General features: G+C 44.2%; 2 protein-coding genes across 2 annotated transcripts in view; both read right to left on the minus strand.

Moving 5' to 3' along the window:
- Positions 1-11,029: 11,029 nt before the first annotated feature.
- Positions 11,030-46,066, minus strand: GABRR1 (gamma-aminobutyric acid type A receptor subunit rho1). The gene is given in 12 exon segments (XM_081829362.1): positions 11,030-11,323; positions 12,238-12,434; positions 14,376-14,528; positions 16,648-16,788; positions 19,138-19,220; positions 23,882-24,105; positions 25,120-25,187; positions 26,618-26,724; positions 29,396-29,441; positions 38,447-38,451; positions 41,258-41,444; positions 46,000-46,066. Coding segments are annotated over 12 exon segments (1,572 nt in total).
- An 18,634-nt stretch (positions 46,067-64,700) lies between these two features.
- Positions 64,701-72,089, minus strand: part of GABRR2 (gamma-aminobutyric acid type A receptor subunit rho2) — a 47,329-nt gene continuing 39,940 nt past the window's right edge. The window contains exon 9 of the mRNA XM_006733701.3: positions 64,701-69,698. Coding sequence (XP_006733764.1) covers positions 69,387-69,698 — 312 coding nt within the window. The 3' untranslated portion in view covers positions 64,701-69,386. The remainder of the gene's footprint in view (positions 69,699-72,089) is intronic.

Consider the following 72,089-nt stretch of genomic DNA (forward strand, 5'->3'; position numbering starts at 1 on the left):
CCTGGCGGGCTCAGTCAGTAGAGCATGTGACTCTCAATCTTAGGGTTGTGAGTTCAAGCCCCACATGTGGCGTGGAGTTTACTTAAAATAAAAAACTAAAGAAGAAAATAAATGTCATATTACTCATATAATGGAGAATTTTTAAAATTGTGTTGTTTAAAAAATGAATGTTTTACTAGTCTCAGAAGCTGAAAAATGCCAGTGTAAACTGTACATGGTAAGAGAATACATAATTATGGTATTGAATTTTCTCTAAAAAGAATTTTCAACTTTAATACAAAATAATTCCACATAGTAACTAAAATGCAATAGAATAGGTCTTTAGATTCTTATGGCTGAAGAATAAGTGTCTCATATGAAAAAAATTACAAGTGTCTTCATATGAGAAAAAATTAGAATGGCTTTCAAAATAGAGTCCAATCCTTCTTTCCAGGGATGGAAATGTAAGATTAGTTTTTGTTAGTTCAGTGGATCAAAGTATCCAATCACCTTAAAAAATAAACCTCAGGAATATAAAATAGAAATATAAGGTCAGGGTCTTAGATAAGAACCTTGTTTAGGCCAAAGACTAAGTTAGACCTTACCCCACTGAGTGAACAATAAATTACATCCGAGTTTGAACTTCTATCAATTTGTTGTGTCACCATCTGATGCAGTATTTTGTTTAGCTCAGGAGAATGGAAAGCAGTTCAGAAACTTCATGTTTTCCCATTTGAGCTTAATTTACTCAAGGAATACCAAACCTAAATCCAAGCATTGTTAACTGCCTGTAAATGATACGGATTCAGGATTAATGATCAATCACCTCATGCGTGCCTTGTCATCTGACCCGACCATTCCTTACAGGAAGATCATGTGTTGTGGTAGGGGAACCATTCATCCCAAGTCACAAAACCCACTTAGGTGGGTGTTCTTTAAGAGAAGGTCCCATGTACAAATATATATATATAAGAAGAGCTTGTGATAGAAAATTCCAGGCAGAAAGAGATTGCAACCATGGTTCTCTTGGGTTTTTATCTCTAGGCATCTCCAATCAGATTTTAGCCCCTGTTCCATCCTCTGCTGTTGCCACGACCCCTTTGTCGTGATGCACGCTATGAAGGCGCACACATGAATTGTGTCTTTCCACAGTGTCAGCTTTATCTAATCATGAGGCAAAGTTAATCATAATTTAAAAGCAGGTTCAGGATTCCAAACTCAATGACATTTCACCATGTGATTAACTTGACTTCTTACCCAGCCCACAGAGCAGAACGTAAGACAAGCCACACAATGTAACAAGATAACAGAAGGGTGTAGGAAATAGAAGTCAATCTGTGGGTGTGGTTGAGGTTGAAATAAGACCTAGGTCGGGTCAGCTCGACATATGCTGCTTATTATGCTCCCGCAGTAAAGGATCTCAGTTCTTTTCAGAGATCATTCTGGCAGCTGCCTTTCTTAAGTGGTCAGACATAGAGGGGTCATGTCTGAAGAGTGACAGTTTGCTGCAAAAATCCTCTCCATTTCAAAGGGATTTTAATTGGTCTTGGGCCCCTGCTTCTGCTTGTGGTTGTTACCAGTTCTGAGGTGTCACATGATGCTGATCCCAGCGATATCTTGTGGCTGCAGTACCCCCCTTTTTTTTCTAAGTAGGCTGCACACCTCGTGTGGAGCCCAACATGGAGCTTGAGCTCAGGACCCTGAGATCAAGGCCTGAGCTGAGATCAAGAGCCAGACAGTTAATCTGCTGAGCCACCCAGGTGCCCCTCTGCAGTACCCTTAACTCTACATCATTGCTTAACACAGGTCCCTATTTGAAACAGGCTCTTGCTTGACCTGAGTGACTCCATCTTGCTCTCTACACCCTTCCATCCTCTGCCACTTACTAAGTTCTCCTGGCCTAAATATGATTTCTTTTCTCCGTGGATCTAAGATTGGACAAAAATGAATTTAGGAAATCAAAGAGAAAAAAAAATAAAAAAGCTCAGAAATGAATTCACAAAGCACAAATTTCTTATTTTTTTTTAAGATTTTCTTTATTTATTCATGAGAGACAGAGAGAAAAGGGAGAGGCAGAGGTAGAGGGAAAAGAGGCTCCCCGTGGAGCCTCTTGATCCCAGGGCCCTGAGATCATGACCTGAGCAGAAGGCAGATGCTTAACTGACTGAGCCACCCACGTGCCCACAAATTTCTTATTCTAAGATGACAAGAACATAATTTCACTAACAAGATTTGTTTTCTGTCCTCACCATGATTTGTCACAGCCATATTTATTATCTTTTAATATATGGCCTTAGATACGTGCATTCCCACTGCCAGGGAAATCAACTTTCTGCATACTCAAAAGCATGTCCTACATGTTGAACCAGTTGCTGAAACTTTTGTTTTTGTATTTATTTGTTTTGTTTTGTTTCTTGTTTTTAATAGTCTGAAGAATCCCTCTCGTTTTGGCTCATTTGCCGACAACCATCACTGAGCTCAGGGTAGGCAGAGGAGGAAAAAGTCTTAATCTGATTCTGGTTGCTAATTCCTTTCCTGTCTCTTGAAGAGCTAGTTTACCCTCTTTCAGCTCTCTAGAAGACCTATACACACTGACCTGGAATTCTGATATGGATGGGGAGGCACTCGAATTAGCTCTCCTGGGGTGGGGGTGTCATTTAGATGACGATGAGCCCTAGAAGATTAAAGACAAATCTGGAACTGAATGTCATGTATGTGCAGAGGACAAGCTTAGTAGCCAATACAGCAATCACCCAGAAATGTAAGAAAGGTGCTATACTGCCTAAAAAAGAAAGCTGTCTGAAATCTTTGCAGTGTTCATCAGGCCCAGCTGGACTTCTATTTACTTTATTTAAAGGTGAGATTCCCCTGTATTCTATTTCTTTCTTTTTTTTTTTTTTTTTGAAGATTTTATTTATTTATTAGAGAGAGACAAAGATAGTGACAGAGATAGCAAGAGAGCATGAGCAGGGAGGAGAGGGAGAAGCAGACTCCCCACTGAGCAGGGAGCCCTGACTTGGGGCTCGATCCCAGGACCCCGGGATCATGACCTGAGCTGAAGGCACTTTTTTTTTTTTTTAAGATTTTATTTATTTGACAGAGACACAGCAAGAGAGGGAACACACGCAGGGGGAGTAGAAGAGGGAGAAGCAGGCTTCCCGCAGAGCAGGGAGCCCGATGCGGGGCTCAGTCCCAGGACCATCATGACCTGAGCCGAAGGCAGACGCTTAACGACTGAGCCGCTGAGGTGCCCCCTTCTATTTCTTTCTTAAGCTAGTATGAGTGGGTTGCTGTTCCATATTGTCAGATACTACTAAGGTATGGTTTAATCCCATTTGTGATTTTTAAAGTCCTAGAAAACTAGAAACCTAGAATCACACTACTATAACATAATAAAGAATATTGATCTCAAATGAACATCCATTCCAGACATCCATTGTCAGTGTAAGGAAACAGAGTCTGACAAGAATATATATCTAAGAGTATTCATCACAGTATTATTTTTTGTCCAATATTAAGGGGAAGATTGCCTTGTATGTTTAAAATATGGAATGATTTTAATGGCTGCAGAATATAAGGAGCTCTTAGTAGGAAAATGGTCATGCTATGTTACAGAAAAGAACCAAAATCAATTTGTATATAAGATATGATGGCAACTATATAAAAATGTACAGAAAAAAAAGCAGTACTAGTTGCCTCTGCTTAATAGGATTATGAGTTTTTTCTGCTTTTTATAAATTTACTTCCCAAAGCTGCACTTAGATTTGGTAACTAAGGTAACTGAGGTAGTTAGTTACTAAGGTAACTAAGATTCATACGCCCTTAGAATTAAAAAAAAAAAAAAATTTAACTCAGTTGAGCTTTGTGGTGGAGAAATATTTTTGAAGTTTCCAGGACAAACATTTCTTCCTATTTTGTAGAGGCATTTGTGTTTTTTAAGCTGCGTTTGATGCTTGAGGGCTGTATACTTAATGGACGGGTGGGTGGGGGGTGGAGGAGCAATGTTCCTGACCAACTTGTTTGAGATCAACGGATCAGCTTTGGCTCTTAACACAGTGCTTAGCACATATAGTAAGCCCTCAATATTGAGTTGTTGAATGTATAAATGTAGCTCTTATATCACTTGCGAATGATACTCGAAGATGTATGGTTATGTGAGCCTAGTCCAGAGCTTTGGCTAATTTGAATGTACGGATGAATTGCGGAGGCTGCTTTAGGCAACACTTGAGCAATGGAATCCTGAGCAAGGCAAAAGGACCCACAGCGACCACTGAGCTGGATACAAAGAGGCTCTTTAAGTGACCCACCTCGAAATAGGCATAGGCCCTAACTGCCCAATGGGCTACTCACAACCAGCGCAATTCCTAAGATTACCAAAAAAGGTTTAGAAAATTCCATATATCCCCATAGTCCCTTTTGCCGCCCTATAACTGTGGCCTCTCCCCACTACCTCCTTGCAGTCCCTCCTTTACTGTCTTGCCCACTGCTGTCCTGCAGTGTGATCAATAAACTTCTCTTTTGTTCTGCCTTGGGTGCATCCTCTCACTGCCTAGGCTGAGTGGCAGCCCCAAATGAATCACCTACGGGATCTTGTTAAAATACGGGTTGTAATTGAGAAGGTGGAAGGCGGGTACTGAGATTCTGCTTTCTTAACACATTACTAGATAATGCCAACCCTGCTCTGGGGATATCTGAGTTGCAAGAATCAAATTGTATTTTTATCCCAATTAAAAATAGATGCAGCAAATACCCCAATATGGAAATCCAACTTGAAGAATGCCATGATAATTGTGTTACGGAACAGTATTACAAAATGGGAAAATAGTTGTGAAGCTGAACCTTAAATCTTTAGTTTTTAGGGAAATCCACCAGACATATGTGAGTACAGTTACGCCGTATTTCATAGCTAAAGACAATTTTGCGAAGATTGTTAACTAGTTGAAATGGCAAAGCCTGTAGTACTGTGTAGCCAGGTTCATATTAAGTTGTAGTCATGGTATTTTGGGGAGAAGCCAGAACATTAAAATTGATTTTCATATAAGGATAGTTGTGTGCAGATGTACCACATGAGAAAATGGTGCCAATTTTCGGTGAATATTGAGAAATTTGCAGAGATCATTTTTTCTTTTCTCATCATGCTGGAATGATTTTTCTAGGCATATCATTAAATTGGGCAATACTAAAGTTGATTGCTTTCCAATAGAAGATGTAAGAGGAAGAAACCTACTGGAAAGTTACAAGTGGAATCCTGTTAAAACGTGCCTGAATGAGATTTAAAACTTGGCCTTTGCATACAAGAAATCTTGCTATTGTGACCAGGAAAATTTCCTAAAGCAACTTCCGTGCCTCTTTATTTAATCCTCATCAAATAATTCCATTGACCTCTCAGCCTACAAGAATTTTCATTTCCTTGGAATCCGTCATTTTTAGGGATGTTTTAGAATTACATTCGTCTAGATTCTATGTTGCAAGCCCCAAAAATTAAGATTATATTTAATATTTGTTGCCAGAACGTTTTTTCTTGCTCCAGTTTTCCCCAGTGTTAATACTACTCTTAGAAATGTCAATTAAGGGACACCTGGGTGGCTCAGTCGGTTAAGCGTTTGCCTTCAGCTCAGGTCACGATCCCAGGGTCCTGGGCTCGAGTCCTGCATCGGGCTCCTTGCTCAGCAGGGAACCTGCTTCTCCCTCTCCCTCTCTCTGCTGCTCCCCCTGCTTGTGCTCTCTCTCTCTGGCAAATAAATGAATAAAATCTTAAAAAAAAAAAAAGTCAATTAAATTTTTAAACCAAGGAAATGGTGGGGATTTGGGGAGTATTTACTTTTTGCATTTCTTTATACATTGTGTTTCCCTGTCTTATTTTCAGTTTTTAGAATAAATGAGAGCTATAAAAAGTTGAAAGGGCTTTTATATATTGGAGAATCAGATACGTATAGGGGGGTTCAAGCTACAAAATGCCAAAGGTGTTGTCACATTCATCAGACAAATCAAACTGTCGAATGCTGTATAGACCGAAAAGAGTTTGAATTTTATCTTGCAGTCATTAGCGTTGTGTTCAACTCTCACTTGGCCTGAAAATGGAAGTGTTGTTTGTTTTTTTCCCTGCTAATTAGATACTAAATTTTCATCAAGAGTTCATCTTATTCTTTTCTTTCACCGACTTTTTTTTTTTTAAAGATTTTATTTATTTATATGAGAGAGAGAAAGAGAGCAAGCACAAGCCGGGAGAGGGGCATAGGGAGAGGGAGAAGCAGGCTCCCTGCTGAGCAGGGAGCCCAATGTGGGGCTCTATCCCAGGATAGAAGATCATGACCTGAGCCAAAGGCAGATGCTTAACCAGCTGAGCCACCCAGGCGCCCCCCTTCACTGACTTCTTAGTCTATGTCTCTTCGTATGAGTTCTTTAGTGAGTTACCACAAAATGAAAGGTTTTTGTACTTGAAACTTAGGAATCTTTAATACAAATACACTAACTGAAAGTGATGTGGAGAACAAAGGTGAAAGAAATGCAGAAAAAAATTAAACTTCCTTACAACTTCCAGCCCATTGACAAGTACTTGGGACAGGCAGAGTGACCGTCCTTCCTCAAAGAGCTCAACTGCTTCAGTATTAGTACTCTGCTAGAGGCCAAAAGCACAACTTCAGCTTGACATTAGCCCTACCTCCAGGATCCTGTAAGTCTTCTTTAACATACGAAAATCCCTTTGGAAACTTCCTTTATCTCTACCTCTCCAAGATATGTCAGCAACCATCCAAACAGATGGCCCACTGATACACATTTGAAGGGTCTCCTGACTAAGGGTTTACTAGACAGAAGTAAATGACCTTATCCGAACAACAGCTAGCCCCCAAGGTCCTGGAAACCTTGCTTCCAAATTCCTTAGAGACTTATACTATCCCTAACCTCCTCCCAACTTGAAAGTATGTAATCAGTCACTCCTCACAAGCCCAGTGCAGCTTTCTGCCCACGGGGTCCTGTCCATTTAATAAAACCACCTTTTTTGGCACTCTTAAAACACACACACACACACACACACACACTTTTTGCACCAAAGACATCTCAAAAATTCCTTCTTGACCATTTGCTCCCAGACCCCAAAGTGCCACATCAAAAGTACTTGTTTGTGGGGCGCCTGGGTGGCTCAGAAGGTTAAGCGTCTGCCTTCGGCTCAGGTCATGATCCCAGGGTCCTGGGATCGAGTCCTGCATCGGGCTCCCTGCTCGGCGGGAAGCCTGCTTCTCCCTCTGCCTGCTGCTCCCCCTGCTTGTGCGCTTTCGCTCTCTCCCTCTCTGTCTCTGACAAATAAATAAATAAAATCTTTAAAAAAAAAAAAAGTACTTGTTTCTGGGGCACCTGGGTGGCTCAGTAGGTTAAGCATCCAACTCTTGATTTCACCTCAAGTCTTGATCTCAGGATTGTGAGTTCAAGCCCTGCACTGGGCTCCACCCTACTTAAAAAAAAAAAAAAGTACTTGTTTATAACTGGGTTTTACAAATGTGAGGTTTCATTGTTACTAACAAGCCATTTTTTATTCTTCCTTAAATCTAGCATCACCACTCTTCTCTAAAATATGAATTATGAGCCTGGGTGGCTCAGTCGTTAAGCGTCTGCCTTCAGCTCGGGTTATGATCTCAGGGTCCTGGGATCGAGCCCCGCGTCGGGCTCCCTGCTCAGTGGGGAGTGTGCTTCTCCCTCTCCCTCTGCCACTCCCCCTGCTTGTGCTCTCTCTCTTGCTGTCAAATCAATAAAATCTTTAAAAAAAAAAGCTGATCATTTAAAAAAATATGAATTATGAAAAAACTAATGACTATTGGTTAGGGATATATGCCACAGAAAGAGAATATTGCCATTAAGTAAAAGCTGGTCTGACTAACCCCAGTTCCTTCCTGGCTAACACTCTGCACATCTTTATGATGTCCACATTATAGCACAACAATGATGATAAACCCTCAAAATCCTGAACTACCCTCTGAACTACCAGAGAATAAATTATGTTTGATACAGTTCAAATCAACTGTATTTTACAGTATTTTGACTTTTTTTTTTTAAAGATTTATTTATTTATTTGAGACAGAGAGAATGAGAGAGAGAGAGCACATGAGAGGGGGGAGGGTCAGAGGGAGAAGCAGGCTCCCTGCTGAGCAGGGAGCCCGATGCGGGACTCGATCCAGGGACTCCAGGATCATGACCTGAGCCGAAGGCAGTCGCTTAACCAACTGAGCCACCCAGGCGCCCGTGACTTTTTTTTAAGATTTTTTTTTTTATTTGACAGAGAGCGAGCACAAGCAAGGGGAGGGCAGGCAGAGGGAGAGGGAGAAGCAGACTCTCCACTGAGCAGGGAGCCTGATGCGGGGCTCGATCCCAGGACCCTGGGATCATGACCTGAGCCGAAGGCAGATGCTTAACCATCTGAGCCACCCAGGGGCCCCCAGTATTTTGACTCTTGAAAAATTATTCAATATGGGCATATGATGGTACCTGCCTCTTAACCAGACAATATTATTAACCACATCTTCCTATTCTCCAGTCATGCCAGCAAAGTTTATTAAGTACTATAGATGCCCACATACATGGTGAGGTTCTCTCCAAAATTATCCATCAGAAATAGTTGCTTTATATTTGGGTTTTTACAAAGTCGTATTAGAGTTCTCTCAAACACATAGCTTTGACAGCAAAGTATGGCCTTGAGAAAACATTAGCATTGAAATGCTTGAAGAGGTCACCTGAGAGAATTGCTTTAAGACAGCAAAGAAATTTAGCATGAATTAAATTGTTTTTTCTTCCTAACTACCAGTGTGGATATCACTATAAACTTTAAAAAACAATACTGTATGTGATTACGTTATAAAGATCAAGAGTAAACACCTATAAGATGTATTATTATGCAAATGAATAATTCCCATGGACATCTGTTCTGGACTGAATTTTGCCCCACTCTGTCCCCAATTTATATGTTGAAGTCTTCACTCCCACTCTGACTTATTTGGAGATAGGGCTTTTAAAGAGGCAATTAAGGTAAATGAGATCATAAGGGTGGAGCTCTAATCCAGTATGTCTAGTGTCCTTATAGAAAAGAAAGAGACACCAGGGATGCATGGGCTCAGAAAAGAAGGCCATGCGAGGACATAGCAAGAATGTGGGCATCTGCAAGTCAAGGAGGGAGAGCTCAGGAGAAACCAACCTGCCAACACCCTGATCTTGGAATTCCAGCCTCCAGAACCAAGAGAAAATAAATTCATGTTGTTTCAGCCAGCTGCTAAGGCAGCCTGAGCAGGTTAATACAGCATCCTATATGAGTTTTCCAAACAAAGTAGATGGAAATTCAGATGATGTGCCCTGGAAACCTTGTTAGATGACTCAGAGGGGCTCTGGTCATGAGGAAGAAGTGAGTGGCAAGGATGTTTGTGAAGAGTTTGATCGAAATTGTTTCATAAAATAAGCATGAAAAAAGTAATGCTTAAAAATGTCTTTAAATATCAAAAGCTAATGTTTATTTCATCTATATCCCTTACGTATCTTCTTGAGTTTGCCAAAAAACTTTGTTTTCATGAGTTTTTTTTTTTTTTTAAGATTTTATTTATTTATTTGAGAGAGCAGAGGGAGAAGCAGACCCCCTGCTGAGCAAGGAGCCCGATATGGGACTCGATCCCTGGACTCCAGGATCATGACCTGAGCCGAAGGCAGTCGCTTAACCAACTGAGCCACCCAGGCGCCCGTTTTCATGAGTTTTTATTGGGGGAAATGGGAGATTACCTTGTAATTAGGATTTGGGCAAATGTGGTTTTATTTACATATTAGAATGAAGTATGGTTCTCATATGAAGTTCAATTAACTGTGGAAAGAAAATGACATCATTGTGTATAGAATTCACTTTATTAAAGTGAGTTTCAAACAAATGCTATTTGGATAAATTTGGTGGGCGTTGATCCTGTAGATATATAGTATTAATAACTTATTTATATTTTTAAATAATACATCAAATTAGAACCCTCTCTCTTATCCCATGCCCTGGCGAGAGATGGCCATTGTTTTCTGGTTCACAGAAAATGGTGGCATTCACTAAGTATAACTAGAGATGTTCAGTGATGTCTTCCCATTTCTTTTTCTTTCTGGTGTTCTTTTTTTCTTCAGAAACCATGTGAGTATTTCTCATCCTAATGAGTAACAGGTAGTAGTCCCAAATGATGCATTTTCTTGAAATGTTTGTGCAGAAAACTGTCTATTTCCAAGTTCCTCAGGGAAGGTATCACACTACTGAGAAAGGACTTCACTTTGAACTAGGACATGCTCCACGGTGAAGCTACATGAAACAGTGATTATGAAACAGGAAACACTGAAACACAACTTTTCTAGGCTAGTTATCTCTATGACAGAACTGACAGAACACAGACCCTCTTCTTCATAGTCTCCCTACCAGGGAAACTCCCCGCTCTGCCCCAAATCAGAAGCCATTGCATCAGTCTAAATAGCTTTGCTTCTGAAGAAGTGAAACCTCATGAACCATAAGACGTAAATAAAAATAGGAAAATTATTGTTGCCTTGTATTAAAATAAACATGAGGAGACACATTGAAAAATAGGGAATAGACTGTGACGTGAGACATTAATTTTGGTCAAAGTGGGGATTTTGGGGCATGTATGTTCCATGCGAGTTTTAGGTGCTCCCCAATTCCATCTAGTCCAGAGAATATAATGACATGCACATGGAGGGCATCATTCATGTGAATAAGCACCTAGGGTCTAAAAGAGGTTGAGCTACAGTGTGTCCACAACACGGGCAGGGTGCTCTTCCAGGGGATCCTGGTAACAAGTATCACCAGTTGCTACAGGTGTCCTATTCCTGGCAGCACTGAGTATAATGCTGAGGATACAGTAGGTGGTTAACAAGTGCAAATTAAACCAGGGAGTGTCTTGTCCATGTAGTTTTGGAAAGCTGGTGGAGGGCGGGTAGTGGGAACTTTAATTGCATCATAACCTTAAATTACTTTCATCATACAGGTATTTCTGTGGTACATACAGAAGAATCTGAAATTTATAGAGTTAACAGGCATTTATGAGAAAATAGACCAGTATATTAAATTGAATAAAATATATGCCGCTGGAAAAATTATCCTGGAGTATTTATCAATGGCATGGGTGTCGATCCTCATGCTCACATAGCTGCTCCTCTGGCTTTTCCTCTGGGGGGAGCTCCTCTCCGAGGCCAAGGTCAGCTGCACCATCATCTTGTCTGGCTTCTCTCCATTCTCCGGTATGTAGTTGCCCAGGTCATTAACCTCCCCGTCACTGTAGCTGCCGTCCAGCATGACCCCGCGTGGCTGGGGTATTCCACAGGTGCAAGGAAGCTGCGAACACAGCAAACACACACTGGGATGCGAGCTCAGCTCCAGCTCTCAGAAGAAACCACATGCCAGTCGGGGGTTGCCTTTTCTAGTTTCTTTTATTCCCAGTGAGGGGCGGGGCATGGGAAAATAACGGTGTCGGCACTGCAGACATGCTAAAAGAGCAGGTGTCCTCTTTTGTTCCAAGTTTGCGGAGCGGAGCAACTCTGAGGGAACATCACATCGTCTCAGAGACCAACCCCTGAAGGTTCATGATCAGATAATTGTCCTGTTCTCCCTGAGGTCATAAACTGATAGGAGCCCCGATAAGAATGTTTTCAGATAACATTACGTGTGTGTAGTGTGATCGGGTGGGGATTGAAACGTATAGCATTGTGGAAATAGTTTAGTCCTACTTAGTTCTAGTTCTCTGGAGGAAATAACCATTTGACTGCAGACAGGAGGAAGAAAGAAAAGCTGGGTGGGAGGGAAGATGATCCCGGGGGTCACATATGAAAGGAAAGTTCTTAGAATGGAGAATGTGCTTCCCTGGAAGTTTTGTTTATTTGTTTGTTTGTTTTTTTAATTACACCTCTGGGTTCACAAATACTTGTTTCACCATGTTGAACTGTCATCTATTTTTAGCACTAAACAATGAACACCTCCATGATTAAAGGGACTTTGTCTTAATTAACTTGGCTTAGCTGCTGGTATGTGATAGGTGCTAAATAAATATTTGAAAGACTGAAAGATGTAGCCCAGGGTAAATTTCCCACTGTTTTAACATATTATTTTGTTTGCTTTTCACACCAACTGGTGAAGTAGGTGGAGGAGGGGGTGTCACCACCCCAATTTACAGAGAAGGTTTGACCTGCTCACGGTCCTGAGCCGGACCAGGCTCTGTCCCTGAGCAGACACCTCACTTGTGATAAGGTCACCTTCTCGCGCAGCTTCCGCTCCTTGCGCTCCTGCACGGTGGTCAGGTAGTTGACGGCTGCGTACTCCAGCACCGACAGGAACACGAACACGAAGCTGACCCAGAGGTAGATGTCCACCGCCTTGATGTAGGAGACGCGGGGCATGGAGGCGTTCACGCCCGTGATGATGGTGGACATGGTCAGCACGGTGGTGATACCTGCAAACAGAGTGAGAAATAAGCAGGCGTTTGCCTTTCACCGAACCCCTGGGGGAGCTTCATGCCTCTCTTCTTTGTCCCTTCTGCTCCTTGTGCCTAGAAATCTCCATCTCTGCCCCTCTGTCTAGCAAACACCGAATCATCTCTCAAGATTTAGCCTTTTTTTTTTTAAGATTTATTTATTTATTTATTTGAGAGAGCGAGAGCAAGAGAGAGAGAACAGAGGGAGAGGGAGAAGCAGACTCCCCGCTGAGCAGAGAGTTTGTCATGGGGCTGGATCCCAGGACCCTGAGATCACTACCTGAGCTGAAGGCAGACTCTTTACCGACTGAGCCACCCAGGCGCCCCTAAAGATTTAGCTTTTATGAAGCTTCTCCTGTTCCTCCACCTCTCATACTTACCCATTCCCCCCCTCCACATACTCGTGACACCTGTCTCACCTTGTCCTTCTGTAGAGAGCCCACCCTAGATATTTTTGGCGGCAAGATATTTATTTCCATTCAATTGGTCAAAACAGAGATTTATAGGGGCACCTGGCTGGCTCAGTCAGTAGAGCATGCGACTCTCAATCTCAGGGTTGTGAGTTCAACCCCCTACATAGAAATTACTTTAAAAAATAAAATCTTAAAAAATAGTAAATAAATAAATAAAAACAGAGATTATATATACAAGCAGGTATATATGTGTTTCTTTATTTTATTTTATTTTATTTTATTGAGAGAGAGAGAGAGCATGAGAGAGAGGAGGGTCAGAGAGAGAAGCAGACTCCCCGCTGAGCAGGGAGCCCGATGCGGGACTCGATCCCGGGACTCCAGGATCATGACCTGAGCCGAAGGCAGTCGCCCAACCAACTGAGCCACCCAGGCGCCCCTATATATGTGTTTCTTATAACTACTTCTCCAAAAAGGGGAAAAAGTGCACTAGGTATATTTCAGTACTTGTGTCCTTGTTGCTGGTGTAGAATCTTGCAGTCCTGGGCCTGTATTATCAGCTGTGAGAGCAATTCTGACAACCATCCCCATGCTGGACCTGGCTGCGCATTCAGCAATGTTGACTTGAGGATGCAGGGGTCAATTTTACCAAGAATGATGTTAACCTCATTTAGATTTTTAAAACATAGATTTTTAAAACTAGAATGTTTGTTTATTTAGCACAGTAACTGTTCAAGCTATAGAACAACTGTTAAAGGACAGGGCATTTGTCGGGGGTGTTTGCCTGGGATTTCAAATTACGCTCAGAACATTTGCTTGGCAAATACCAAATCACAGGGGAATGGGGTCACCTTAAGGGCCAGCTCCAACTCAGTGTCACTAAAATCTGGGGGGGGTCACCCTCCCTCTTGAAGCCTCGGAACCATCTGAGCGATGGTGATGTGACTGAGTGGGTGTGACATTTAAGGTAAGGGAGAGAGTTGATGGCAAATAGCTATTCATGAAATGCTTACGGAGTAGGGATTGTCAGACCTGAGTATGTATAAGAGTTACCGGGAGACCTTGTTCAAAATGTAGGTTCCAGTCCTTTCTCAGGGATTCTGACTCTATACATGTAGATGAGACATAGGATTCTTCATTTTTAACAATTTCCCCCAGAGATTCCATTGCAAAGATCCCTTGGGCCTCCTTTAGAGAAACCCTGTTATAGAACGTGGTTTCCCTATGTAGGTAGGCAGAAAAAGCACCCACACACCAGGACCATTGACCCCAGAACATGGTTCTAACAAAACTAAAGGTAGGTTGTTTGCATGGGCACTCGTGGGGCCCTGGAAACAGTTTTGCCACATAGGGTCTTAATAATGGCATTTTACCTGTGAATCAATAACCTGGTGTTTCCAAGTTATCATGCCAACAGGGGTTTAGAAACAATTTGAAATGAATGGTTTCATCTGGAAGAAATTACTTGTATTTTCAGGTGTCTGAAGGACACACTTGAGATGTTCCTTACCTAAAGGGACTCTGGCGGGCACAGCTCTGCGGTCGATCCAGAAGGACACCCAGGACAGCATGACCATCAGGGTGGCAGGAAAGTAAGTTTGGAGCAAGAAGAAGAAGATGTGGCGTCGCAACGTGAAGTTAATGTACAGACGGTTGTACCAGCCTGGGGGACACAGGAAGAAAAGATCACACACACCATAGCGACTCAGCTCCTGCACACAACCCATTCTATTCAGGGACTCATAAACGCCTTAGACACTTCACTGGAAACTTGCCATACCTTTACAGAGTGGAAGTGAGAAAAACCATGGGATAGAGTGATTATGATAACCGACACCACATGGGTGAGTCCCTCTCAAGACATCTTTGGCCCCTGTCCTGTACGGAAAGGAAGCCCCTTGACAAGTCTATTTAAGACTCTTGTTACTCATCGTTTGGGGCAGAGCCCAGCAATGTCACCATCACTTGGCTGCTTGTTGGAAATGCAGACTCTCAGCCCCACCCCAGATCTACTGCATCATAATCTCCTTTTTTAACAATACTCTCCACATGATTTATATGCATGATAAAGTTTGAAAAACATTTATTTAAACAAGCCCCTTTAGATTTCTTTATGGAGGACAGTGATTTAAAGTTGAAATACCAAGCTAACCCAAACATTGCATTTAGGAACAGCGAACGATCACAGATGCAGCTATGCTTTAGCTCTACCCTTGTGTTCTCTACAAGGAGGAAATACGCATGGAGGCGTTCAAAGGAACAAGAGAAAGATGGAAGGAAAAGGAAAAAGCAGGATAAACCGGGGATGACGAGGACTGAACATGAAATGGAGACTTGGCAACACTAACTTGAAAACCTGGCATCTTGGACAATTATAATGCAATGGTTATCATTGTAAAGCAGTCGCAGAGAGAGACTGTGGAAGTGCTGTAGACTGAATGTGTTCCGCCCCAAATCTGTATGTTGAAACCTAATCCTCCATGTGATGGTATTTGGAGGTGGGGCCTTCAGAAGTGATTACATCATGAGTGGGATTAGTGCCCCTCTAAAAGAGACCCCAGATTGCTCCTTGCGCCTTCCCCCATGTGAGGACACAGCGAGAAGGTGGCTGTCTATGAACTAGGAAGCAGGCTCTCATCGGACACTGACTCTGCCAGCATCTTGATCTTGGACTTCCCAGCTTCCAGAACTGTGAGAAGTAAATTTCTGTTGTTTAGAAGCCATCTGGTCTACGGTATTTTGTGATAGCAGCCCAAACAGACTAAGACAAGAGGAAGTGTCAGAATGCTAAGGATGAAGTGGGGGTCCCCCGAAAACCAAGACTCCTGAGTGATGTGTACAGAAGATGAGATATGCTGGATTGCCATGATATGCTGGGAGTAAAAGAGTGCCCTCTGTTACAGATTAGAAGACTTAAAAGGTTGCACTTCCTGTGCAGTCATGCAGTGTTTGGGCAATAGAAACTACATAAAGAAGGGCGCCTGGGTGGCTCAGTCGGCTAAGCATCTGACTCTTGATCTCAGCTCAGGTCTTGATCTCAGGGTCGTGAGTTCAAGCCCTGCATTGGGCTCCACGCTGGGCATGGAGCTACAGGAAGGAAGGAAGGAAGAAAGAAAGAAAGAAAAAGAAAGAAAGAAAGAAAGAAAGAAAGAAAGAAAGAAAGAAGAAAGAAACTACATAAAGATTTGAATAATATCATCCTGAAGGGTGATTAGTCAAGACCGAGGTAAGGGTTGGAGAGAGCTGTTCACCTCAGGGCCAGAAGGAAGAGCACAGGCAGGCCTCCAGGCAAGGAGGGGTGGCAAGCCCATTCCCACCTGAGCCTGGAAGCTCACAAGGTCATAAAGAGGGCCTGTGCAAGCAGTATAGTTAAGAGAGAATTCGTTCCAGGAAAAAGAAAAAGAGAGAGAGAGATTAGTTGAGTAGGACAGAGAGAATGGAAATCAACAGAGCTAAAACTGAACTGTTTCTTGCCTACAGAGGAGGGGGTTCTGGGAATCCTACGGGGGGTGAGATGTTAGCTGCTAAACTGGCAAAATGATTGGCTCAAACAAACCTCCTCACCTCGCTTATGTTTGAGTCCTTATTAATATTTTCTAGCTTATCACTTCGGTGCTTTGGTGGTGCGCACGAATCACCTCTCCCCCGGTGCTTGCCACCCCCTAGAGCCGACTTAGGATTTCCACGTGGCTTCAAATCCACGTGGCACAAGCTCGGCTTGACAACCAATTCACACCTTCCCTAAAACAGAGGATGACCCACCCAGCCAGGCTAACCCCCACCTGTGCTGCTGTAGAAAGCCAGTTTAGTGGTGGTGTGGAATTCTTGAATGAGGAACTGGGAGAGCGAGATCCGCTCATCTGTCTTTAAGGAGTCGTTGCCTTTTTTCCAGTACAGCATGAGGTCGTCCTCCGTGTAGGCATCTGAAAAGATGGGAGACAGTGTCAGGCACAGGCACGCGGCCGGGGGGAGACGGCCTGTCTGTGGGGCTCCGTGGGAGCAGCTCCTGGTCTCCCACACGAACTCTTGGGATGGTGGTAAGAGAGTTTGAATAAACAAGCCACAGTCTAAACAAAGCAAAACAACATTTAAAAAAGACAACTTAATTCTCCCCAGTCTTCCAGAAGTCATCAGAGCAAAGCCCTCAAGCCTAAATGCTCCTAATTCCTGCAAAAGCGTTCACCCCACAATTCAGCCTGCCATTTATTAGGTTAACACAGATGAAATTGCTATACTTGCAGAGCAGAAATGATGAGATTGTGGCAAAACTGCCTTACAAACCTAGGCTGATTTAGCCCTTTCTTTTCTCCTTCCAAAGTGTAGTAATGCATCCACTGATGCCGAATATCTTTAAATACTCGCAAGGTAATAAGGGCTGCATTCTAGCGAGAAAGGACCCATAAAGTGATGGCCGCAGAACACAAGTCCCTTCTCTTGCAGGCTTCCGGGTGCTCCTACCCAGGGTAAAATCACAGTGAGTCCCCCAGAAAGGACCACGCCCTCTGGCGCTGCCACATCCTGACCCTCGCCTACTTTAGGTGAGCACACACGTTGACTCCAGTTGAGCAAACCTACCTGCAGCCTGGACAGAACTGAGGTAAAACCTAACAGTGGCCAGTCCAGTCTGCTCACGTGTTAAACAGTTCTTTCTGGAGCTCCCGGATGCCCTGTTTCATGCCTCTGTTTTATTCTATGTCTTACCCTTGACCTGTGTGACGGTTGGTTTCATGTATCCACTTGGCTGGGCTAGAGTACCCAGCTAATCAATCAAACACTAAATTAGGTGTTGCTCTGAAGATGCTTTGTGGACGGGATGCCTACAACCAGTTCACTTGAAGTAAAGGAGATGATCCAGGATAATGTGGGTAGGCCTGATCCAATCAGTTGAAAAGCCTTAAGAGCAGACCTGAGGTTTCCCCAAGAAGAAGAAATTCTGCGCGTGGAGGGCAGGCTCAGGTCCCACCTGGGGGTTCCCAGCCTGCCCTTCCCGCCAGCCCGCCCTGCGGATGGCAGACTTACCTCACCAGCCCCCACGCTCGTGCAAGCCAATTCCTTGCACTCAATATCTCTTACTATGTATCTCCAATATTCTGCTTCTCTGTGCATCCTACCTGATGAAACCTGGAAGACGCTCCATTCCCAATGGAGCTGCCTGGGTGTACTAGGGAAAGCAGGGTACTGGAGCCAATGAGTTAAGTCCTTAGTGCTATGTCCTCAGGCAAGTTACATCCTTCCATGTATAATGGCGATAACAGTAACCTTCTTCCAGGATCTGGTGAGGATGAGATGACAGCAGGTGGAAAGCTACTATGGTGTTGGTCCAGGGATTTATTACTCCCTCGGTCCTGGGATTTATTACTCCCTTTTCCCACAATCAGTGCCCTATGGAGCTGTCCATTTGACCCCTGCGTCAACATCCCTGCCCTCCTTGGCCCCAGATGGCTGGGGCCAGGGGATCCCTGACTCATTGCCACAAATGCAGGCAGGCTTACAAAGGTGCACTGTGTCAAAGAGATTCTTCACTAGGGCTTGGTCACCAGCCAGGAAGGGCCAGTGGGCGTGTGCTGGTATTCACTTGGAGGAGTGGGCCAGCAGGAATTATGGGGGAGTCCAGACTGTGCCCACCAAAGGAAGCATTTGGGCAAAGATTGAAAAAGAGAGCAGTTGTGTAGAGAGCTGGAGATGCAAGTGAGTAGTCCTTGACGCTGCCTCAGTCTTGCTCTTCCTGGCTCTTAACCTGTGCAGGGCGTCTGTGTGTGCAGTGTCCTGAGGCCCCTCAGTTGTGCCTGAGGCTCTCTAGCACCACCTATGTTCACCTTGGCAGTTCCCTCGGGCAATTGTTACCAAACTTGTTTTTGCCAAGAAATCTTTTTTTCAACAGAAATCTTATTCAGAGGAACAATAAAACAGATCAAAAATGAGCTCACGCATTGGACGGCAGGTAGAAATAGCTGCACAAGGAGACACACATTTGCTGAGCCCTCTACCCCCCTCCCCAGCAGTTGCCCGGGTTCCCGCAGAACCAAGTTTAAAACCATTGCCATAGAGCATTTAAAATGGTCAATTATGGGAACAGAGGTTTTAGTTTCAAATTTGTTCCTAATTTTCAAAATTACCCTGCACTTGGCTTTAATCTAAAAAAAAAAAAAAAAAATCGCTTGAAAAAAACACTAGCCATGAATGAGGAGCACATGCTGTTCCTGCTACTGAGAGTTAGCGGTGTTGGGAATTACTCGCCATCTGTGTGCTGATGTCCTGGACAGTCTACTCACAGCTTTCAATTTCAAGGGAGCACGTTTGTGTGTCCAGGGGAAATCGGCTGAAGTCCATGTTGCACATTGCAGTCACTGTAACCCTAGAAACAAAAAGACAAAATACAAATTTTCAGAGGCTGCAAAATACAAGTGCAAAATGATGAACAGAAAAAGGCTCTGCTTCCTTCCAATATAACTGCCTCCTTATAATTCATAAGCCAAGTGTCAAGATTTAGATAGTCATTGTAGTACTCTGGGTTTTATGTTTAACTCCAGAGTGTCTCTACCAACTTCTATCAGATTCAAGCATATTAACGAAGCAATGGTCTCAATCGATATAAAAATGGGAAATAAAAACTCTTATGACATTGTTTCTTAAAAGAAACCATAGGACCATATATTGTTCTCTGGTTTTAGATAAATTCAATTTTTTTCTGTTCTTTTATTGATTTTACCCATATTCAATATTTGTATACAACATATCAGAAATAATATTAATGAAACCCTTCTGCCAGTGGCCAAATTGGGCACTTTTTTTTTACAATGTTGATATATTTATATTGATAATAATATCTCCTAGTGGGCATTGGTGTTTTTAGTGGATAATTCCATGGAGATCATAGGATAATGAAAAGACACTGAAAACTTTTTTGTACCAGCATGCAAGCACTTGCTGGCCTCTGATGGTTTTGTTTCAGAGTTTACACAGGAAAATGGGCTCTGCATCAAAGAATAAACAAACACAGATCATGAGTCACAGACGAAAGATCTCCTGTCCCGTGGGGAATCTCATGGCAGGACATGAATAACAGTTATTGGCTGATACTGAACAAACTATTTTTCCTTCAACCAGAAAAAAATTGCTATGTGTAAGTTGTAGAAACTGTCTGGATGATTCATGGCCAAAAGGGAAAAAAAAAATCACTTTTAATTGAAATGGAAATTTCAAGGGAAAGAGCTTTCTTGAAACTGAATTATCCAAATATCTGCTTTATTTTCCCCATTCCAGTTGAGTCTGGCATAGTTGTAATCTGAAAAGGATTGTCTATTGCTGGCAGCTGGGTAGCCTTATCTCCTCTGGAAATCCTGATAAACAGGGTGGATTGAGTGGGGAGGAGTCAGGATGGCAGCTGGACCCCTAATGGGTGGGCTTCTGTTTCTACTATGCCTAATGGCATCCCCAGCAAGAAAGAAACTAGAACCTAAGTTTGGTGACTTAGAGCTAATGAAATCTCAAATGTAGGAAGTTTTTGCTATCAACAAAAGGATTGAATATCTCTTCTCTTTGCATCAGGAACAGATATTTTTAGAATCACAGATATCAGACTGGTTCTTTGCACCCTGACTTGATGTTTTTCCAACTTGTAACTCACACACCACACATTAAGCACAGTTTGTGGTTTAATCCATACTATGTTTATTTTTGTTTCCCCATGTCTCTTTAAATTGATTTATTGGGGTGCATCTGGATGGCTCAGTTGGTTAAGTGTCCGACTCGTGATTTCAGCTCAGGTCATGACCTCAGGGTAGTGAGATCGAGCCCTACATTGGGCCCTGCGCTGGGTATGGAGCCTGCTTAAGAGTCTTGGGAGAGAGCTGTGGGCATGCCATGAACCTGACAAATCTTTTCCTCTGCCCACAATCAAGGCATCTTTTTTTTTTTTCACTTAAATCAAACAAACCTATGATTTCATTTGCGATGAAAAATCAAAGCATCTGTTTTTAGCCACAAGGAGGCTCACTGACAACTTTGATTCTGAACACACAGGAGGTTTTCCACTTCCTTGTTTGTTATGTAGTGCTTCTGTGATCACATCCAGCGGTGTGCTGGACTAGACTTCATCTGGCTCAGGAAAGCTGCCTGCTAGATTTTCAGGAAGTTTGTAAGCTGGTTGTTCAACAGAGCCATTATTTTTTTTAAAAAAGAGTTTATTTTTAGCAATCTCTACACCCAACGTGGGGCTTGAACCCACAATCCCACGATCAAGAGTCACCCGCTTTACTGACGGAGACAGCCAGGCGCCCCTAAATATAGCCATTATTAAAAATTAAATTATATAAACTCAAGCAACTTATATTTAAAACAAGCTAATAAATACTCAAAACTCATCACTTCTTAATTATTTTACTATTATTGATACGCCCGAGGTTACATCTATAATGTTTACTTGGTGGAAAATACTAACAGTGTGCTACTATGCATTCTTCCCAACTCTGCATTGAGTGACAACAGGTTGGTAGTTTGAAGTCAGCTGTGATGAGAGTATTTACACTACAGAAATCAGCAAATGCTACAAATCTGGGCTTGATTTATTGTTTTGTAGATTGTCTAGAATTAAGAAAGCAGATTAAACCAAAAATGTGTTATATCTTTTTGCTATACTATATAAATAGTATAAAAAATTAAGGATACAGTCTTCCAATATTTAAAAGCTATTATCCAATTCAGCAAGGAAGCTGCTATGTCTTTGATGAATGAATGAAGTTCCTACATAGTCCTTGGCTGTTTCATTTTTGTCTTACTAAAGTAAACAAAAATAGGGGCACCTGGCTGGCTCAGTTGGTACTGCATTCGACTCTTGATCTCGGGGTTGTGAGTTAGAGCCCCATGTTGGGTGTAAAGATTACTTAAAAAAAATAATAAAGCAAACAAAAATATCAACAATCATTTATCCAATCTACACTCATTTGTAAATCACATAATCACAAAAATGTTTATAAACATTTATTCATAGCATGATTTTATAGAATTATTGTTGGCGATAGAATTATAAAAAATAATAGTAGGTTATATGTCAATTATATCTCAATAAAACTGGGAAAAATGGGATTTTATAAGAAATATGAAATCATACTGAAGTTGTAAGTGTATGAATTTATAACAAAAAGTATTACATATATTGTTTCACTTATAAGTCATGTACTCTACAACCTTTGTATCAGCCATGTTTATAATAAGCTTATGTACACATATGTATGCATACGTTCACCCCAGACAACCAGTAGTTAAATATTTACCAGCATACCAGTGGTCACGTGCATTACGGTCTAGTCTTGTGTGTCCCTGGTGATGCCATCAGGTTGTGCTGTTTTGTGGGTGGTTTTTGAGCTTTAGGATGTCTTGACAGCCTGCCTCAGATGTGAGGACTCCAGGGAAAACCAACCCAACATGGCTGGGGGAAGGGACTGCACCTCCTTGACCCTCCTGAGTACTTCTATGGGGGGGGAGGCATTTTAAGCTGTGGAAAGGAAAACCCCATACCTCAACTCTGAGCCTAGCAACTAATTGCTTTAGGTCCCAAGCCAGGGTGGGTATTGAGGGGTCATCATAAATATTCCTTTGGAGGGTGGGGGCAGAAATTCAGCTTCAACATTGCCATCTTTGACCCAAAAGATACACTGTGCCACTGTCCAGGCATCCCGTACTTAGACACTGGTGTATGGATTCGTCTTTACCGAAACAAAGTCTTTAAAACTGAAATACACCAGGGCGCCTGGGTGGCTCCGTTGGTTAAGCGTCTGCCTTCAGCTCAGGTCATGATACCAGGGTCCTGGGATCGAGCCCCGCATCGGGCTCCCTGCTCAGGGGGGAGTCTGCTTCTCCCTCTCCCTGCCCTCCACCTGAGCTCTCTCTCTCCATCTCCCTCTCTCTCTTTCTTGAATAAATAAATAAAATCTTAAAAAAAAAACCACAAACAACAACTGAAATGCACCATGAGCCCAGCACAGGCGGAGTAAATCAGCAAGCAGAGCCCCTTCTCCTTGAAGGCCTGCGGCTCATCTGCACACATCCATGCCCCCCCCTCCCCGGGGAAGGGGGGCACCATGAGTTTCTAAAGCTGGCCGAGCAGTGAAAACCAGGCTGTGGCGCCTGTGTTTAAGGAAAGCTTCTCCAGGTCAGTGATTAACGAGCGCTTGAACATTTCTAAGGCATCTGCGCTCATAAGAAAAAAAGACTGTATTCTTCATATTTAAAAGTGATGCTCAGAATACCATTTAAAGTCATAAAGCAGCCCGGGATTTCCAGTTTTTCAGTAGGACACTGTGGTGAGAAAGGATACCAAACATGCCTGTGGCTGGTCAGGTCAGCTAAGAGAATTTCTCCTAGCCCAAGTTCTAAAATATACCTGAAAGATGGGAACTGAGACATCTAAGGAGGCAAGTCTTTCAGAAGAATACATTATCTATTTCGCTGAATCCCACTAGAGTCTACATAAAGAAAACTAAATAAAACTTTGATTAAAGTTTTTAAATTAAAATAGAACCTCCAGGATAAGGCCTAAATCGTAAGTATCAGCTGGAGAACTTCCCACAAGTGTGTTTCTTTTTTTTAAGATTTTATTTATTTATTTGACAGAGAGAGAGAGTGAGAGCAGGAACACAAGCAGGGGGAGTGGGAGAGGGAGAGGGAGAAGCAGGCTTCCCGCCGAGCAGGGAGCCCAATGCGGGGCTCGATCCCAGGACCCTGGGATCATGACCTGAGCCGAAGTCAGACCCTTAATGACTGAGCCACCCAGGCGCCCCACACAAATGTGTTTCTGAGACTAAATAATTCCTTACAATTTTTTCTCGTGCGTAAAATTGGTCTCCCTTGACGTTGAAAAGGTGGCGCCTCCTGAGAGGTTAGAAGCTGGCTATTGAAAGCCAAAGAGCCAAACTGCCATTGTGGTTAATGACCTGCCTTTCCGCCCCTGCTTCAGGAGTCAGGGGACCTCCAGGTTAAGGGCAGAGCGCGGGCGCAGGGGGGCTGCCAGGGCCTTACCGGAGGCTGTAGAGAACTTTCCCGTCCGGCTGGACCCGCAGCATGACGTTGTCCGTGGTGGTGTCGTGGATGAAGGAGCGCTTGGAGTGCACGAAAAACATGTCGGGGACCCAGATCTTCTTCACTAGCCGGCCGTCAAACGTCATGCTGAGGTTGTTGGTGCTCGGGAAGGACAGCCTCTCGTCCTTCCAGTAGTGCCTCAGGTAGAGGGTCATCGTGAAGTCCTGGAGGGGAGGGGGAGAGAGGGGAACCCCACGCACTGACCCTACTGGGTGTCTGCAGGACCCGGGGCGCCCCGTGGAGCCATCACCTGGCTGGGAATGAAACCGCAGAGTCGAGGTCTTGCAGCCGGTCCCTGGGGTTTGCTGCAGTAGGAGGAGGACTGCAGGGGAGGGACTCAGCCAGAGACTTCTAGCAGAACCCGTTTCCGCAGCCCATCCCCCGGCATCTGCCCCCACACTGGCAACATACTGCGGCCAGCACTGCTGACCCTCAACGTGCTGGGGGGACGGGGTGGGTGGGAAGGGCTAGATAAGCACCCCAGCTCCTTGGGCCCTCAGCTGGGATAACCCGGAGTGTGTTCTTCGCTGACTCTCGGAGCTCCCCCAGTGGGACTGAGATTCACAGTGGTAACTGGTTTGAAGGCAGAGGCCTTTTCCTTTCTCCCCATCCCTGTCTCACCTCCCCCCACTCTCCTCATGTTTCCGGGGATCACCTCCCAAATAAACTACTTGTGCTGGAATGTTTCTCTCAAGTCTGCTTTTTGGAGAACCCAAACTAAGATAAGGCTGTAAACAGTCCTGTAAGTCGAGGAGTTGTAGAACTTTCCATTTTCCCACCTAAACCCACTAACAAGGGAAAAAAGGGACCCCTTTCAGCTGTTCCGCATTTCCATATCCAGATACAGGATCTCCAGCTGTAGAACATCTGGTCATTGACAGCTGCAACCTTGGACCCTACTGTTTATGTGGAGAGCCTTTGCCTAGAGAGCACATGCCCGTGGCAAGAGCCTAGGCACTGGAGGGAGATCAACTTTGCCATCCAGCTCTGTCTCATACCAATTGGGTGGCTTTTGGCAAGAGTCTTAACCTTCCTGAGCCACCTATAAAATGAGTATGGGCATTCCCATGGCCCGGGGAGTTGTGAGACCCAGTGAATTCGGGTGTGTGGACGTCCTGGCCCAGCACAGGCCCCGTGTGAATCCACCTGCCCACAGCCCCAGCAACAGAAGCGCTTACCATGTCGACCTCTGAGATACTGTCCAAGCTCTCCACCTGCACATCCACACCGACAGGAATGGCCGGACCTGCAAACGGGGCGTGGCAAGAATATTTATTCTTTTTACTTGAATTTTTACTACAGGCATGAGGAGCGTTCCCCCTGGAACCCGTTTCCTCAGCTTCCTGCCAGATTTGAAGGTTTGGCGTCCCCACATGTCAAGCTGAAGCGAAGCCAGAAATCAAAGGGTTGAATCATGGGCTGGCTCCCTGGAATATTCCAACAAAGGTTGCTGTTGTTTTGTTTTGTTTTTTAAAGCTTTTGTCTGAATCATTCAGGTGATTCTGAAACGATGAGCTTCCTCTGAAGCTTTCTTCTTTGGTTACACATGCTCATTGAAAGGTACAGTGAAGACCTAGCTCAAAGTTGGGTCTAATCTAAGGATTTACTCCCTAGCACGAGGTCGTCTACTTTATTCTTTATGTTTGCCTCCTGATTTTGTCATGGAAGCCAATGTCTCTGTCTGGCCATGAGAAAGGCACTGCTTGGTAAATAGGCACCCAGAACCAAAGCCACATTCAGGTCGTTTGCCAAGCCCACAGATCTGCATCTTTGCCACATGATGGAGTCGCTCCCAAGGGGGACATGATGCACCAGGGTGGCCTTGGAACATTAGAATTTTTTTTTTTTTGGCATTTCTAGGCCATGAAAACGTAATATTCATCAAGAGAAGGAAAGCATTATAAAGGGAATAGATTGTTGCCCCTTTCTCTCCCTGGATGTGGGGCAGGCTTGGAGCACACCTGGATTATCATGGATGGAGGTAAGTTTAGATCCAACAGCGGCAGGTTATGGATTGGATAGAGACCCCCTTCTAGAACCTGTTTATTCTTTGGGTGAAGGTGGCTGGGAGAAATAAAAAACTGAGAACAATTTCTAAAATAAATATTTTATTCCAGGAAGAAACCCATATGGATGAAAACCCTATTTGACACTGAAGGGGTTGAAATCCACCAGCTGCAGGCTAAGCTTCAAAGGGCTGTGACAGCCCTCTGCACTAGATCATTATTTTCTCAAGCTATTTTCATTTAATTAAACCCAGCAGACCACACTCTGCCCTCAGATTGACACCCACAGTCCCGTCTGCCAGCTCCCAGATGAGCACGAATTTAGTCGAAGGTTGTTATTTTTGAGCATTTTCAGGAGGCAGCTTTGGGCTGCAGCTGCCTGGTCTTCCCCTGGCCCGGCCCACAGCCAGCTGGCCTCACCGGTCCCCAGCCTTCCTGACGGAGCAGCGGCCGGACAACAGCTCAGCTAGGTAGCCTGAGAATGTGCTTAGCAGAGCTCACGGCAGGGCTGGGCAGCGGTGATGCTCAGAAGATGCTGCGGGCTCCGTCTCGGCCTCCAAGCACAATGGAGGCAGACCTGATTGGGGGAGAGCAAAGCAGGGTGGTCCCTTGGTTTGACTTCTACCCGTGGACAGGTGGACAGACCCCACCATGAGTGCATGTCTCCTACCTCCGAAGCCGGGCCTCATGCTGAAATCATGGTCGTCTATCCTCAGAAGCTGCTCTGACTTGGTCAGTGGCGATTTGGTGATATCAGGGCTTCGCTTCAGAATTGGGCTGCCAAGCGGGGAGAAACAGGTTCATCACAGATTCCAGTCAAGACAGATAAAAAAAAAATTTGCAGTCAGATTTGATCGTGACAGGTTCGATGGGATGTGTTATTTCTTCTTTTAAGCTATTGGATATTCTCTCTTCTTCTCTCCAGCTTTCTGGATAAATGAGCTGACCCAGAAGGTCCAAGGCTGTGGCTTAGAATCATACCTGAGGAACTTTAAAAATAACAATGCCTAGGCCCCACCTCAGAGATTTGGATTTAGGTGCTCTGGGAATGGGGCCTGACAATTGGTATTTTTAAAAGCTTCCCAGATGATTTTTTTTATTTATTTTTTTAAAGATTTTTATTTATTTATTTGAGAGAGAGAGGTAGCAAAAGAGAGAGAGCATGAGCCGGGGGTGGGGGAAGATGGAGAAGCAGGCTCCCCGACAAGCAGGGAGCCCGATATGGGACTCAATCCCAGGATCCTGGGATCATAACCTGAGCCAAAGGCAGATGTTTAACTGACTGAGCCACCCAGGTGCCCAAAAGCTTCCCGGATTATTTTATTTTATTTTTAAAGATTTTATTCATTTATTTGTCAGAGAGAGAGAGCACAAGCAGGGGGAGCGGCAGGCAGAGGGAGAAGCAGGCTCCCCACTGAGCAGGGAGCTCGATGCGGGACTCGATCCCAGGACCCTGGGATCATGACCTGAGCTGAAGGCAGATGATTAACCGACTGAGCCACGCAGGCATCCCTTCCCAGATGATTTTAATGTGTAGCTAAGGCCGAGAACTGCTGGTCCTGGCCTTATTAAGAAGTCTAAACTCCCCCAAAGCGTTTTGGCCATTCTGAGAGAGTTTGAGCTGGAGGGGAGAGGCAGTGGGTGTGGGCAGAACTTGGTACCCTTGACCTCTATTGGCCCATTCTGCCCTTGGAGATGCCCACCATCCTTGTTCCATAGGAGGCAGCCTCTTGTTCTTCCCTTGCTGAATTACACTGATGGCTGTTTTTATTTATTTTTTATTTTTTCTGAATAGGTAATCTATTTACAGGGTTGGACAATTTTAGAAAAGGAAATGCAGTAAAAAGTTGACATCTTATCTCTGTTTCCATCTTTCCCATTCTCCCATCCACAAGTTCCTCTCTGAATGATTTGTCTCTGTCCGGAGTTTCTTATAGGTACAAGTAAATACAAATATATGCTCTTAGTTCTCCCCTTTTTAAAATCCAAAGTTAACATATTATATAAACTCTTCTGCTTTTTCTTCTTTTATTTAAATATACTTCGGATTTTTTCCATATCTAAATACCTCAAGCCTCGGGGCGCCTGGGTGGCTCAGTTGGTTAAGCGACTGCCTTCGGCTCAGGTCATGATCCTGGAGTCCCAGGATCGAGTCCCGCATCGGGCTCCCTGCTCGGCAGGGAGTCTGCTTCTCCCTCTGACCCTCCTCCCTCTCATGCTCTCTGTCTCTCATTCTCTCTCAAATAAATAAAATCTTTAAAAAAAAATAAATAAATACCTCAAGCTTCTTATTCTGCTTTACACTGTGTAGTGTTCCAGTACATGGATGCACCATAACTCATGTGACCATCCTCTATTGGTGGATATTTGGGTTGTTTCTAGTCTCCTGCTATTACAAACAAGGCTTCAATGGCCTTGAACAGTCTTCATTCACCCATCAGCACCATCTCTAGAATCCAAAGAAATCATTGACTACCTTCCCGGCTCCTCCTTATGCTAACACCAGCCGTGCGTTCTCTTCAGGCTACCACCACACCCACCTCCTTTCCCCTGGAGGCAGTGGTTCCCGAACTTTGGCATGCATCAGCATCTCCTGGTGGGTTTGTTCAAACCTAGGTTCCCGAACCTCCCCTTTCCTCTGATGTTTCTGATTCAGTAGGTCTGGGCTGAGGCTCAAGAATCTGCACCTCTAAGACATTCCCAGATGCCACCAATGCCACTGCTCTGGCGACAACACTTTGAGAGTCACTGCCCTGGTTCATTTTATCCTCGGTATGCATGGTTTCCTCCTTTATAATGACCTCAGTCCACCTTTAAGTCCTTTGCTATCTTCTTTCTTGAAGAAAACTTTCATCATTGTGGGGGAAAACAGTGGCTGAGAGACGGAGAAACTCTGACGCTGCCTACTCAGTGCGTTTAGGCAACGTGTTCCCTGAGACTCGGTTTCCTCAACCACTAGAAGGTAAAGCTCTGCGAGCTGACAAGGGGTGTGAGGAATAAATGAGATAATGTGTGTGGAAGTACTCTTCAGACTCCAAAGGGTTCACAAATGGAAGGAGCCACTGTCATTACTGAGCCAACAAGGATGTTTCCTTCTGAGGTAAGGAAGTGACTGCAAAGGAAGCAGTCCAGGGGAAGAATCGGAACTGTGAGCCAGGACCCAGCTACGCTGCTTATGGATGTAAGGGAGGAAGACGCCGGGAACCTGGAGAGGAGGAAAACCGGTCCCCGTCACCTCCCGCATCCTCTCCCACCCAGCTGGAGCTGGGAGCCCCACCATCTTTTCCTTTCCAGTTCTCCCTTCCTCTGGTCTCCCACCTTCTGCCTCGTGCCCCTTGGCTGGGCAGGGGGGTGGGGGGGGTGGGGGGTGTTGCTGCTGAAAGTCACCACAGTTGAGGTGTGGGGAAGAGACATCTTTAGAATGATGCTCGTGTGTTTATGGCCATGCCTGTGTTACCCGTTGGCATCTTTGTGTACTTCTGGTCGTCGTCTGTCTACGATGAACATTAAAAACAAAGGCGCGCTAGAGACAGCCTAGGTACTCAAATCAACAAAGCACCCCTCACCCTTCAGATCTACTTCCAATATAGTCAGAATAAAATGTGAAAGAAAAAAACAAAACTACGAAGCTTCAATGCGCTGATTTAGCCTTTTGATGAGCGTTTTCCCAGTACCCACAGGAGCAGGGATTTGGAGAATTAATTACTTAGAACAACTGGTCTGAGGAGGTCTGCCTTAAAATATCTGCCCCATTAGTTCACCCAGACCAGAAACTGATGCCATTTTTAACTTGGATCTACCATGAAACTGTTACTACAGAGAGTACCACATTTCCAGGTGGCCTGTATCACTCGGGCATCCTTGCTCTCTGGCTTGTGGGTTCAGCCGAATGGGCACTGGCGGGAGATGGCAGAGCAGGGCATTGATTCCTCATTCTCTCACTGCTTCAATGCCAGGAACTAGCAATTGGTTGCTCTGTGATTACAGATAATCACTGTATCTTCAATAGGCTCCAATAATACTATTTCCCCTCCAGGACTGTGGGTAGTCATGGCTTCCTGCTGGTCCTCGTCCTTGAGGACATTGGCATGCCTGCTTCGTTCCCTGAACCGTCAGCTCTATGAGTAGTCCCTTCATTCAATTATTGGGTAAGCCCTTTTGAGGGCAATGCTGTTTTCTGCGAGAACTCGACTGATGCACACACATCAGGACTGTTGCGTAGGGATTATGTCATCTGTAGCAAAGTGGGGCAGAAGCAGGAGCTCGGCAGGAGTGGGGAAGAGCTAAGATTGCAGGGAGCGCTGTCTTTGGGCGACAGGCCATGGCAACTGATGGTCAGCACGGGTAGGGTGAGATCACAGGCCACCAAGGGCAGAGTCTTCTTTATCTTTAGCACCTTGTACAGTGCTGGGCCCCTGTGGGCTCTCAACACATGTTAGTGGAATGAAGGAAGCAATCAGCCCCCTTGATCGGCATCTGAAAAGGGAAGCAGGAGGAATCGAAAGAAGGGCTTGGGATGGGAATTGAGCTTGACCCAGTTCTTGCTTTGGCTTTGGGCCAGCCTGAAACAGATATGAGCTCTGAAATGCCATTGCCTCTCCCATCGTGAAGCTTAGATTCTAGCCTAGAAAAGACTGATAAATAGGATCCTTAAAGTCTTTCTCACTGATGTTGTTTAATATTTTTAAATAACTTCTTTTTTTTGCTTATATGCCCATGTTAAATTTGTAAAATGGATTTAAACATAAAGGAGAAAATAAAAACCACTCAGAAATAATCTCTGCCATCTGCATATACCCTTATCCTCCAAGAGAGAGAGAGGAGACACTGTAACTTGCTTTTAAACTCAAGTTACAGTATATCGTGATATATTTTACATGGCATTGGCATCTTTTTACCAGCCAGGAGTATGATTATTAATTTTTTTAAGTAGGCCCTACTCAATGTGGGGCTCGAACTCACAACCCCCCAGATCAAGGGTTGCATGCTCTACTGACTGAGCCAGCCAGGTGCCCCTGATTGTTAATCTTGAAATGAAGTATGACACACAGCAAATGATAGGAATAATGAACACTGCTTGGGTCGTTACTATCTGCCAGGTACTATGCTAACTTATATTACATGTACTAACTTGGCTTAGTCCTCATAACAACCCTATGTGGTAGGCTTTATCATTATCCCCATTTTATACATAAGGAAACTAAGACAAAGGGGGTCTGAATAACTTGTAAATATGATGGATTCAGGAGTCAAATCCAGACGGTCTGGCTCCATAATTGGAAGCAAGGTTGGCTCTGGTGTCTCGTTGGAAGATTTGGCTCCCATTGCTTGGAATTTGGGTTAGATGTAGAAGGCCCAAGCTGATCTTTCCCCTCACATAGAAGCTAGCATGGACCCTACACAAAACTGATGGCCACTTATTTATTGAATGAGCCCCTGAGAAGTTATGAAGAAAATATAGACATGTCCCAAGTTACAATGATATAGGATGACATTTGAGACACCTTTTTGGACTGAACAGAGGGTGTACATTTTTTGAACCACCCACGTCCATCCTAGCCTCTTGGACAGAATAAAAAGTTCTGACCTATGGTACATCTTGATGTTTTCTTGTTATAGTTCTTGGTCAGCTTGTAGGTGGGTGATGTTTTCCTGAAGCACATCTCAGAACTCTCTCAGAGGTTGGATAGAGCAGGGATGGGAACCTGTGATGAGCAAGGGGTCTGCTGGAAGTCTCCCTCTTTTAGCTGATAGCAGAGCACCTGATAAGTTCTACTTCACTTTGCTGATTTTGTTATCTCTGAGAAGATAGAGAACTTAATTTTGATAACAAAGGAATTTTTTCAACCAATTAATGAAAACAATCTTGTTTTCATGGCATTAGTAATAGTCACGTATACATAAAGGTTCCTTCTCAGCTTCAGGTCCCACTTGGTCCCCCACTTGTTGCAGTTGCCCATTACACCTCTATGCTTTTGCTCCTGCTATCCCATTTGTCTGGAAATCTTTGCCACATTCTTCATACTTCTTACCTAGGCAATGCCTTGCACTCCCAGATCAAATATCACCTCCTCCTAGAAGAATTTCTAGGTTTCCCCCCTTCCCACCAAAGTCAGCACTTCTCCTCTCCTCTCCACATGCACCAGCCCGTGTGGCGGAGGGCTTTCTGACCACTTCATGCACTTCACTGTGAATTCTATCAGGGAGGGACTCTATCTCATATACTTCTGTAGCCCCAGCTCCTCACCGTGTGCAGAACTCAGATTTCACAAAAATACGTACAAAATATGGAAGGAGAAGCACAAACCCAAAGGTACATTCCAAAGAGTCAAATGGTCCTGTGAGAAATGTGCCAAGGAGGTCAAGGCTTAAATGAGGTGATACTCAAGGAAGCTGCTAAAGACAAGCAGCTTTCCTTAAAGTTGTATTCTGAGCCGGGAGAGTGTGCAGACGGAAATATGCTGCTGGGAGGAGAGGGGCAATGTTAGCCAACGATTAAGATAAGGCTGAGACCCTGCTAGCAGAATCCAATCTCTGTCAAAGAAACTGGCCTCTGCATTGGGAAGGGGGCAGTGAATGAGTTGCTGCTCAGCATAGTGAAAATGTTGGCATGAGATCACCTAACTCAGGGTTTCTCAGCCCGACTGCACTTTGGGGTCACCCGAGATGCTTAAAACCTCCCAAGCCACACCCCACACCGGGGGTGGGACCCAGCCATCAAGAGCTTTCAAACCTTCTTGGCCAATGTTGAAAACCACTGTTCTAATTTTTGGTTAAATGGAACTCAAGCCTACAGATCCAGATGAATCACAGCTCAGGAAACTTAAGGATTCTGAAGCAGAGAAAATCTGGAAAATAAGAGAGAGGCCAGAGAACTGGAGACGAGAAAATGCTTTCTTGAGATTGACAAAGAAGAAAAAATGGTATCGTGAAAGCTGCTGAATTAAGCTCCAGGATGATTCCTGGCCATGCGCTAGAACTTTGATTACACAGACACCTTAGGAACTTACTGTGTCTCATCATGTCGATAGCATGAAACCAGTGAGAGCTCAGACAGAGCAAGACAGCCTACACTGATCGCCTTTCCCTGGGGCGGGCCTCTAGTTGGCAGATCCTGGGAGTGTCCCCGGATGGTGTGCATGGTGTCACTGTCCCCCAAGCAGAGATGAGCCCTAAGGAGTGCCTGGTGGGATGAGGGTGTGCACATCACAAGATGGCATAGCGAGGCCCAGGGTGTTTAGGGGTTTATTGAGCTTTATGGTAGTCAAAGCACTTTCCCGTACTTCGGCTCACACAGTCCTTAAAATAACCCTGAGGTGACAGAGCTAACTGACTCCACTCTACGGAAGAAACAGACTTGAGGATGTCCAGTGACTTGTCACAAGTCATGGAGTATGTGGCAACTCCAGGTCATAAAGCCAGGCCTCCTTACTGTCTGGAGCCAGTCTTCCTGCCACCATCCCATCGAGCTTAGAGCTTCAGTGGTGGGTTCTTGGGGTTGCCTATCACTGTTCCTGCCGAAGCCAGAACGTCAAAGGAAATTCTCATGGACACACATCCAGGGCTCCATCTTACCTTATGGGAACGTACATTTAGGGCGATGATGGCAAGCCGAGTAAGGGTTTGGGAGTGGGTGCTTAGCTGGCTGTTTCACATGGGTGGACGGGGAACACTTCCCTGGAAGTGACAATCAGGCAGAGGCCTGAGAAGACGAGGGAACCACCTGCTGAGGCTAGGAAAGAGTGCTCCCGGCAGAGGCCGGCAGGGCCAGGGGCCAGGAGGTGGGGCCGCTCAGGGTGCGGCAGGAGCGGCGAGCAGGCCCGTGTGGCAACGGGAGGGAGGTCAGGAGGGAGACGTAGGCCAGACCAGCTGAGCTTGCTCTGCTGCTCACCTAAGACTGAGCACGGGGCTCCTCTCCAGTGCGCACCGTGAGTCAGGCCGCTGTCATACTTTGTACACATTGCTCTTTGAGGCAATGACCTGGTAGAGCAGGAAGGACACCAGCCAGTGAGGAAGCCGGCATACTGTCTCAAGCCCCAGCTTTCCTGGCTGATGAGAGAACACAACACGTTTCTGCTTTCTTTTATTTTTTTTTAAGATTTTGTTTATTTATTTGACAGAGAGAGAGCATAAGGATGGGGAGCGGCAGGCAGAGGGAGACAGCAAAGCAGGCTCCCTGATGAGCAGGGAGCCCGATGCGGGGCTCGATCCCAGGACTCTGGGATCATGATCTGAGCCGAAGGCTGTCGCTTAACCGTCTGAGCCACCCAGGTGCCCCAACACATTTCTGCTTTCTGTCTGTTTCTGATTACTCTGCTGTGAAATAAGGGGCTGGGCTGTGGGGGAGCTTGGAGACCTTTCAAGCGGATTCCAGAAGGCATCACCCCTAAGGTACTAGAGGTACCTTATAGCTCTGGCCCTATGGGTGGGTGGCCGTGTGGGAAGGATCAGTCCACTGGCAGAGCTCCACAAATGTGGTTTTGGTTTCCTCCAGACTCACCAGCGCAGGGTGTGTGTGAGTGAGTGTATGTGCATGTGTGCATTTAATTTTTATTTATCTAATAAGGATGTTACTGTAATGTTATTTATATTATATTTATATTATATTTATTGAATTGCTGTAGAGGTTGTGCATTTTTCCACATAGTGAATAAGTATTCTGTATTTTCCCTTGGGTGTAAATAGTTCATTTCTTTTGATTTCTTACTAAGTTGGATTTTTGAATAAGTAACCAATAATCTGCTTTTCAAACCACAATGCTGGGTTTGGTTTGTATGTAATGGGTATGTAATGGGTAATTTTATGTGTCAACTTCACTAGGCCATGGTACCCACTTTTTGGTTAAACACCAGCCTGTTTAAACAAGATGTTGCTGCAAGGGGTTTTTTTTGTTTTGTTTGTTCGTTTGTTTTTGCTTTTATTGAGAGAGGGAGCAGCAGGGGGAGGGGCGCAGGGAGAGAGAGAGGAAGAATCTTTTTTTTTTTTTTTTAAGATTTTATTTATTTATTTGACAGAGAGAGAGACAGTGAGAGAGGGAACACAAGCAGGGGGAGTGGGAGAGGGAGAAGCAGGCTTCCCACAGAGCTGGGAGCCCGATGTGGGGCTCGATCCCAGGACCCTGGGATCATGACCTGAGCCGAAGGCAGCCGCTTAACCGACTGAGCCATCCAGGTGCCCCGAGAGAGGAAGAATCTTAAGCAGGTTCCATGCCCAACGTGGAGCCCAGTGTGGGCTCAATCTCATGACACTGAGATCATGACCTGAGCCAAAATCAAGAGTCGGATGCTTAACCCACTGAGCCACCCATGTGCCCTGAAGTGAGGTATTTTTAAAGATGTGATTAACATTTACATCAGTAGGGTGCCTGGGTGGCTCAGTCATTAAGCATCTGCCTTCGGCTCAGGTCATGATCCCAGGGTCTCGGGATCGAGTCCCACATCAGGCTCCTTGCTCAGTGGGGAGTCCAGTTCTCCCTCTCCCTCTGCCCCTGTTTGTGTCCCCTCTCTCGCTGTGTCTCTCTCTGTCAAATAAATAAATAAAATCTTAAAAAAAAACCCCAAAAAACATTTACATCAGTAGACTTTAAGCAAAGCAGATTGCTCTTCATGGTGTGGGTGGGTCTCATCCAATCAATTGAAGGCCTTAAGAGAAAAGGCTGAGATCCTCTGAGGATGAGGGAATTCTGCCATCAGACTGCCTTCAGACTTGAGTCACAGCCTCAACTCCTGTTGCTGTATAATAAATCTTCTTCCCTCCTCTCTCTCCATACATGTATATTACACTACATCTGTGTCACACAATGTATCTATGTAATCCCGCATTTACAGATAGATAGATACATATTACATGCATACTAGTGGTTCTGTTCCTCTGTAGAGAACCTGACTAACACAGGGTGTGAACACTCCTTGACGCCAGAGGCCAGTGCACCTGTGGGAGACCTGAGCTGCCTGGGATGAAAAGACAGCGGGGGTTGTGTGTGGTGTGGGTGGGACCAGTCCAGCTACAATGTGGCTTCTGATCTTACCTCCAAGTCCTAGCTCGGGCTCATCTGATCAAGCTTTCTTCCTGCCACCGTGACTGACCCCTGTTCCCACCAACCTGGCAGGTCCGTCGCACAAAGACTTAGGATGCTATCAGCCTTGGTGGAGGCAAATGGGCACAGCAAGAGCATGTTTGTCCCCTTACTTCTCAGGTAAAATCTCAGCCTAGATCATGTCTTTTATCTTGTACATATGTCCCAACATAAATTCCCTTTGCCTTCCCATTTGAAGACACTGGATTACTTTCTTTTAATTTAAAGCTCTGATTTTTTTCCCACCTCTTCTCTTTATCAGAATTCTCACTTTGTATTTTTCCCATTTATTATAGCTCTTTAACTATTTTCTATACACTATTTTCTCACATGTAGAAATCTGTCTCTAATTCCAATGCTACCCCCTTTATGAGCAACCTTTGTTTACTGATCATATTCTATTCACTATATACCTATGTGCCTTTGAACACTTTAGACTCTCGGTAAATGTCTTTTGAGCTCCCATCACTAACTAAATATACCAGCTGTTAAAAAACCAAAACCAAAAAAACAAGCAAACAAAGACTATGTTTGTCAAGGAGATAGCCCGCAACATATTTTGGTAAGTGAAATTACTGAATGAACTTCCCTACCTTCTCCCACCTTCTGCCCTCTCACCTGGAAATGAAACAGGACCAGGCCCAGAAGAGTGGGTAGTAAAAACCCACAGGGAGGCCTGATGTCACAGTAATCACAAGTCACAATCACTTATTTGAAGTTAGGTTTTCTCAAGGAGGCAGCTTACAGTATGGGGAGGGGCTCACATTTGGCACCAGTCAGACTTCAGTGTGATTCCCAGGGTGGCCCCAAACTAGCCGTAAACCTTGGGCAGGTTACTTGATCTTTCTGTGCCTCCGTTTTCTGTAAAATGGGGAAATGATACTAACTTTATAAGACTGCTATGAGGATTAAGCAAGAAAATGTTTGAACCACATAAAATGGCTGACATTCAACTGGTTTTGACCTAGAAAAACATTTTCATGTGGTTCAACCTGAATCTTACACCCATCAATATAATGTCCTGTTTTCCCTTTGTGATGGTGAGGGGTGGGTCCTGGACATAAAGAAATGAGAGGTGTGGAATTCTGAGGGGAGGTTGCATGACCTTGGCATAAGTTTTGTGTATTTTGGGGCCCATTTCTTCTCATCTTTAAATGAAGGGATTTCTAAGGTCCTTGAAATTCTGACATGCTGTAAAAATTATTTGATTAATGTCTGTCACCCCCACTAAACTGTCAGCATCTCAAGGGATCGCCATTGTCTCCCAAGCCCTGGGTGCAGCACCTGGAACATCATGTAGTGAAGCCATATTTGTTGGATGAATAAAGTATAGGAATAGCAAGAGTTAGGACTCATTTATTTATGCTTAACATTTCTTGAGTATCTATCATGTATCAGATATTGTACTTGAACTTGGGGTGACAAGGACAAAGGTACAAGTTGAGCCCTTGTTATGGACTGGACTGTGCGCCCCTGATTCATATGTTAAAGCCCTAACTCCCAGTGTGACTGTTTTTGGTGATCGGTTGTTAAGGAGGTAATTAAGGCTAAATGAGATCATAAGAATGGGGCTCTGATCCAATAGGACTGGTGTCCTTACAAGAAGAGGAAGAGACACCAGAGAAGCCTCCTCCATCCCTCTTGGCAAGCACCTAGGAAAGGCCATGTGAGGACACAGCAAGAAGGGGGCTGTCCACAAGTCAGGAAGAGAGACTTCACCAGAAACCAAATTTGCCGGCACCTTGATCATGGACTTCTAGCCTCCAGACCTGTGAGAGAATCACTGTCTGTTGCTTAAGCCACCCAGTCTGTGGTGATTTGTTATGGCAGCCTGAGCAGACTAATACAGCCCTCAAGGAGCTCATAGTCTAGAAGCTGTGGCAGATGAGGAGTGAGCGCTAATGCTGAGAGATTGGTCCTCTGAGATGGGATGGATTGGGGCTGTGGAAGCTCAGAAGTAAGTTGCCCAGTTGAGACTGAGAGACAGGGGTGGAAGGGGGCCAACGAAGGCTCCTCAGAGAAGGTGTTGTCTCTGGTAAGCACTGGAGCAGCAAAAGAAATGAGTAGGAGAAAGAGGAAAGGGAAGGGTGTCATGAGCATGGGGAGCAGCATAAGTACAGGCCGCGGGAAACCGTCAGGTTGAGTGGCAGGTCATAACTGGACAAGAACCAGCAGCCCAAAGAAGAGGGTCAAAAGCTCAAGCAAACCATCTGGAGAATGAAGGGACAAGATGAGGAGAGAACGCGACTTACTCACTTAGGAGAAAATCAACTTCCAAGATACTTAGGGCAGCCAGAGACCCAGTCCATAATCCAATGGCTTGTGCTTTGTCAGGACAGGGATTTGACAGCAAGTGTCTCATGCATCATCAACATCATCGTCATCGCCTTTCTCCCACCTTCCCCCTTTAGCCTGTGAACCCGCTGGGTCTCTGCTGACCCGAGAGCTCTTGCCCGGCTCTCTCTCTCACTCTCACCAGTCACTGCCTTTCCATTCACAGCTGGGTTTCTCCTACGAGTTACCTATACTCACCCCCTCCTCTCCCCGCTCTTCAACCCACTGTCACTCTTCTCTTCTCTGAGGTCCTCAGTGGCTCTTAGCCACTGTATCTTTGTGTGATCTGACCTTATTATTCACTCCCTCCCTCTGGAAACCCTTGACACTTTGCTGGAATGCCTCTCTAGTCTGTAAGCCTCTTGAGGGCAAAACCTGTATTTGATTTAGTCATTGATGAAGTACCCATTGCCGGGGTGGTGCCGGCCCTCTAACAAGCATTTGACAACTTTCGAATAAATGACTCTCTTGGCATCTTTGACACCTCTCTATTCCAGTCATACACCTATTTCTCTGGTCCTTCTTTTCCAGCGTCCTTCACCGAGGAAGGCTTCTTCCTCCATCCTCTCCTTAAATGTTGCTCTTCCCTAAGGTTCTGTCCTTGATCCTACTCTTCTTTCATGTGACAGGCCGTCTTTGGGCCACCTCATCCACCACCACTTATGAGGACTCCGATTAAATCTACATCTCCAAGCCTGATTTCCCTCCTGACCCAGTACACTTCCAGGAGTCTATCCTAATTAAGAAATCAGTATGTAGGGGTGCCTGGCTGGCTCCATTAGTAGAGCATGTGACTCTTGACAGGGTTGTGAGTTCAAGCCCCACGTTGGGCGTAGAGCTTATTTAAAAAAAGAAAATCCTGTATGTAGACAACCATTCTCATGCACAAAGATATTCATGTGCAATATTTACAATAACAAAGGAAGCAACTAAATGTCCATAATACAGAGGAAACTGTTTAAATGGTGGTAAATTATGCATTATTATGCATTATAATGCAGTCATTCAAATGATAATTATGTAGACTATAAATAAGTAAACTTGCAGACAAAATCATATTAAATAAATTAAAGCTACAAATGTAACTATATGTATAGAATAAACCCAAACTAGTTAATACTCAGTATGTGCTTAGAAAAAAAAGGAGTGGAAGAATACACAACAATGTTAACAATGTTAACACCCATAAATTTCTGGGTTTGGGGATGTTTTTAATGTTTTTAAAACATTTTTCCCATTTTTAAAAATGTTAAATAATAGTCATATATGACTTTCATAATAAAAAAAATGAAAGTACTTTTAAGTAATTTTTTAATTTAATTTTTTAAAGATTTACTTATTTATTTATTTCAGAGAGAGAGAGCCGGGGGGAGGGGCACAGAGGGAGAGGGAGAGAATCTTTAAGCAGACTCCTCTCTGAGTGTGGAGCCCAACATGGAGATCGATCCCCCTTGGCTGATCCCATGACCCTGAGATCACGACCTGAGCCAAAACCAAGAGTCAGATGCTTAACCGACTGCCCCACCCAGGTGCCCCAAATGATGTTTTTAAAGAAAATCTATTTTATTCTCTGGGACTGCTCTTCCTCATTGGTATTCACCAATAGGTCGCCACTCCAACTCCAGGTTAGGAGAGATGCTGGGAAGTTTTTGATGACAACCAATAGGGTTTGTCGCTGTGGTTGCTTTTAATCCTCATGAGCACATTTGGTTCAGATAAGCTCTATGGCAGTACTCCTCCACAAATTCCCCTGTTCGCCCAAGCAACTTCTGACTCTGACAGAACCAGGGCGTGTGGTTTATACACAGCAGTCTCTCTCCGTGCCCAGGACTTCCCACGATCCCCAGATATTTCAGCTCCTGGTTTTGTGATGTTGTTAAAACATCCTAGAACGAGTGCCGTGCGCCGTCACTGGGCTGTCCGGGAGCCCATGTGTGGAGGGCCCTCAAAACCCAGGAGGGGGACACTGAAGAGTCAGACCCCCAGCCCCGTCACTAGCCCCGATCTGCAGAAAGCTGCATTTCCGTTCGCACTAATGGATATTTCTGACGTCTGTTCATATTTACATCCAGAGATAATGAGACCTGAAGCTTAATTTGGACCTAACGCTGATAAAGAACTGAGAGTCAAGAATGCGCTTACTGTCTCCCTTTCCTCATCGGTAAAGAGAGAGAGCTGGTTCAGGTTTCCTCTGTTTCACTGATGAACGTGCGGCAAGCAGGTGTGCGGCTGTGACGGCCATCAGTTAATGACCGGTGCTGCGCTCAGAGCCGCCTGAGTGAGTCCAGGTGCCGAGGGGCCGTCCGCCTGTGCCCCAGCTGCCACCTCGGACGCTGTCACGGCCAGGGCGGCACGCACCGTGGGCAACGGGTGAGCAGCTGGCCTGCAGGCAGGTCCATCCCTGCACCCTCCCCACTTGCTAGTAGGGGACAATCTAATGATCCGTCCAGCCATACAGCTTGAAGAAAGCCGCCTCGTTTTCTTTTAAAAGACATTGTAAGGGACCCACAAATCTAGCAGAAATAATTAGAACTAACAAAATCATTCTCACTAATCAGAGACCCCATTGGCTATTTGAGAATTTGCAGATTTGTCCCAACCTAGGATGCGGACATCCAATAACTGCCCTTAATTTTTTAAAACAAGGTGCATATATTTTTTTTTTTTTCCAGAGTCTATCTTTCGCCAGGACAATTCATAAGAGATTTAGGAATATACAATGATAGCACTGTATCTGATCTAGCATCATTAAAAAACAACAACGTAATTCTAACTTCCTAAAAGACAGGGAGCAGGAGAACAAAGGGAAAAGGTGGGGAAAGGCATACACATAAAACATGATATGCTGGAAATGCCTCCGGAGCAATATACCTTAAGCTCTATCCCCGGAAGTCCACTCACCTGCCTTTCTTAGACATCTCTTGTACTTCTCTTCCTCGCCAGTGCACTCTGCTTTCAGTGGCCCAAACCCATCCCCACCACAAAAGGAAGACGCCAACTTTCATATTCTGGACAGCCAACGTGGGTTTCCAAATGCGAACGGTTCTCTCAAGAAATAGCAAAAAGGAAAAGGATGTTCTTTTTCTCTCTTAAGACATTATTGGTCTGTTCCTTATTCCAAGGATGTTTACTCATGCAAAAAAAAAAAAAAAAAAAATCAACCCACAGTATGTAATCTGGAGAGCAGGAGAAAGCAATTTCCACTAAACCTATAAATCCTCCTACGTCAGATGTCAGGGATTTTCTGAACTGAGGTTGAAGTCCTGTGTTCCTGTCGAACAATTATTTCGGCTGGTCTAAATTAGTTCATCATCATATGTGGTGAATATATTAGTAAAGGTCTGTATTTTCTGGTCCAATGAATAGAAGGAAAATGGACCAAAGCAATTTCCAAAATGAGAAATGCCAGAGGTACTGAACTGCTTCCCATGCCAAGTTAATGAGCTCCTCCCTGTATCTATTTTAAGCTTTCAGCCATTATTATTTGCTTTAGCTGAGGGCTGGATTTGCACAGCTCCCTGCCCCCACTCCCTTCTATGCTGAATCCACAGAAGCTCAGGGCTTCCTACCTGGGCAGGTTGTCTATATGGCTGAGATTGGGAGGGCTAGTGGGGAAGAGGATTTTTTTTTTTTTTTTAAGATTTTATTTATTTATTTGACAGAGAGAGACACAGCGAGAGAGGGAACACAAGCAGGGGGAGTGGGAGAGGGAGAAGCAGGCTCCCCGCAGAGCAGGGATCCCGATGCGGGACTCGATCCCAGAACCCTGGGATCATGACCTGAGCCGAAGGCAGTCGCTTAACCAACTGAGCCACCCAGGCGCCCGGGAAGAGGATTTTTTGTCTTTGTTTTGAACAGAAAGAACTACATTTCCTTGTCAGCTGTATTATTTGTATTATGAAATTTATCAGACATTTCACATTTAAAAAATACCAGTAATAAATTAGCAATAGCCGTTAAGTCTGCGCTATCTATTGTTGAAAGAATGGGCCCAAAATGGAGTCACTTATGCTCAGCTCCATATCACCAAACCAAGACGTAGTTTCAGCTCCCCCAGAAATGGAATCTTAAACCAGTCAATCAGAAGTCACCTAATTAGCATTAGTTAGTAATCTACCTGATAGACCACTGCCATCCCCTAAAGGAAAGTAACCTTGCAGTAACCAGTCTACTTTTTCGTCTAGTGTAACTTCCTTGTCCCATCCCTTCTGCTTATACAAATCTTTCATTTTATATAGCTCCTCAGAGCTCCTTTCTATCTGCTAGATTGATGTTGCCTGATTGGTGAATCATTGAATAAAGCCAATAAGATCTTCAGAATTTACTCGGTTGAATTGTTTAAATACTGTAGATAGTTATCTTTTTCTTTGATGCTTATTCAAAGACTGCTATAATCAATAGGCCAGAGTTTGTATCTTCAGCAAAGAAGGGCACTCCCAGAACCTTGTGGAAGAAGATAGCACAAGGTCCTTCAAACCATTGACTCTTCAAATCTCGGCAGACATGGCTTGGATAACTTTCAGAGCATATCAGTGGAACTTAGGATTTCCAGGACTCTTTATAGTTGAAAAGCAGACAGTTTCATGAAACTGCTAACCCAACATCCATCAGAATGAGAGTTAATTACATAAGATTGAACAAACTGGTGCAGGAAATTTTATTGAGGTTCTTTGGAATACTGTTGATTTGTTTTAATGTTCTATTTATTGGATGTGTAAGGAAGCTTTTCCTTTTTCTTCTTCTTCTTTTTTTTTTAAAGGTCATAGTTTTTGTTTTTGTTTTGTTTTAAAGATTTTATTTATTTATTTGACAGAGAGATACACAGCGAGAGAGGGAACACAAGCAAGGAGAGTGGGAGAGGGAGAAGCAGGTTTCCCGCTGAGCAGGGAGCCTGATGCTGGGCTTGATCCCAGGACTCTGGGATCATGACCTGAGCCGAAGGCAGACGCTTAACCATCCTGAGCCACCCAGGTGCCCCTCCTTTTTCTTCTTATGCTATATGTAATTCACAATAATTTTGTAAATTCTACTGTTGTAAACTAAAATGAAACATTTAAAAATGATATATGGTTTTTTCTTTTTTTTTTAAAGATTTTATTTATTTATTTGAGAGAGAGATTGAGAGAGAAAGAGAGAGAGAGCACAAGAGCAGGGAGCGGGAGAGGGAGAAGCAGACTCCCCGCTGAGCAGGGAGCCCAATGCGGGACTCGATCCCAGGACTCCAGGATCATGACCTGAGCCGAAGGCAGTCGTTTAACCAACTGAGCCACCGAGGCACCCCTCTCTTTACTTTTCAATATAATTGTTTACATATGTTCAGTAAGAATCTGTCCTCCTTTTTGCCAAGACATAATTGGAAGACTCCATTAGGGGATCAATGCATTGCCTGGAATATTATAGTTGCTGATGCTCAGTTGAACAGATGTGACAAGCCCTTTTAAAGAACAAAATTTGGGGGTCCCTGGCTGGCTCAGGAGATAGAGCATGCAACTCTCGATCTAGGGATTGTAAATATGAGCCCCACGTTGGGTGTAGAAATTACTTAAAAATAAGATCATTAAAAAATTTTTTAAAAGAATAAAGTACAAAGTTTGGCTATAATTATGGAGTCGATGTTTACAAAGTCCTCCCAGGAAAATTGACCTGAACGAGTTTATAGAGTCCAGCCTGATAGGTAATAAGGAAGGTCACTTCAAAGGCAAGCCTTTGGGATATTTTTTTGACACCTCAAGAAGAGAGGAATTTACCCAAATGTAAAGGTACCACAGCTAAAGTCGGGTGAATATCTTGGGACAACAAATAAGATGTGCTTTTCAAAGTCTAGTCTAAGATTCCTTATGAACACTTACAGACAGAAGTTAATTTGGGACCATTCAATACTGTATGACTCTAGATTTCTCAAAGCAGGCTGAAAGGAAGCCTCTCTGATCAATCAACAATTTTGATGCACCTATCTAAGTAATCAGCCAACCCTAATGAGACCAGCTTTTTTTGATGACCAAGAATAATCTTTAAGTTATGTGTGATCACAAGGGGAAGGAAGTCTGCCAGGAGAAACTGTCAGATATTGAAATGGACAAAAGAAATTATTGGGTGTCCTTGCAATAGAATACTAAGCCTTGTCCAGTGGACCCTCCAAGGATTATCTCATCCTCTAAGGATGTGGCCTTTGATTGTCTTTGACCAGACTATTTTACAACTCTGTACAAGTAGACATCAACATGTAGAAAGCTGATAGTAATATATCTTTTCTGTCCATAGCTATGCAAACTATTCTTTTTGTTCAGTACATAAGATAAATCTCTGTAAATCAAATCCTCATATGAACTACTTGTAACATCTTACTAGTCCTCTCGCTAATTAATGAGTTAAATAAAAACTTTGACATGTGTTCATTTTTATAGTTAGATGAGAGTTATGATTAGATCTTCTTATATAAATTATCCTTTAACAGCAGTCAATAAAGATGATGAAAAGAATTCAACATACAGAAATAAAGACAGAATATGTGATGTCTCCAGAAGTCAACGCAAGCCAAACATGATTAGATACTCAATTGATAGTGACTTGCTGACCTGAAGAATCAAAGTGGCAAAGGGGAAAGACCCTGGGGCTGAGTACACAAAAATCTCTAAACCAAGAAGGCATTGAGGGGGCCATTAAATGGCTCTTTGAGGCATATGTTGGAATATTGGAAAATGCATTTCTTTCTCGCTTGGAGGACCCTGGACATAACCAAAGAGAGCAAATCCAGATGGCCTGAAATATGCATTTCCTACCTTCTCTCAGTAGTTTAGCAGAGAGCCGGCTCAACAGGTCTGAGTTAGCTCAATGCAAGGACAGGCTAATGCTAGATGCCCAGCCTTCCCAACAAGGCCACTTGTCCCACCAGGAAGCTCCAACGGCAGAACCCTATGGGAAGGGCCCCTGTCTTGGAGCCCTTTCTGCATTTGGCGGTGGCAACCATACCCAGCCCAAGCACCCTTCGGGGGCAGGGGGGGTCATGAGGGCTCAGAAAGCCATGTGCACTTTGCAACTTCCCGACCTATAAGTGCTCTTACTAAATGTTTTCCCCCCCTTAACACCATGTAACTCTACTGCGGAGAATATCCATGCCATTTTTGCAAGATAAAGACATAGGAGGGTTTTGTAAAGATGACATGTGGCCTGAGAGAACCAGTTGGGGCTAGCATCCAGATTCAGGAAGGCAGAGGAGTTAGAAATCAAGATCCAAAGCTTGAGGACACAGACTGACTTATTCAAGTATGGTATTTCCAGACCAATTTTAAAAACCACTGTTTTTGACCAAATTCTTCTTTTCCTTTATTCACCAGTTTCCTCTCTTTCTACCTTCTTCCTTTTTTTTTTTTTTTAGATTTATTTATTTATTTGAGAAAGAGAAAGTGTGCATGCCGGGGGTGGGGGAGGGGTGGAGAGGCGGAGGAAGAGAGAGAAACTCAAGCAGACTCCCTGCTGAGCGAAGAGCCCAACGTGGGGCTCAATCTCACGATCCTGAGATCATGATCTGAGCCGAGATCAAGAGTCAGACACTCAACCAACTGAGCCACCCAGGCACCCCTCTAACTTCTTTTTTTTTTTTTAATTCCTCACTCATCATGGCCTTCTCTACACCAGTGCAGGACCTCCAGGGTAGTATTCCTTCAGTGGAGAAGGGACCAGGTAGTAGTTGAGGCTAGCTTGCTTTCTCATTGCCACTTCTAGGCTCTTCAAATGTCCCCTTGCCTCCAGCCCTCAGAATAAGCCCAACATTCACTGACCAAGAAGGTCAACTTTAGACACCACACTGCTGGCTGCTCCAAGACAATGGCCCTAGGTCTTCATCAATTTATTTTCAAGTAACTCACTCTAGAACATTCTGTCACATCAGTTTTGCTCTGGCTCTGAACACAGTGCCTAAATGTGGTTTCCTGGCATTGGACTGAAACTTGCCAGGTAGGGAATTAGGGACAAGAGAAAGCAAAGAAAATGAATTGGATGAAACAATGACCAGAAGAGTCATTTTTCAGTTCCTGATGCAGGTACTTATTTACTCACTGTATTGCTCAACCTACAATTTAAACTGTTGTATAATTGAGACATTCAAAGACCAACAGTAAGATAGAATATTGTTCCTTTCTCATATAACAGTTCAGAGGCGAGCAGTCCAGGTTGATGGGGAAGTCTGCTGCATACAATGTCTGTTCCATCTTATTGCCCCTTCTTAGGGTGCAGTCCTTATATGCATGGTTAAAGTTGGGCTGCCCAGGTCATGGGGAGAGGCAAAGAGAAGAAACGAAAGGCAAGCAATTTCCTTTTAAGAAAGTGATATGGGAGCTGAACTCATCACTTCTATTCACATTCTCCTGGCAAGAAGTAGGCCATTTCCCAACTGTGAGGAGTCTGAGACGGGTAGTTTCTTGATGAGTCACCTTATGCCTAGCTAAAACTCCTTCATTATGTGAAAACAGGAGAATACATTTGGGGGAACAATCAGCAGTCTGCCAAACTCTAGTTATTCTCTCCATCCCAGGAGTCAGGTAGCAGTGACTTGAATCCCAACTTTTATTCCTATAAACCCACTTTGTTGGGCTCTTTTTCCCCTTTGCCCCTTCACGTCTGGAGCTAACCACTCCAGATCAGTCAGAGCACCCGAACAAAACAAAGAGGGGACAAAATGTCCCTCAGACCATTAATATCAGGCATGCCAAGAAGGCTGTGGTATTTACAGTAGGCATTGACAGCCATCAGCCCTGTTCTGCATCTGCTATTTTAGTTCAGTGTGATTCCCTGATCTCTAGGGTTTTTTTAGCCCATCTGTAATGTAATGTGTCATTTTCCTGTTGAATTACTAATCCATAAACCAGCTGGTGTTGATGTCACACCGAAACCACTTAAATTACTAAATTATTTAATATGGTGGTGACAAGAGGCTATTTGGAGACTGCCCACCACCTATTTTACAATTTTTATGATTGATGGGATATCTAGATTAATAAGAAGCCTCAGTTAGCTGGATTGAGCTTCCCACTGTCTAGGTCTTTGGATCTGAACAAACCCAGCCAAGAGTTCCACAAGTGCCCCAGCCACAACTACAGTGCCAAGGACCAACAGACCATCAGAATATAATCCTCCAGTAGCGGAGTCAGAATTTTATCCACACATTTTTTCATCATGAGAATCATCGCAAGCTTGGTGCCTGACACTTGGTAGAAATCAATAAATATTTGCTGCATGAGTAGATGTCTTTGTCTAGATTCACTTTTTCTTTTCTTTCTTCTTGTGTGTGTGTGTGTGTGCATGTGGATATACAGTTGTTCCAGCACCATTTGTTGAAAAGACTATCCTTTCTCCATCAAATGGTCTTTGCTCCTTTGTCAGAATTAGATGACTATATTTGTATGGGTCTATTTCTGGTCTCTCTATTCTGTTCCATGGATCTACGGTCTACTCTTTCAAAAATATCACACTGTCATGATTATTGTAGCTGTGAAGTAGATCTTGAAGTTGGGTAGTATCAGTCCTCTAACTTTGTTCTTCTTCAATATTTTAATGGCTATTCAGGATCTTTTGCCTTTCCATATAAACTTTAGAATCACTTTCCTTCTATGGTTTCCCGATGCACTTTGAATAAAAGCTAAACTCTGTATCCTGGCCTTGAGACTCCTGCCCAGATCCCCAAGTTTATCAGGTTACCTTCCCTCATCTCATCAGGCTCCGGACATTGTGTTAGATGTGACGGTTTCCTGCTATGATGTTTTATGTGTCATCTTGGCAAGGCCATACTACCCAGTTATTTAATCACACATTAATCTAGGTCTTGCTGGAAAGGCATTCTGTAGATGTGGTTCACATCTACCATCAGTTGACTTTAAGTAAAGGAGATTACCTTTGATAATGTGGGTGGGCCTCATCCAATCAATTGAAAGAACTTAAAGAGTAAACCTGAGGTTTCCCGGAAGAAGACATTCTGCCTTAAGACTACAGCATCCTCTCCTTCCTGAGAGCTCCAGCTTACCAGCCTGCCCTATAAATTCTGGGCTTCCTGCTCCAACAATCACATAAGCCGATTCCTTGAAATAAACAAAGCAGGAGATAGATAGTTAGATAAATACATAGATACATAGAAACATAGATCTGTATCCCATAGATTCTGTTTCTCGAGAACCCTGGCTGATACACATGGGCACCTCAAACTCAACCTCAGGGACTGCCTGGAGTTCTGCTGCCCTCTTGGCAGGGCTGGCTGGCTCTTCTCATTCTTTAAATCTTAACTGAACATTGCCTTTTCGGAGAAGCCCCCCAACCACCCTACCTAATTAGATTTTGTATCTATTCCTTCCCTTTCTAACTACTCTGAACAAGATTTCAATCATCTGTGAAGCATATCTCTTTTGCTCATCACTTAGAATCTTCACTGGCTCACAGTAAGTGCTCAATAAATATTTAGTCAATGAATAATGAACCTATTCAATGCCCAATGCTTTTATTTCCTAAAGAACAAAGTACATAAATACATTGACATTGTTTTCTAAGTTTAATTTTGAAGCCTTCCAAAAAATAGAAAACAACTTCAGATGCTCATGTAGTGATACATTTTAGGAAAACGTTCAACAATGTTTGAAATGAAAATTATTTTTGATTAGCATTGATTTAATTTTTTAAACACAATACCATAATTGCCCCAATTTTCTCACCTTGAAAATTCATCCAAATCCAAACGACCCTGTGTGGCTCATCTTTTTTATAAAATAACCTCTCAAAACCGCAATAGTTCATCTTGAGCTCTCCTTCTCTGTGTGCTGATAGCACTTAGTCTGTACTGCAAACTTTAGCATCTAATTATCTGCTGCCTAAAATGGTTGGCTACTTGTTTCACATACACTGTGTTAACCTTCTTTCTCTAAGGACAATATAAAATGTCATCAACTGTATCTTATTCAGCTTTTTATCACACCAGCACCCAGCACAAGACTTTGTACACTGTTGGATGAAAAATTACATTCCTTTTTGATTCTTTATTTCTCATAATTATGGTAAAATAATAAATGTTTCATGAATGCTTAGACAAATTACCTGGTGATTCTCTGAACAATCCCTCAAACACTTGGCCAAAATCTTTGGGATGTTGGGCGTTTGGTCTCCTTCCTATGAGGCAACCCCTACTTCCTGCTTTGGCAAGTTCTTTCCAATAGGAGCCACAAGTGGGTCTTTAAAATGTGATTTTTTTAGTTTAAATTGATTAGAGGTTATGAACATAAACCAGCAACAAAGGGCAGTAAGAAAAACATATATATAATCCCCCACCCTTGAAAAGGAGAATGAAGGAAGGCAGCACTAAAGATTCCTGTTTTTTAAAAACTACCATGGTTTGTTATTTTAGATGACTTGAATTTTTCCCTCCATCAGGAGAGAACTAGTAATGAGAGGAGGACTTATGACATATAGAGTATTTTCAGCACAGTAATGGACATCCTGGGTAACTTTGGATATTTTTTTGACTTGTACTGCAATCTCTCATTTGGAATAATCTAGGACTAGCAATAAATAATAAGTATCTGTAAAGTGCTATGTCAATGGAAAGAAAAATATCACAGAAATAATTTGCAACAACCTCCTCAACAAGTGACCCGTGGAAAACCAATAAATAGTTTAAAATAAAAAGTAGTCAAGGGACAGGGAGCCTGGGTGGCTCAGTCGGTTAAGCTTCTGCCTTCGGTTCAGGTCATGATCTCAGGATCCTGAGATCGAGCCCCTCATCAGGCTCCCAGCTCGGCAGGGAGTCTGCTTCTCCTTCTGCCTGCCACTCCTCCTGCTTGTGCTCTCTCTCTCCCTCTCTTTCTCTCAAATAAATAAATAAAATCCTAAAAAAAAAATAGTGGCTCTTCAAGAAACAGACTCTTAACTATAGAGAACAAACTGATGGTTATCGGAGGGGAAGAGGGTGGGGGATGGGTGAAATAGGTGAAGGGGATTAAAGAGTGCACTTATCATGATGAACACTCAATAATATATGGAAGTGTTGAGTCACTATATTGTGCACCTGAAACTAATATTAACTATACTGGAATTCTAAAGAAAAACAAACAAACAAACAAAAAGTAGTGGCTCTCAATCACTATTTCAGCCCACCCAAGGGACTGAAGACCACTGGGTGCCCTTGGGGAAAGCAAAGGGAGTCCATCAATCTATATATACAGGTACTGTATCTGCAAAAAATAGAGGCTTGACTCAAGCAGGCTTAAAAAGAAATGCATTATCTCACAATAACAAGAAACCCAGGCTGCAGGGTTATTTGATTTAGTGGTGTCATCAAAAATTCAGGTTCTTAAAGAACAGCAACAACAATAACTCAGGTTCTTTCCTTCCCTCATTCTTTTGTGTTTCTTCTATTTTCTTTCCTGTGGTTGAATATGGCTGCCAACAGCAACACGTTTCCTCACTCATAGCCAATGGGAGAGAAAGAGAGACCACCTCTTCCCGGAGTATGGAAGATAAGCCCTTCCCTACCGTTTGACTGGGCCCACCACGTAAGGTCGTAAGTCCACCCCTAGATCAGTTACCTTCATCAGGGGAAAATGTGATCTCAGACAAATCAGGATCCCCTTCTGGACAGAGAAGGGGCAGATGCTTGAACAAAACAGGGGCTGTGTTTCAGGAAGGACGAAAACAGCCTGACAGCGGGCCCGGCCTCCAGGGGTGCCCACCACAGGTGCGAAGCTTCTGCAGGCTGAACGCACGACCCACCTTTGCCGCTGTTGTCCTAGGGGCTCCTGGGATCAATAAAATGCAAACCCATTTTGGAAGGGTTTTGGAAGTGCAGCTGAATTCATAAGGGCCTTTAGCCATATATTTCCTCCACCCAGAGATATTAAAATGATAACTACAGTCCTCTGATTAGAAAGGAAAGAAGGAAGGAAGATGGGCTGTTGGTGACATAAACCTGTGAATGACACTGCTGGTCCTGTGGGGGGTCAGTGCAGCCCTGTCTCCCTCTGCTGGAGTCCTGATCCAATTGTTAAGGCAACTTTTTATCCTTTCCAAGCCTGTCGTTAACCAAAACACACAGGCTTCTAGGTTCAAGTATAACTTCACAAAAAGTCCCCTAGTTTCTGGTTGATGGAGTTTGATATGCTCATCCCAGCTCCAGAGGAGTCATCGTGGAGAAAAAAGGAAATACTGTGAGATCAGTCTATGCCTAAAGCCACAGTGACCGTTTGGAGCCCTTCCTGGGGTGTGCTTAGGATGGAAGAGGGGCGGTGATGTGGGGTCCCCTCAGTGGCATTATGTGGTCTGAGGGCTGAATGCAAAACACAAGGAGTTCTTTCATGGTCTCCGAAGCAGCCCAACTGCGGAATAACTCCAGTTCGCAACTGAATGGTCCTGTGGCATTTACGAAACATTTTTACATCTGTGGTTCCATTTGGCCCCAAGAACCAGCCCTGGAAGTAGGCACAGCAGATTACTACGTCTACTTCATGGATGAGGAAGCTGAGGCTCCGAGACATTCAGTTATTTTCCGCAGGACATGTGGTTTATAAACAGGAAAACTTGGGCTTTTGATCCCAGGGCCTGTGCTTTTCCATTGACTCTAACTCCACCCCCTTCCTGAAATGGCTGGTGTGCAAAATGATTTTATTTATCACACAGTCTTCTTATCTAACATGTTGCCCAAGGCATTTTGAAGACACCTTAGATCTTTTAGTTAATTAGTTCCAGATTTCTCCCCGCTAATTAGGGGAAATGATTCATTTGAATGAAAGAAGGCTTTTTGGCCACAGTAAGAATGAATTTTTTGAATGAGAAGCCACATTTAGAGCTGTTCAACTCTTGAAGAAAAGAATGAATGAATTTAATCTTACCATAAAATAAACAACAGCTTAAGCTGAACTCAGCAGCAGGAAAGGACGTAATAGTTGTGAAAATTAATGTATGACTGTTTGACTCTTTTTAGCATGGGACTGTCTTGATGCACAGATTAACTTTGGTTATATAATTCCTTAAAATAAGCTAACAAAAATTCCACTCCCTTTGAATCTGGGGAAAAATAAAAACAAAATAGCTACCCTCACCATGTATTCACTTTTTCAAAGGACTCAGTTCTTTGCTTTAAGGAGAGAGAAAACACTGGGGATCCTTAAAAGTCAGTGAAATGTATGCTTTTTGTAGATTTGTGTCCACTTTCTGCCCTCTGTCAGGGTTGGGCTTTTTTTAGGGGCTTCTTTTTTTTGTTTAAGATTTTATTTATTTATTTGGCAGAGAGAGCGCGCGCGCACAAGCAGGGGGAGGGGCAGGCCGAGGGAGAAGCAGGCTCCTCACTGGGCCAGGAGCCCGATACGGGGCTCCATCCCAGGACCCCGGAACCATGACCTGAGCCGAAGGCAGACGCTTAACCGACTGAGCCACCCAGGCGCCCCGCCTTAGGGGTTTCTGAAATCACCCGGAATCTTGCTCTGTACCCTGCTATCCCACCAGGAGAACCTCCAGGACAGCTCCAACGTGAACATAATGACAGGCTTGTAGAGGACTGCCGTCCCTGACTGTTAGTACCAGCTCCTAGAACCATGACTATCCCAGCTGGAGGGGGTGTTGGGGCTCTCCAAGTTAATTTACCTCATTTATGAACAGAAAACAGGTCCAGATGGGTAATTTGGTTTGGGTCATGTTTCCCAAGTGGCTACAAAGTTGTAGGGGGTTCTTATTCTTATTAGCTCCATTTACATACACCTGGTAATTTCCTGTTTTAGTCAGTGCTGAAGATACAGCCAGCCAATCCCTGGTGATGTGGTTTTAGAGGCCACAACTCCTGCTTCTAATTATTCTGTAGAAAAAGCTAAAGAAAGCAGCACAGGTGGTTTTCTCAGCTGGTTCTTCTAGAGTTGAATATTCAGTTTCAGGAGTCGCTGACTTAAGTTTCACCCAACTTTAGAATTTCCACAGCTCACGCTCTGAAACCTATGTTAGAGACGTGTAATATTTTAGACAACCACGCTTATTTTGCTTAAAAACTGAACTTTACTTTCAGGTCAATTTGAAGGTATTAATTAGTGGTTCCCAGTAATTTTATTGCATTTTATTTATTTTGTTTTATTTTATTTTTAAAGTTTTTATTTATTCATTCATTTAAATAATCGCTACACCCAACGTGGGGCTCAAACTCATGAACTTGAGATCAAGAGTCACATGCTCTGAGGCGCCTGGGTGGCTCAGCCATTTAGCGTCTGCCTTCGGCTCAGGTCATGATCCCAGGGTCCTGGGATCGAGCCCCACATCGGGCTCCCTGCTCCGCGGGAAGCCTGCTTCTCCCTCTCCCACTCCTCCTGCTTGTGTTCCCTCTCTCGCTGTCTCTCTCTCTCTCTGTCAAAAAATAAATAAAAATCTTTAAGAAAAAAAAAAAAGAGTCACATGCTCTTCGGACTGAGCCACCTAGGCGCCCCCCCTTTTCAAAGAGTGGTCCCCAGTAATTTTAAAAGAAAAAAGAAAAAGAAATGCTATGCTGCCCACCCCCCCATCCCCACCCAGTCATGCAAAGTGCCTTTCAACTCAGTCATCCACAGCCTCAGACAAAAGGGGGTGCAACCTAAGGTGCAAGAGTGGTCCAAGAGAAGCAAGACCAAACGTCCAGGTGAGAACAGAGACATTCCAGTAAATGACCAAATGGCCTTGGATATGGGGATGTTTCCTTCTTAGCATTCAGTGCTACAGTGTTTCCCACCTTAGCTGGACACCAAACTGTGCGTCATGGGAAAGATGGCCTCAAGTAGGAGCTCCCAGGATCTGTTCCATCCTGTGGGTGGTTCTGATTGCCTCATAAATACAGAGTATTTGCTGAGAGCATGGCTGACCCAGCAGTCTCACTGCAAACCTCCAGGAAGACCCAAATGGGAAATCACTGAGATTTTAGGCAAGCTTGCAGCTTCCTTCTCTTATATCTTGTAGACAGCAGGCCAACAAATCTGAATATAGCAACCCTCCCACAAGGAAATAAAGGCTGTGGACGAAGACAATTATCGTAAAGTGAGCTGTTGGGAGGAGGTATGATGACATCTTTTTAGAAAGGCAGATGGCACCATAGTAACAGCTCAGATTCGAGCCGGTTCTATGGATTAAAATCCCACTTACGCCATTTAAACCTGTGTGGCCTCTGGGCCTCAAGCTCTTCATCTGTAAAAATGGGAATGATTACAATAATATTTACCTCTTAGGAAGGTAAATGAGTTAATAAACAAAAAAATGCATGACACATGTGAAATATTCCACTGTAGTCTTTCAAGGGAAACCTGTGTGAATTTGTCACAAACACTACCACTTTGCACTTACACAGAGCTTTAAGCTGACAGATACTTTGATAGACATTTAGATCATTCTCTCATATGCTTCTCAAAAAAAAAAAAAAAAAAACCCTGCAAGTTAGGAACTAGTATCTCCATTTTAAATTCTTGGAATTTCCTCCACTGTAAAATGGAGCAATTAATAGCCCATCACGAGTGACTCGTCTCTAAATTGTAAATATGCATTTTAAAACCAAGCCTACTTTCTTCATTTGATGGCAATTGGTAGGTAACAACTTTTTTTTTTTAAGATTTTATTTATTTATTTGAGATAGAGAGAGAATGAGCCAGAGAGCAGGAGCATGGGAGCAGAGGGAGAGGGAGAAGCAGGCTGCCCGCTGAGCAGGGAGCCCGACTCGGGGCTTGATCCCAGGACCCTGGGATCCTGACCTGAGCAGAGGCAGATGCTTAACCAACTGAGCCACCCAGGAGCCCCGGATAACAACTTTTTTTCAAAGTTAATGAATTGGTAATGTTTTGCTTTGTCCCACCACCTTCCACAATTCCGCACTCACCCCAGGATTTAATGCACAGCATAGTTCTGGTTGCAACTTTGCCAACTCTGAGCTTTAGCTGAGTATCTTTGGTGCAAATGTTTCTGTGATAAGTCAGGCACATGCTCACACTTACCTGTCCGCTCCTTTATTTATAAGTTTTACATTTATTGCTTATACAGTTATTTAAATTATTTATTATAACTATTATAAAAAGCTTTACTTCTCCCAACTGAAAATGAAGGAGAATGGATGAGGAAATCACGGTTTATTCATCCCATGGGATACTACTCAGCAGCGAATAGGGTTGAGCTATAGATACGTGCGACACCACGAAGGAATCTCAAAAACATCTGCTGAGTGAGAAAAGCCAAACACAAAAGACCACATGCCTTATGATTCCATGTATACGAAGTTTTAGAACTGACAACACAAATCTAACGGTAATAGAATCCAGAACACTGGTTGTGGGGTCAGGGGGGAGGTGGACATGAGGGACTGACTGGAAGGAAGGCATTAGAGAATTTTGTGAGGTGTCCGAGATGCTCCATCTCTTGCTAGGAAGGCAGGTTACTGGGTATACACGCTTGTTAAAACTCACCGAGCTGTTCTCGTCGTTGAGATCTATACATTTCGCTGCATGTAAAGTATACCTCAATAAAAGCTGTGGGCTGTGGGTAGTTTATACAGTTATCCAATAATAAATGGTTTATTAAAAGGTGGCTTTTTGAATTAAAATAAAAATTAAACAAACAAAAATAAATAAATAAATAAATAAAAGGTAGCTTTTCCAGAATTACAGCTATGACTAGCCATGCCAACCATTTAGATGCCCATATCCGTGTGGACTATTGATTAACATGAAGGAGACAAGAACAGAAGAGTATTGTAGAAAAGGAAAGATGCCTTTGTTTTTGGACATTATGACCTCAAGGTAAGCAGTAACTTGACTCACAGGCACACAAATGGTCCAGATTACTAACCCATTAACTAACACATTGTTATTCACAGTATGTTATTTTTAAATGTAGTCTTGTTTCTTTTATTAAGAAAGAGCCTCCTGAACAATAAACTCCCGATACTCACCTCACTCTGGCATTATTCTTATTTTTAATACACGTATGTCATATTTGCTTATGGACTCAATGTCTAAAGCTATCCCAACTCAGAAGAAGCTCTCCTCTGTGTCCCCTCTACATCCTTTACACCAGCAGGAGATCTCCAAACAATGTACTACAGTTAACTAAGAGGATGGGGGTGACTCAGGGCAAACCCTTCATTATTCTTGGGAAAACAACCCCAGACTGAGAATCACCTCAGAGGCTTGTTTTGCTCTCTTGCCCCTAGTAATCGAGGCCCCCTTAGAGTGTGAGGAGAACAGCCCCGCACAGCCTCTGGAGAGAGAAGGCACATAAACAGGGGTGGGGGCGGTGGGTGGGAGCAGGGGCTTGAAGCCTTCACAGTCTATCCCAAGGAGAATTGCCTTGGATTTGCTGACCCCATTTGCTTGTCCCTAAAATTGGCAGAGCTGAGGGAAAGGAAAACTCCTGCCCTTTTTCAAAATAAATGATGGCAGGGACTCAGTACCCAGGTCCTATTTCTTTTTTTTTTTTTAAAGGTCTTTTTTTTTTTTAAAGATTTATTTATTTGAGAGAGCGAGAATGAGAGAGAGAGAGAGAGAGAGTACATGACGGGGGGAGGGTTAGAGGGAGAAGCAGGCTCCTTGCTGAGCAGGGAGCCCGATGTGGGACTCGATCCAGGGACTCCAGGATCATGACCTGAGCTGAAGGCAGTCGCTTAACCAACTGAGCCACCCAGGCGCCCCACCCAGGTCCTATTTCTGGGCATAGAAACATTCCAAGTCTCTGAGCTCAGTAGTAACAGAAGCTTCTGGCATTAACACAATGCTTTAGAAAGTCCCATGTATCTCTGCCCTGCTTCACACTTGAGATAGTAACAAGAGGTATCTGGGTGAGGGGGAGGGAAAGGGGGCGGCGGCAATCGCTGAACATTTTGTCCTTACTTATGACCTTCCTCTTTTCAGCTGGGGCTTCATGGAAACATGTGGCTGTGTTCTTGGGTGGCATGGCAGGAACTGCTATTTCCTACAGTATATGTTTTTCCTTTTCTTCCAGAATTCCCTGTTTTTAGCTAGGTATATGCCTATTCAGAGTAAATACATTTCCCAGCATTCTTTGCAGCGAGATGTGGCCATGGGACCAAGTTCTAGCCAATGGGGAAGTGTGTGACAGCCTCCTGGAACTTTCACTGAAAGATAGCTTTCCTTGAAAGGATGCTCCATTTTTCCTTCTACCTCCCCTTAAGCATCCTGCTTCTTCAATTGCAGAAATGACTGCTAGGATTCCTACCACCATCTTGGACCATGAGGTCAACGGCCAGAGGGTCTCACTAAAAGCAAATGTATAAACCTGGATAGTATTCAATGACATCAAGCAATTTTTTTTAAAGATTTTATTTGATTTATATGTCAAATAGAGAGAGAGAGAGCCCAAGCAGGGGGAGCGGCAGGCAGAGGAAGAAGCAGGCTCCCTGCTGAGCAAGGAGCCTGATGTGGGGCTCGATGTGGGGCTCGATCCCAGGACCCTGGGATCATGACCCGAGCGAAAGGCAGATGCTTAATCGACTGAGCCACCCAGGCGTCCCAACATCAAGCAATTTTTTTCAAAGGAGTTTTCCTGAGGCCAGAGCTATGCTCTAGGAAACTCAGTGAAAAGCATGATTGAGTGAAGAATCCTGAGAGGTGACCCACCTTATCATTCCAAATTCAGAGAAAATACATGAAGTACCATAGTCTGGGCATTCATATGTGTCCCAGTGGGTCCGAGGGCTGAGAGTTTGGAATCTCTGGCTAAAAGGAGAAATCTTAGGTCACATGCTGTCACAAATTCATGTCATTTGATGAATATTAACTAATTTGAATTTTATAACTGGCAGAAGAGAGTATCTGGGTAAGCAATTTTCCTCTAAAAACTAGCTGTCTGCCCTTATGCAAGTTATTCAGCCTCCCTGGGTCTGTTCTCGCCTCTGAAATGAAGAACGAGTCCTCCTCTTAGAAAGGTGGTCCCCAAGAGCACTGACTGGTCCATGACAAGCCACTGACTGGTCCTTGTGATAAAAATGTCTGGGTAAAATGCAAACTGGGTTCTCTTGCAAAGAATTTTATATACTCTGAGATCAGGTCAATGTTAAAATTTTTGTTGTTTTAGAAACGATTGCAATTATAGATGGAAGGGATAGTTTGGGTTGTAGGGCAATTTTCAGTGTTATCTTCCTTCCTCTCCTTTGCCTTCTTCACCTTCCTCCTCCTCATGCCCTTTCCTGCTCCTTTCCTTGTCTACATTGTATGTTCTCTAGACGGGGCCCTGGGCTGAGTACCTTAGACACATGAACTTACTCCTCATATCCACCCAAAGAGGCCAGAATTACCATCTTCTTTTTTTTTTTTTCCAGATGGAGAAACTAAAGCTCGGAGAGATTAAGTACATTGCTCAATGTCACACAGCTCGCAAAATGCGTTCGCTGAATCTCCAGACTCCTGCCTCCATACGGAACATGAATAAGACATTTCAGTAGCTAACAGGAAATGACATGGTGTAAGTAAAGCACCCGGCACTGTATCTGGCACATAATGGGTACTTAACAAAGAGTAGTTATTCATTCATTCCTTCCATAAATATTTGCTGAGCATCGACCATATGCCAAGCGCTGTTACATACCCTGAGACACAGCAATTAAGAATACAGATGGAAATCCCTGTCCCGTGGAGCTTATATTCTAGGGCTTATTACATGTGTGATTCCATCCTCTGCTTCAGCTTTCACCCACACGCACTCTTTCTGCTCTCAGGAGGGATGAGAAAAGGTTGTGGCCATGTTCCACTCTCTGGCCCTGCAAGGGCAGAGCAGGCATCAGGGGAGAAAGGGGGCTATCGTGCTGGTAACTGCCAGCTTCCTACCAGAGGTAGAGCAGTGGTGCTCCCTTAGGGAAGAGGGCAGGTGTTGGGGACAGGGAGAAGGAGGTGAAGGCTGGAAGCCAGAAGACCAGGACCCAGGGCTGGGCGCTTCTTCCAATAGTTTGGGCAAATCTGAAGTCAGTTCAGAAACCCAAAGTTCTGTGGGCGGCTGGTGCCTGTTTCTCCCTCCCACCTCTAACCTCCGTTCCACCTGGGCTACCAGGAAGCCAGGTACCTTCTGGATGGATCCGAGCAGTGCTGATGGGAGAAGACTGAGGCTTCCCTGGGGACCTTTGTGTCTTGGACCCCACAGCTTTCCTGCAGGGAACCATGAAAAGTGAGAGGACGTGGGGGCAGAAGTCCTGTTCCTGTCCTGGCCCTGTAACTTGCTGTCTTTCCCTCTTTTATCTCCTCTCTGAACCCTACTTCATGGGGTTCTTGGAAGGATTAAAAGACTGGGCACTTGCTCATAGTAGGTTAAGTATTCTTTGTTGGGCTGGTTGGTTTATCCAAAAGCAGGATGAAAAACTTGTTGGGAAAAGAGGAAGGGTGAGCTTCTCTTCCTTCCTCACTGTCCCCCCATTCTGGCTGGGTCCATTGCCTTGTTCCCATGCCCTCTACTCATTCCTATTCTCCCATCTCCCACCCCTGGAGTAGTTCCTGAAGCACCCCCAGAACACCCACCGGGTCCCAGGGAACACAGTTTGCGAACCATTAAACCAAGCCAAGACAATACTCTTCCAAAGAAATTTATTTCAGATTTTAGTATCAGCCTTCAAAAAAGAGAGTGTTATTTAAAAGATGGAGAGTGAAAGAGGACTTCAACCATACCTCCATTTTGACCAGTCTGTACTTTCTAATTGATTAAGTTCTTTCCAGCTTATTTCTTAACTCAGGCGAGAGACCCAGAGAGCAAAGCATCCCCAGATGGGAACCAAAACTACCCCCTGAAGCAATAAGGACCACCTGAGCCAGCAAGACCCCACGTGACTGACCCCAAGACAAGGATCAGTGTGACCTTCATGGCCCCCCTGCGTGTACCCACCCACCTTTGTCCCCCTGGAAGTATTTTCAGCAATTTGGAGACCGTCTGAGACACTAGTCGGCTGTCTTCCTGCTGTCGGCCTCACGGAAATAATTCCTTTCTTGTTTCACTACCACTCATTTCTCTGCCTTTGGATGTTGTCAGCGACAAGTGGCCGAACCTGGTCTGTGTGGGATCCCCAGAGCCAGGTGCTCTTGTACCCCTATGCCCCAGCAACAAGAGTGAGGACTATAATAAAATGAGAAACTCTGATGGTGGCGGGGCTCAGGCACTGAGATTTTTTTTTTTTTTTTAACTCCCCAGTTGACCACCGCTTGGCCAGAGCTAGGAAAGCATGGATTAAGGAAGATAATCACAATGTAAAGGAAATTTCTTAATGCTCAAATGCATAAAATGCATCAAATGATTTGGGAGCACCAGTGAGGTAGTAATCAATTCTGCTTTGGGAACAAAGAGGATGTCAGGAAATCAACAGAGCGGAGGTGACATTTAAGCTCAACTTTAAACGATGAGCAGGGGTCTCTAGGGCCTTGCCGTTTGAAGCGTGGCCTGCAGACCAGCAGCGCAAACATCTGCCAGGTGCTTGTTAGGAATGCACAATTCTGAGTCGCTTCCCACATCTACTGAATCACAGTGTGCGTGTTAATAAGACCCCCGGGTTATTCATCTGCACAGCAGAGTTTGAGAGGCCTTGGGCTAAATGGACAAAGTGGAGAAGAGCATTGCCACCATAAACCTGGCCAGTTTAGATTAAACAGTGGTTTATTACAACCGAGGTTTATTTTTCACTTTCTCTTTTAAAATAAATCCCAAACCTAATGTTCTCAATGGCTGACCCAAATGTCATTTCGTAATGACATCTGAAGGTTTGAGGGTGAGGGTTGAGTGCTTTATCCAATCTGCTAATGGGGCATGTTTTTATACTACGGGTACAGATGCTCAGCCGTGGCTCTGGGGGTTGGACAGCTTGGGACATAGGGACCTCCTGGCATGGGATTTAGGTCTCTGCAGACAGGCCACCCTCAGCCTTCCTTGTGGGCACCATTTTGACTCGTGTCACGTTTTGTGGTGGTTGGTGTGGGGGTGTCAGTGGGAGTGTCAGCTGCTTCCAATCCAGTGTTAATCCCACAACCACAGCTGTCTGCTCTTTTACAAGGAAAGGGGGAAGAAGTCTCCAAGTGTGGTGGTGGGGATATGAATCCTGCTGGTCTGTACCTTTTAAACAGGACACACAATACCCCAAATATAGCCTACTGACTATTTCAAGATTAAGGAATTTGAGAAACAGTTTGTGCAGAAAGGACTTTCCACCATCCTCTGAAGCAGGTCATAACCTTTATGAGACAGGTGCCTTCTCTACACCCAGAGGAAAGGAGCACCCTTATCTCCAAAGATGAAGGGACACAGAGAGGAATCTGAAGAAACAGTCCTTGTTAAGCCCCCCACAGCCCCCAACTTACTACACTTACCTCATACCCTTTGTCCTGTGACATCTTCCCATGACTCTTCACTCATCATCAAGTCCAGCACAAAAACACTCAGGTCTAACCATTTCTTTGGATCATCATGTCTTTACAAAGTTCGGTGTCACATGAAACTTGTATTAGATAAATATGTATACATTCCTCCTGTTAATCTGTCTTCTTCAGTTTCATTTTCAGACTCAGCTGGAACTCTAAGAGGGTCAAGGAAAACTTTTTCCTTCCCTACAACAGCACAGGTGGTGGAAACCTATAATGCTTTGTCCTGGCCGCCCTGAATAGCTGCGTGTCTCATAGGCCAGCTTCCAGCCTCAAGAGCTAGCCGCGTGTCCTAGTGGACTCCCAGTTTCTACCTGGATGTAGGGATGACTCCATGCCCACATGTTTCAGCACAACCCAGACCAATTTGGGTTTTCTTTCTACTCTTTCCAACCCCATCTCTGTCCATCTAAGTAAGGGAATAAATTGTCTTTTTCCTGAAAATACTATGGGAAATAATTGTTTCACATGAAGTCCACCAACCTAGATGTGCTGAATACAGTTATGGAAGGCACACTTTAGTGGGTATGTAGTAGGGGCAATCCTTCCCACCTCAGCGGGCTTTACAGGAGAATCGAGTTGGGAACCGTATATCCCAACCTCACCATGGTGTCAAGCACAGAGAATGCACTCAGTACTTGGCCCTTTATACAACGAGGTTGCTTTAACATCTGCTCTATCTTTTGTGATAGAGGCAGTGGCCACGCTATCTCCTGGTGGTGCCCACCCCACGCATGTGGGGACAGAGGATGGCACAAGTCCTCAGTACTGTAGCTTGTCCACAGACCTGGTGACCAGGTTATAAACACTGTTTTCAGACCAGTCCCCTAAATTCCAATAGAGTAGTTTGGGGAACCAACCACTGAGACCACAACCCTCATCCAGTCACCATGTTATTTTTAAATCCTTCAAGAAAACAAGTCTAATATATTCTTTCCAGGGGCGCCTGGATGGCTCAGATGGTTAAGCATCTGCCTTCGGCTCAGGTCATGATCCCAAGGTTCTGGGATCGAGCCCCACATCGGGCTCCTGGCTCAGCAGGGAGCCTGCTTCTGCCTCTCTCCCTGCTCATGCTCTCTCTCTCTGTGTGTGTGTGTGTGTGTGTGTCTCAAGTGAATAAATAAAATCTTTAAAAAAAATAAAATATTCTTTCCATAATAAATAGTAGTAACCCTCGGAGCGTGTTCCCTTCTACCTACCGAAATCACTTGCAGTTAAGAAAAGTGTCCCTCTTCTTTAATATCTACCTGTGTGCTTGATCCCACTGAGCTTATGGCCTCCATCTTGCCATATCTGTTCACAGTCTTTACGCTTCTCAATTGTTATGATTATTATTGCCCCCAGCCGTACCCTCCTCCATTTGAGAGTCACCCTTCTTCCAGTTTCCATGACACAACGGTCTTCTGGTTCTCCTACTTCTCTGATCAGTCCCTCTCTCCCCACCTAACCATATACTCCTAACTTTTATCTGCAGACCTTCTCACTCCTGCTTTGCTCCTGGAGTTCCATCCACTTGGATAGCTTCGTTGAGCACATCTAAGAAGGCAGTCCCAAATCCTTACCTCCCTTCAGCCCCAGACCAACGTCTATAACTTTCATTCACATCTCCACTTGTCTGCAAGGCCCAAACTCCTCACCCTCCTCATAGAACAGCTCTTTCCCCTGGCTTCCCAGTCTGTTATGTCAGCACATGGGCTGTGGCTCTCACACATAACTGAACCTGACATGAACCATCTCCACTATTATTACCATTCTTTTTCTGTCTCATTGGTTTCCTTAAACTATGCAGCTTTCCATTTTTTTGAATTCCTGGTTCTCCCTTCTGCAGATGTTTACAAAGAGATGGAACCAAAATCAAATGTCTTTGAAGAGTTCTAACTTTTTTTTATAAATCTTTTTAAATTTTTATTTATTTGACAGAGAGAGACACAGCGAGAGAGGGAACACAAGCAGGGGGAGTGGGAGAGGGAGAAGCAGGCTTCCCGCTGAGCAGGGAGCCCGATGTGGGGCTCGATCCCAGGACTCTGGGATCATGACCTGAGCCGAAGGCAGACACTTAACGACTGAGCCACCCAGGCGCCCCGAGTTCTAACTTTTTTAAAGATTTTATTTATTTATTTGTCAGAGAGAGAGAGCACAAGCAGGGGGAGCAGCAGGCCAAGGCAGAGGGAGAAGCAGGCTCACCACTGAGCAGGGAGCCTGATGCAGGACTTGATCCCAACACTCTAGGATCATGACCTGAGCCAAAGGCAGACCTTTAACCGACTGAGCCATCCAGGAGTTCCAAGTTCTATCTTTCTAAACTTACACATAACACAGAGCTCTCATCATCTTCAACATGTGTGGCCCAAACCGGACCAGACAAATTTCTTCCCTGGGTTTATTCTTTTTTTTTTTCTTTTTTAAAAGATTTATTTAAGAGAAGGGGGCAGGGAGAGAGGGAAAGAATCTCAAGCAGACTCCGTGCTGAGCACAAAACGCAAAGCAGGGCTCAATCTCATAACCCTGAGATCACAACCTGAGCTGAAACCAAGAGTTGGACGCTCAACCAACTTCATCACCCAGGCACCCCGTCTTCCCGAGGTTTATTCTAAGTGGAATGAAACTAAAAGAACTATTGATACCAGGGTCATGGAACTAGGAGGATGAGAACCTGAGACTTTTGTACATTTGGTAGGGTATCTGCCCACTGTCTCCTGAATACACCTCAGCTTTTCTTCTTCCATGTTACCATCCCCTCCCCACCTTTTCCACTAGTTGAAATTATATCTATCCATTGCTCAAAATTGACCACAAATAGCATCTATTCCTCAAATCCTATGATCTCTTCCTCTTTTGAAACACACCCACTGCAATGTAAGCTTCTTAATCATTGAATGGTGTTTCCCATTTCTTTCTTTTTTTTTTTTTAAGATTTTATTTATTTATTTAAGATCGAGAGAGCACAAGCAGGGGGAGGAGCAGAGGGAGAGGGAGAAGCAGGCTCCCCAGTGAGCAGGGAGACTGACATGGGGCTCGATCCCAGGACCCCAAGATCATGACGTGAGCCGAAGGCAGACGCTTAACCAACTGAGCCACCCAGGCGCCCCTCCCATTTATTTCTTTATCTGCCATCACCCCATCCCTGACCCAGGCACAAGACCCCAAAGACAAGAGCCTAGTAACTGTTGGCTCCATGGTGTCAAAGAAGTATGTCCAATCACCAGCTTTTGTATAATACCTATTTCTTTTATTCTAACATGCATAATCTTTCACAGTTTAACATTGGTGAAATCAGAATTCATCTTATAATCACTGGCGTGCTATAATTTACTTAGTAGCATTTTTTCTTAGTGGTACATAAAATATGGGTGCATCTTACACAGATGGTACCTTAGATTCAGTGAAATAAAGTATCATTCAAGGCTCCCTGCTAACAGTTATGTTTACTCCTGTCTTCCTGCCTCTAGGGTGAATCATTCCATGTTCTCAACATTTCCTTAGTTCCTGTTTTCTACTCCTACTATTGTCTCCTCTTTACCTCCTTTAATTTTCTCCTCTTCTCAAGTAGAGTCAGACTATTTTACACTGCAATAAGATAGTGCTAAATACAGTGGTGTCACTGCATCATGGTCCCACGTGATAAAATGCTGTTTACGATCCTGGGTATGTTTGCTATACAATTAACTCCAGTTAATTGTATAAGCTAGTTAAAATACATCTTTACTTTTTTTTTAAGTGTGAACAGGCCACCATATTATATGAGCCTCAATTTATGAAGACAATATAGTCGGAAGCAGAGTAGTGTTGAAATTAAGTAAGACAACTATAGCAATACAATATATTTAATGACAACATAATTATTCTTTGAGCAGCATTGTGGCCTGGGAAAGTCTATAGAGAGTAAAAATTTCTAAACAAGTCCAGATGCCCTGTATCCATCCAATAATCCTTGTTTACATAGTTTCATTCTTCATCTGTCCACAAGGCTGGGAAATCCAGCGGTTTGGGGTCAGACAACTCCGTGGAGGGGAAGCTGTCCTCATTGGCACTGGCGTGGGGGAACCTGCCATGACCCCTAATGTTGTAGAAAGTGCTAGTCTTTCACCTCCTCTTCCCGTGGCCTAAGATCCAGTCAAAATGGGGATGACTTATCCCACAAACCCTATTCTCTGCAGCCCCAAACTTTCCTGCCTTTCTAATGTCTTTGCTCAGGCCAACCGTTTCATCTACAACAACACTATCTAATTAGGACTTTCTGTGATTGTGGAAATATTCTATAGGTCTGCATTATCCGATACAACAGCCACTAGCCACACGTGGCTATCGAACAGAGCACTTGAAATGTGGCTAGTGCAGTGGCAAGAACTGCACTTTCAATTTTATTTTACTTAAATTTAAATAGATACATGGCTAGTGGCTACCATATTGGACAGCACAGATCTAGCATGTATTTTTCTTTTTTTTTAGAGAGGTGAGGAGAGAGAGCAGGGGTGGGGGATGAGGAGTGGGGGGAGAGGCAGAGGGTAAGGGAGAGAAAGACTCTCAAGCAGACTCCCCGCTGAGCAGGGCTCTATCTCACGACCCCGAGATCATGACCTGAGCTGAAATGAAGAGTCAGATAGCATGTACTTTTCTACATGTGCATCTAGCATGTACATCTTCTCCAAATCTCCAATCTGCAAGGACTGGAGATCAGGGATGGGGTGATGGCAGATAAAGAAAGAAATGGGAGGGGCGCCTGGGTGGCTCAGTCGGTTAAGCGTCTGCCTTCGGCTCAGGTCATGATCTTGGGGTCCTGGGATCGAGCCCCATGTCAAATCCCTGCCCTGATCACACCCCCTCTGGACTGGTGGGCTGCAAGCCCCAGTTCAGATCAGGGCTGGTAGCCAGGGGCCGTTTTCTCCATGAGATTCAGTCTTCCCAGTGGAAATCACTCTTTCCTTCCTCAGAATTCCCATTACACTTTGAACCACTACTGTAGCACTTAACACCTTTTACCTTGGAGATATTTGTATACCTTGTCCTCTACCAGTCCCCTCTCAGACAGCTGGCACTATCTCTTATTCTTAATCTGGACATCCTAGTGCAGGGATGCTTTAAAATGTTAGTTGCATGAATCTATAAGAGCAGTACAGCAATCAACATTAACAATAAACCATTGGCAAAGATTGCTGTGCAATAAATGATCAACTTTGACAAAAGAAAAGGTTTGGGCCTTGGCCTCAGCTCCTGGGAGATCATTTCTAAGCCCTTATAGGAGGCTCTAATAGGAGGGTGTTTGTTTGCCTGGAAGCCTTGGGCCATACCAGATAGTCTATACTAACGATGTGATTTATGATGGAGGCCTTAGGCTAAGAGTTGTCAGCTCAACCTCTGGAAAGGCTAGAAACTAAGGTCAGCCAGGCAAGCAGTTAGCTGTGTGAACATGGCCGACCCCTAGTAAAAACTCTGCACACCTTGATGGACTTGGCTAAGTTTCCCTGGTTGGCAATACTTGGTGCATATTGTCACACTCACTGCTGGAAGAAAGAAGCACTAACTGTGCAGCTCTACTGCGAGAGAACAGTTGGAAGTTCTATACCTGGTTTCTCCTGCATCCTGCTGTAAATGCTGCTTTCCTTTGCTGATTTTAATCTGTATCCTTTTGCCACATTAAACCATAACTGTGAGTATAATGGTTTTTCTATGTTCTGGGAGTCCTCCTAGCTAATTATTAAACCTGAGAGTGGTCTTGGGAACCTCCCAAACTTGCAGTTGCCCAAGATAACCCAAGTCATATTGTTGCCGAGAGCCTGTCCTGTTGAGAGTATATCTCCTCAAATCCCTGCCCTGATCACACCCCCCTGGACTGGTGGGCTGCAGGCCCCAGTTCAGATCAGGGCTGGTAGCCAGGGATGGGAGTCTGGTCCTCCACATGGGCAACGGAGTGGTGGCAAGGGTGTGTCTGGGACAAGGACCACTCCTGGGAGTAGGTATGGGAACAGAGGAAATGGGTGGGGGACTGCCGAGAGGAAGGAGTGGAAAAGCTGGGATGGACAAGGCAACTGGGTGGCAGTTGTGGTGAGGGGCAGAGAGGATCAGGGATCCACAGGCCCCTGACTTAAAACTTCAGGAGGCTCTGGTACCCACCTGGCTCTAATCCTCAGGAACTAAAAATCCCTGCCCCTGGGAGGCAGGAGCTGTGGAGGAGACTCCACAGGCCAGAGCTCACCTGACTTAAGGCAGGGTTATCCTGTCTTTAGCTGTACCATTTGCACACTCGTGACCAAAGGACCAGACGCCCAGACCCTGGGCAGGAGGGTGGAAGGGGCAGTAGGTAGAGGGAGAGAGCAGAACAACTTCTTTTATTAAGCAAGAAATCTGAGCTGGGCGTTCCTTCTCTATCCCAGAACAGCCCTCTGATTCCAAGTGCTGTAATGTAAAGAGAAGGTCCCCTTCTCAAAATCGTGTTCTTTATACTTCTATAAATACTACCAATTAGAGGTTCACTTGAGTTAACTAGCAACCCATAACCTAAATTAGGGTTAAGAGAAATGGTCATTCACGACTCACTGCAGATTCAATTAATCAGATTGCTTTTCTAATCTGAGCTTAGCTACATTAGAGGAAAGTCATTACCTTGTGGAAGGTTGAAATCATTCGAGGGTGCAGGGCATATCTGGCTAGGTAGAGTTCCAGGGGTGGGGGCAGGGCCCGGACACAGGGACTATTAAGGACACCTGTCTGCTGGGAGAGAAGCCCAGAGAGCGAGGTAGGATGGAATATGGAACACATTTCCACAGCAGACCCGTGGCTCCTTCCTCGCCAAGACCAAGTTCTGTTATCACCAATTCTCAAGTCCTTGTTCCTCTCCCCACCACTAGACTTGTCTTGCATGGAGATTCCAGGAGAGCAGTATTAAGCTGGCTTCATGAGGGTCTCATAGGAGACTGGAAGTGCTTTTCCAGACAGACCTAGGAGTAAAAGCACCAGCAAACAGAATGGATCTGTGGGGTCAGTGGGGGTTGAGGAAGGGCAGAAGTACCCTCTGCCATACATAGAATGAGTCCAGGCTTAGAGAAGTTCTCTAAGAAAAGAGACTTCTATTTGTTCATTTCCACAGGACCTGGCACAGGTTGGGTACTCAATATTTAATGAATGGTTGAATGGACTGCAAAATCAGGAGAGTTGCCAGACTCACCCAGGTCTCGTTTCCTATCTGGGATCTGAGCTTTTTTTCCTTCCTAGGTAGGCACTTAATCTAGTTGTATGGGTTTACAGATTTTTTTTATTCCTATTTTGAATCCTATTTCCCATCTCCTATCCAGAAAGCCCCTAAGCTTGCCTTTTATTCTTTCCTGTCCCCTCACAACTGAATCCTAGGCTTCATTAGGGTCTCAGACTATCTAGGAGGCATTTGAGTCATTTTTTATAGGAGGGGGCTCTTGTGAACCTTTTCACACACAAGAACAGAAGAAGTCCGAAAGAGGTATGAAGTAGGATACAGAACACAGCATTAATGAGGAGCAAACCCATGTGGTCAGGGGAAGGGCAGCTGGAGGGCCCCCTCTGGAAGGGAGCGCTGCCATGGTGGTCTAGGAGCTACCGCTCCATCTGGTGAGGGGAGCATGGTCAGCAGTTCCATGTGCAGACGGCTGGCCAGGCCCCATAGATATCTATATCCTTTCCCAGGCACAGCCTCGGGGCCCCTAGGAAAACACTGACCAATAAATTAAGTTGAAAAATATGTAAGAGGCAGGAAATATCAACCTGGAGTATTTGTCAATGGCGTGGGTGTTCTGGAAGATGCGAAGACCCATGTGGCCCTTCAGAAGCCCCTTCTTCCTGGAGGAGTTGGATTCATTGCTCAGAGCCAGGTGGACCACTATTTTGTCTTGTCTTTCTTCTTCTGTCAGAAAATGGCTTCTTGGGTACCCGGCCAGGCTGTTGGCCTCAGACTCACTGTAGCTTCCATCCAGCGTCATGGTTCTTGAGTGAAGCATTCCACACATGCACGGGAACTGCGGGCAGCAAACACAAGGAAGGTATCAGGCATGTTTAGGCCTTGTGGAGGGGCAGAGGTGGTGGCCTGGGCCCAGAGCAAAGCCCCATGGCAACTCAGAGCCACAGAAAGGCAGAACTAGAAGGACCTCCAGAGATCACTCAGTCCAACGACTCTCTACATATTAGAACTCTCTGCATATTAGAATCACCCAGGGAGCTCTTTAAAATGGCCACATCCAGTCTTCACTCTCAACTAATTAATTTGAAACTATCATATGATCTCATTTATATGTGGAATTTAAGAAACAAAACATAGGATCATAGAGGAAGAGAGGAAAAAATAAAACAAGACAAAACCAGAGAGGGAGACAAACCATAAGAGACTCTTAATCATAGGAAACAAACTGAGGGTTGCTGGAGGGGAGGGGAGCTGGGAGGGATGGGGTAACTAGGTGATGGACATTAAGGAGGGCATGTGATGTAATGAGCACTGGGTGTTATATAAGACTGCTGAATCACTGACCTGTACCTCTGAAACCAAAATACATTATATGTTAACTAACTGAATTTAAATTTTAAAAAGATGAAAAAAAAAACCATAATAAATTTGAAGATCCCTAGGTGATTCTACAATGCAGTGAAGGTCCAGAATCACTGATTTAGTCTAAACGTCCCCATTTGCAGAGGCAAAAACTTAAGACCCAGTGAGGCTATACAATTCTCCTGAGATTACACAGCTAGTGTCAGAGTCAGGACTTTAAATGCACACATTCTGGGGGTACCTGGGTGGCTCAGTCAGTTAAGCCTCTGACTGTAGACTTTGGCTCAGGTCATGATCTCAGAGTCATGGGATTGAACCCTGCTTCGGGCTCTGCGCTCAGCTTGGAGTCTGCTTGAGATCCTCTCTCTACCTCTCCCTCTGCTCCTCCCCCTGCTCTCTCTCTCTCTCTCAAATAAATAAAATCTTTAAAAAATATATTTAAAAAAATAATAAACCCATACATTCTGATTCCAGTCGTGGGTCTCCACGTCTTTGTGCGTGAATCAAAAGATGATTAGTTAGGAGAGTGTCCTATTCTAAAGAGTTACATTTAAGCATAAAAGGTCACGGTGCCTGCAGTGCATTTTTAAATGGTTCAACTGCACGGACAAAAGTACATTTATATGGAGAAAGAGCTCACACAAAAATGGCAAAACATTAACAACGTTGGGTGTAGGTACAGAATCTATGGATGAACATTATTCTATTTTTCAACAGTTTCTGCAAGTATGAAAATGTTGATAAGAAATTATAAGTTGGAAGGAAGGAAATAGTTTCACTTCTCCCTACAATTTGAGTCAGCAAAGAGTGGGCTACCAGCTGGCACTGGCTAACAATTCATGGGCCCATACTTGTCAGGTGAAGGCTTGCTGTTTTTCCAACAGCTCTATACAGGAAAGTTCACTGGGTTATAAATCAAAAATGTTTAAATATAATCCAAAAGCACTTGACAATGACCAATGTGCAGATTATTGAAAATTTGAATGAATACTTAAATGCTAAAGTAAAAAAGGTTTGAATAGAATTTTAAAAATAAATTCTTAAACAGTCTAGCCTATTTGGAGACAGTGTAGAAATATTTAGAAAATATGTAGAATGTTTAGAATATATTTTAAAATATATATATTTAATATAATATATTTAGGTATAATGTGGTCATTGAAAGACTATTTTTGAAAAGGCAACACATCCTCTTTTCCTAAAATTTAAAGCTCCCTTACATTAAGCCACCTAGACGTGCATAAATGTGGGATTTTCATATCCCCTGATCTTTATACCTTCTAGCTGAACACCCATTTTGATAAGTGCAATGATGACCAATGATTTGGTAACAAGTTGGCATTTTATTTCCTACTGTGATTAATAAGAGTCTGAATATGAATGAAATGGACTTTCCCTCCCTGTGTCAAAGGCCCACGCACATTGCCTGAATTCCCCCATTTGTATCCTATCTCATAACTAACGTAGGTTGGTATAGGATAGTGCAGTACCGTGCAGAATGCGTAGTTATTTCCAATGAGTCTAAAGGCTAAAGTTGTATGTGACTGAATTTTTAATTGGTCAGAGCACAGATAAATACAGGAGTTTTTAATTCTAGAACTCTCCCCTTGTCCAGTCAAAGGACCTGGAGGCACCTTCCCTAAACATGTCCAGTAGTAATAGTGATACTTTATGTCTGTCCAGAACCCCGCAGTTTCAAAACAACTTTTGCATGCATTACGTCGCGTAATCCTTACAACGACCCTGGGACGAAGGCGAGGTGAGGACTGCGCTCTACCTTTCTTAGAGATGAGGAAACTGCGGCCCAGCCTAAGCGGCAGAGTTGGACCTAAGACCCCCAAGTCTCCCTGTTCCTAGTCTTGGTCCA

This window comes from Leptonychotes weddellii, chromosome 8 (genome assembly GCF_054177405.1).
Source record: "Leptonychotes weddellii isolate Sample4059 chromosome 8, ASM5417740v2, whole genome shotgun sequence".
In the NCBI taxonomy this organism is placed as follows: domain Eukaryota; kingdom Metazoa; phylum Chordata; class Mammalia; order Carnivora; family Phocidae; genus Leptonychotes; species Leptonychotes weddellii.